The sequence below is a fragment of the Prinia subflava genome, chromosome 2 (genome assembly GCF_021018805.1).
Source record: "Prinia subflava isolate CZ2003 ecotype Zambia chromosome 2, Cam_Psub_1.2, whole genome shotgun sequence".
In the NCBI taxonomy this organism is placed as follows: Eukaryota; Metazoa; Chordata; class Aves; order Passeriformes; family Cisticolidae; genus Prinia; species Prinia subflava.
The window spans coordinates 55,639,085-55,707,162 of record NC_086248.1 but is presented as its reverse complement, the minus strand read 5'-3'; the positions used below and the strand labels follow the sequence as shown (position 1 = coordinate 55,707,162).

General features: G+C 39.9%; 1 protein-coding gene across 1 annotated transcript; it reads left to right on the top strand.

Annotated features, from left to right (window-relative positions):
• The first annotated feature begins 7,349 nt into the window (after positions 1 to 7,349).
• Positions 7,350 to 57,534, top strand: MOXD1 (monooxygenase DBH like 1). Its single transcript, XM_063390027.1, has 12 exons — positions 7,350 to 7,846; positions 20,765 to 20,911; positions 22,336 to 22,503; positions 22,847 to 22,930; positions 40,195 to 40,374; positions 42,643 to 42,745; positions 45,423 to 45,589; positions 46,986 to 47,177; positions 49,893 to 49,952; positions 51,660 to 51,802; positions 54,321 to 54,489; positions 57,176 to 57,534. The coding sequence occupies exons 1-12, from the start codon at positions 7,574 to 7,576 to the stop codon at positions 57,338 to 57,340; spliced, it is 1,851 nt and encodes a 616-aa protein (XP_063246097.1). The 5' UTR covers positions 7,350 to 7,573; the 3' UTR covers positions 57,341 to 57,534.
• Positions 57,535 to 68,078: the final 10,544 nt, after the last annotated feature.

Sequence of the window (68,078 nt, the reverse complement as noted above, 5' to 3'; positions counted from 1 at the left end):
GCTAACAAAGCTTAGCTTTCCAACAGGAAGAATGATGATGGATCAGGGTAGATTCTATCCAAAGGGAGAAGGAGAAAGGAGAAGAGAAAAAAGATTGCACTGATAGACATGATGATTGGAAGGCTAGACAGACACCTCTCAGGTCTGATGTAGGAAAAAGGGATCACACCCTTCCAGGGTTTGGCTTAGGTGGTCTCAGAAAGTTGTCACCTGGGAAGTGCATTACTCAGATAAAGACTTTTCTGAAAGTTCTGAAATGAGGGATGCAGTTAGCTTCCCAGTTTTACCTTATCAAGGCTGCTCTCAGATGTTGATAGGAGCTGAGGAGAAAACAGCAAAGATCATAGATTTATAGAATGGTTTGGGTTGGAAGGAACCTTAAAGATCATTCAACTCTCCTGCCATGGGCAGGGACACCTGCCGCTAGCCCCATCCAACCTGACCTTGAACACTTCCATGGGTGGAGCATCCACCACTTCTCTGAACAACCTGTTCCCGTGCTTCGGCACTCTCACAGTAAAGAATTTTTTCCTAATATGTGAGTATTGTATATCTATACCTGTATATCTAATATCTAATGCCAAAAAGTATTTAAACCATGTCCTTTGTGACAGATAGATGGACAGACAGCTAGAATTGTAATCACCTTAAAAAAGATATAAGATAGATATGAAGCATAAGCAACCATTTTAAAATGGTACTTATCCTTAAAAGTACATATGTTAAAAGCTATTCCTCTTCACAGAACATCAGCACCAGAGCAGCTACACTCAGTGAAAAGTAAAAAAACTGAAATTAGGTTAAATTCAAATGAAAGATAATTAATTTTTCCCCACACCTGAGGAGACATGGCTGTGTAGAAATGCCACTGCTGAGGTATGCCCCTGTGGGACTTCCTATGAATCAGCGCCCAGGATTACACTGCACCTAAGTGCCTCCTTTTGCAGAGGTGCTCATAAAAGAGGGGAAAAGACAACAACCACAACCAAGGGAAACTTTGCTGTAAAGCCTTCTGGCTTTTCCAGCTGGTCTAATAAAATTCTTACCCTCCAATTTTCTCTCCCGAGAGAAGTAAAAAGTTTTTACAAACTTGAGGTATTAGGAGGTTTTAGGAAATTTGGCAACGTCTGCAGAAACCAGCCTGCTGATGAGGAAAAGAAAGTTAAATCATTCTGCTTTTGCCCTGAGCACAGGGCTGGATAAATATTCTTTTTCTAACAATGACTTTACGTTTGTCCCCTCAGGCAAGTAATTTAAAGCATCAACAGACATGAGTCCAAAGTCATCATAAGAATAGCTGAAAGCATACTAGTCTTTACTCATACTAGTTTGAGACTAACAGGACTTTTAAAATGTAGATTGTAGGTAGCACAGCAGAGCTTCCAAACTATCCTAACTTGAGCCAAAGTCAGGCTGCATCAAGAAAGAACGGTAGAAATGGTTCACCTCTGTACTCACTGGTCTCAAATTTTGCTTCCAGCTCTGGTGATTAATGTATACTACTTCATAAGAAGAATTTACGTCTCCTTATTACGCCTACCTGAAAGCAAAACCAACCATGTCTTCTTCTCTACTATTGCCTGCAAAAGAAAAGAAAAATTCAAGACAAGGACATAAAATGCACAGAATGAGAATAAAAATTTCTAAAAACCTTCATACAATTACTCTGTTTACAGTGATCACTTAAATTGTAAGCATTTTCCACTTTAAAATGTAAAAATAATTTTCAAGTATTTGGGAAATGGAGCAGGGGAAGAACATGAGGATAAAACTTTAAAAACTAATATACAACTTCTGCTACATTGACATGGTTATATTGCTATTTTCCCCAGTTCATCTTTAATCAACATTAACAAAATAACTATGGTACTTTGTCCTCTCATCTTAGCTAAGGGGATTAAGACAACAAACAAAATTTGGAGGTTTTTTTCTTTGATATATATTTTCAAACATGTTTAAGAGCTGCCATGTTATCATTTGTGCCCAAGGAAATGTTTGATGCTAACAGAGGCACGGATGGAATGTATCCACCTTGCTCTTCTTGAAACAATGGACTTGAATCAAGTCAGAAAAGTTTCCCAGCTCCTTCTACCTGTGCTGGAAACATTGCTCCCTAGGAACCCATCCTGCTGGCTCAGCGTTCCAAAGACAACATCCAGTTCAGCCCAAAACCTTTCCTGCTCTCAGTTCCCATCCACACTGAACACAAACTGGATTGTCAGTGAAGCTGGTTTTACTCTGCATAGGCATTAGCCCACTGTAAAAAGCTCCCAGCTGGATCTGCAAGATGCGTCTCTAACCCTTTTGCATTGCATTGATGTCAAAATCTGGATTCACAGAGGTCATTCCCATGATAAAAATAATTCCATTATAAGGGTAAATAAATGTGATTAATTTACATTTCACAGGTGAGAGCAGAATTCTTTTTGTCCTCTGTTAGAAAGATGATGTATCTATTGGCTATCTACTTTACTAAAAGTTTATATAAGACTTTGCATTAATTAGTAGTATAAAATCAATGTTCAATATTCATAAATTTCCTTCATGGAAGCTGAATTGTGTAAGAGAAAAGCCAGCAGGCATCTAACTTAAAGTATGCCACAGAGTACAGGGTACATTAGAAACTGAATGAAACCAAATCTTTTTATGCCTCTGAGATATTCTGCTGCCTGCAAATGGACAGGACACACAGCTCTTGCTGGGCTGCTCTCCAGCAAGAACATCTTAATGCCAGAATACACCAGCAGGGATAAATCAGATGTTAGGTCACTACCCATGATCAGGCCAAATCTTCATAATTAACCAACTCATTAAGGAATAGTAGTGAAGCACACACTTGAAAAACAGGATGCCATCCAGAGGGATCTGGGCAAGTTTAAGTGAGCTCAAGGGAATCTCCTGTGATTTAACAATTCCAAGTGGAGGATGCTGTATCTGGCTGGAGGCAGCGCCAGGTATTAACATACTTTGGGGGATGAGCAGACTGAGAGCAGCCCTGCTGAGAAGGACTTGGGGTGCTGGTGGATGAGAAGCTGGAGATGACCCAGCAATGTGCACTGCAGCCCAGAAATCCAGTTGTACCCTGGGCTCCATCCAAAGCAGTGTGGCCAGCAGGACAAGGAGGGAATTCTGCCCCTCTGCTCCTCCCTGGTGAGACCCCAGCTGCAGGACTGCATTCAGCTCTGGGTCCCAGCACAGGAAGGACATCAATCTGTTCTAGCCAGTCCAGGGCAGGCCACCAAGTTGACTCAAGAGAGGGAGAACCTCTCCTATGAGAAAAAAGCTGAGAGAATTGGGATTGTTAAGCCTGGAAAAGAGATATCTTAGGGATAATTTATCAGTTCTGGCTTCTTTTCCTGCCAAGGCTGGGATTAATAGCATAGAGGAAGTTTGCATTTGGACTCAGTGTTTATTAATTCTCATCTATATTACAGTCTCACGAGTTGTGTGTCCTAGCTAACAAGGTAGAAAATGGCTCTTTCTAACTCTTTCCAAGGTCTTTTTAAGCACTATTTATCCAATAACGGGATGACACCTATATTATTTATATTTTTAATCCCATAAGCAAAAACCAAAGGTCTGCAATGTGGACCTTCTCATCCAATTAGAAAAAAACACCTGAAACCAAGAAGAAGAAGGTGAAGAAGAAGGACTTAGACAATGCTTTAAATTCTCCATAGTGTCCTATATATATTACTATATACTAAAACCCCAAATTCTAAGTTTTCCACCCTGTGAGATCACACAGTACAATTTAAACTACACACCCACAACCCCAGTGCTATCACTCAATCTTAGAATTGAGTGTTCCACTGTTCCATGGCCTCAAGTCAAATGTAGTGCTTGCTTGAGGGTCAGCGCCTTTTAGCACAGAAAGACTGACATTTTCAGCTTCCAGAATTCCAAGATGATAACCTAATTTTGGCCTTCCAGTACCTCAAGGGAGCCTACAAGGAAGAAGAAGAGAGCCCTCTTACAAGGGCACGTGGTGACAGGACAAGAGAGAATGTCTTCAATCTGAAAGAGTAGGTTTAGATTGAGTATTAGGAAAAAATTCTTCCCTGCGAGAGTGGTGAAGTGCTGGAACAGCTTGTCCAGAGACGCTGTGGATGCCCCATCAGTGACAGTGTTCAAGGCCATCAAGGCCAGGTTGGATGGGGCTTTGAACAACCTGATCTAGTGGAAGGTGCCCTTGCCCATGGCGGGGGAGCTGGAACTAGCCAGGCTTTAACATACACCATTCTATGATTCTATGACTTTTTAACCAGTGCTTCAGTATATGAACCATGTAATGCCATGGTGTGAGGAAACAATGGATAAGCTGATATTTAGTAATGGTAGGAAGAGTCTTTAAAAAAAGAAAAACACTGAATTTCTCTAGGCTTGGTTAAGTGACTGCATTCCTCCAGAAGAGAAGTAAAACTGAATTCAATTCAGCGAAGGTAGTAACCTGATGTCTCCCTGCGCCAGCAGCATCACTTACAGATCAAGAGCAGATTTACACTGATTTAGACTGTGTTGCCTTCATATGTTTGGTCTCCTAATGATGCAAAAAAAATTTCTGGTGAAGTTGCCAAAATCTCTTAATATGAGTTTTGGGAATTGTACAGCCCTGCCCACAAAGTGCCTTTTCTACTGGGAAAGTTTTATTACATGAGTATTGTTCTTGGGATTATAAATAGCAGTAAGTTGAAAAAGGTTGGTTTTGTCACAGTATTTGTAGATCAAATGTGCAGCTCTGTAAAACTGTTTGGATGATTTATTTTAATGGAAAAATATTTGCTGGAAATTGAAAAGCAATAGGACTGCTATTCCTGCACTCCTATTAGTCTAAACGTTGCCATCACGATGGGGTGAGCAGTGCTGCTGAGCATTGTACATTGCTAGAAGAGAGGATAACATCACCCCCAAGTTTTGGTAGAAAGTCACAAGGACTTGGGATATACAGACTTCAGAGCTGCAGAGAAGAAGCAGACTGACCCTTGAGCTCTGAACAGACAAAATCATTTAGTCCCATAGGAGATTTCAAGAATTCAAGTATTGTTTCCATTGTGACTCTCAGCCTCCAAAATGCCAATTTTCTCTTTGCATAGGCGAAGTAAAGCTCAGGAGCAATCTGGTGCTTTCTCCAGAGCCATGGAATAGGGATGCCCTGACCACTGGCTCTGCTGGCACAGGACTCCCATGCTGGGCTGGTGGAACTGTCCACTCTCCAGAGTTGAACATGCAGGGTGCAGGTTGTTTATGGGGGGTGTGCAGCTGTTCCTCTGACAGTGTCTAAGTGCACACCTATGGCTAGCTTTGCTTCCCTCGTGGCATCTGCATCCAGGCTAGCTGAGAAACCTTATTTCTGTCTGCTGTGCTGTGCAAAACAGCATGCTGTGTAGGACAGTTCATCATCCTTCCCTGTACTACAGCATCCCATGTTGTGTACAGGCTCCTAAAATGTCATCAGCACCACCCATACCAAACTGAGATGTGCTGGAGTACTTCCAAGTGAGAACTTTGCACTCTTTTGTACAAATGCTTATACAATGCATGCTCTGGTAAGCACTTGTTGGAATTCAGTGACCACCATTGTGCTTTAAAGGCAGCAATTTTGTCCTAGATGTGTAATACAATCATTCTTTTGAAGAGTGAGTTTGTCATCTCCATGTGATTGAAACTTTATCTAGGAGTTTCTGTCATCTAAGAACCTAATGCACAGTTTTATTAGAAAATTAAGAAAAAACTTGAATTTAAGAAACATTCTTCATTCCTTCATCATCCTTGTCCTTATCAGAAAAGATAAATGTGCACTTTTGGAACTGTCCTAAGGATGCCTCCTTTAGCACACAATTTTACAAAGTCTGTATGCCCCCCGAGGTCACACCTTTGGCCTTGACAGACCCTATCACACACCTGCAATTTCTCCTTAAATTATTCCATATCCACTTGCAGGTGTTAACAATGCTGCAGAAGAGAATCTAAACACACAGCATCTCACAATTTTCTGTTTTGTCAGTCATCTGAGTCTGTACCTTTGAAGTTACTGCTACAGTTGGAAGAAAGGTCACACTAATCTGTTCCTTCTAAAGATTGCTTTCATTTCAACAGCATCTATTTTTTTTTTCTCATTACTTATGATGCCTTAGGTAAAAGTAATCATAAGCGTTTTCCTTTCTAGAAGTTGTTTTGTAGTTTCATATATCCCTCACATCACAGTAGGTGGTTGTATTCTGGAACCCCCAGTGACACTTGTGAAATATTGTCGAGCAAAAGCCAAAAAAAGGGAGTCATTACTAATTTCCTTTATGTACTAGTTTGATTGGGTTTTACTGAATTAATAAGCCATTTTGGTTGAGTACCAGGCTCTTTCTCTTTCATTTAAATGTGATGAAAGCACATTTCAAACAGCATAACTTCCTTTTAATACCGTTTTCATACAGCTCGGAGCTTTCAAGGGTCAATATGACTTCTTGTGGGCCCTAACCTTCCCGTTTTGGGAATAGCCGTGCTATTTTTTGTTTCCATGCAGATTTGCAGCGGGCTGGGGAACGTTCCTCCAAAAGCATCTTCTTCTCGTTGTTCTCGCCCCGCCATGGCGGTGGTGCTATGAGGAAGGGAAGGGAAGGGAAGGGAAGGGAAGGGAAGGGAAGGGAAGGGAAGGGAAGGGAAGGGAAGGGAAGGGAAGGGAAGGGAAGGGAAGGGAAGGGAAGGGAAGGGAAGGGAAGGGAAGGGAAGGGAAGGGAAGGGAAGGGAAGGGAAGGGAAGGGAAGGGAAGGGAAGGGAAGGGAAGGGAAGGGAAGGGAAGGGAAGGGAAGGGAAGGGAAGGGAAGGGAAGGGAAGGGAAGGGAAGGGAAGGGAAGGCGGCTTCTGCTGCGGGAGTGCCGGGGACCGCGTGGCCGGGCTGGCCGAGTGCCGCTGCCGCCAGGGACGGCTGCGGTGCTGGCAAGGGACGCGAGTGCGGGTTTGAGATGAGGCTTTGTAGCTGTCTCAGCGCAAACCACTCTGGAGGTCCTCGTTTTCCACTTGTAATGCAAAAAGAACTCTCCCGACGGCGGATCTCCTGCTTAGCTCCATCCGTGCGCTCGCACTGAACGGGGAGGCGGCCGAGAGTGGGGAAAAGCTCGTTTGCCTCCAGGATTCCTCCCGTGGAATTCTTCCGCCGGAGTTAGAGTTCCAGGGGGCCGGGGAGGTCTCCCATCCACCGCTGTCCCTCCGTTTCCCCGGTCAGGAGGAGGCTTTTGGGTCGCTAACGCGAACTCAGAGCATCTCGGCGCGCAGCCCCGCGGCGAGCGCACGGCAGGTGCTCCTCCCGGCCCGGCCCGGCCCGGCCCCGACGGGCGGCGCGGGGAGCGGGGCGGGCCGGGGCGGGAGCGAACAAAGCGCTGCCGAGGGCGAGCTGCCCCGACGGGGCCGGCGCGGTGCCGCCCGCAGCGGGGGCGGGGTGACCGGGGCACCCGGCCCCCCTTCTCCCCACACACACACGCACGCACAGACACACGGACACAGACACACAGCCCCCGCACACGCACACCGCGCCCGGGCACACGCCGAGACGCACAGGCAGCCGCTGGTGCGCGGCGAGAGGATGCGGCGGCTGCGCCCCTGGGCGCTGGTGCTGGGCGGGCTCCTGTGTGCCTGTGCCGGGGCCGGGGCCGGGCTGCGGAGCTACCCGCACAGCGCGGTGCTGGACGGCGCGGGCGCCTACCGCCTGCGCTGGGGCCGCCGCGGCAGCGCCCTCGCCCTGCGCCTGGAGGTGCGCACCCGCGGCTACGTGGGCTTCGGGCTCTCGGCCAGCGGCGGCATGGCATCAGCCGACATCGTGGTGGGGGGCGTGGAGAGGGGCCAGCCCTACCTGCAGGTAAGGACCTGCTCCTTCCCCTCGACCGCCGACCCGGCTCCTCTTTGTCCGCCCACCTTCCCCCCGCTGTCCCTCTTTCGGGACGCCCTTCTTTCCCTTGTCCGCGTTTCTTCTGCAGCCTTCTTGCCCTGCATCCCTGTACCTCTTTACTTCTTCCTTCCACCCTTCGGGTTATCCCTATTCTTCTATCTTCCTTTCCCTTGGAGGAGACACTTCTTTGCGATCCGCTCCCTGCCAACCTTCCCTCTAAACTTCTACACGGATTTCGTTAAAGGTGTCAGATTTCTTTCCTCTTTATTCAGAAGATGTAACAGCCCTATTCTCTCTCCTTCGGGCACTCTCTCCTGCCTGCCCGCGGAGCCTGGACCCACGGAGGAGAGGGGTGGGAAGGCAGAGTGTCTCTCAGGGAGGTGTGGCACCATCCCCCTCACCCTGCCGTCAGCTGGCGGAGCTTGGCGGTCCTGGTGCCGCCTGAACTTGCTCTTTCTAATCCCACTGGCAAGGGGGCAACATCCCACCCTTCCAAGCCTGCTGACCTCCCCTTCTGCTGGCACAGCCGCTGCTGGTCCTGTGCTTAGTGTTCCTCCTCTCCTCACCTGGAAGTGTTTTGACCCAGAGGTTGGAAAGGATTTGTAGAGTAAACACTGGGAAGACTCCTGGTACGTGTCCTTGGTCTGGTAAAGCAACCTCAGAGGTGCCCAACACTATTGGCATAATTTTCATGGGGTGTTTCTGTAGCAGTCTTGATATTGTCAGGGCTATGTCTGGGAGCAGGAGCGTGGGACAGAGGTGTTTCGAGTGCTTTCAGTGAGTCATTTCCTCGAAAAGGCACTGTGGCTGCTGGAGCTGGAGGCATGAGAAGGGTGGGGACCCACACTTTTGGTCCTCTCTCATCTAGCTGAGATCCATCAGGGAGGACTTGCTCTGGGGTTGGGGGAGCAGGGACAGCTTGTCCCACGGATGTCTGGAAGGGGAATCTGGCCTGGAGTGACATATTGTCACCCCCAGCTGCTTGAATAATAACTCAGAGATGCAGTTTAAGAACAGAGTGGTTGTTAGTGTATGGTCTAGGAGAAGTCTGTCTTTCCTTCATTATGTTAGAGCTAGTTGATCTTTGAAGGTGCTGCTTAAATTTTAAGAGGTTTTTCCATAAGAATATGGATTTTCTATATAACAATTCACCATAAGAAAACAAAATGCATAATATGATCTCCCTGCTATTTGTCAAGGCTTTATAAAATCAAAGCTTTTCCAGAAGAATTGATCTTTTAGTATAAATATTTTCCTTTAAAAAATTTCTTATACTTTTTCTTTCCCCCATTAGTTTGCTGTATGAAGTTTAGGCAAATAATTGTCTTCCTTAAATTCAGACCAATTATTTTCAGAATAGTGCTTTCTCCATATTTCAAAATGAAGATATTTTTTCTTGAAGCATAAATAAGAGAGTAATAATAGTAAAGAATAAAACCACTCTAGTCTGCTTATTGAGCAGTGAGCTCTTCACTCGCAGAATGAAAAGCTTTCTGAAAGGCTTTGCAATTCAGAAGACACACCTATTAACCATTAAAAGAAACCCAAGATTTTTCCTGGTTAGTTCACAGATCCTGCTAGGGTAAAGCAAGTCTTTTAGAAAAAAATCCAAATCTAGTGTAAAGACATGCAGTGGTGAAGAATCCATCACTTCCCTTGATAGTTTGTGGCAATAATGAGTCTCAGATATTCCTGATTGCCAGGATTAGTTTGTCTTGGTTTAGCTTTCAGCTGTGTATTTTCTCTACTATATTAAAAGCTCTACTCCCCTTGGATACCGCCTTCATAAAGTTATTTGTATGCTGCAACTGAGGCAATCAAGTGACTCCTCAATTTTCGTTTTTGTAAAATAAATAGATTGAACTTTTTAATATCACAGGACATTTCTCCCAACACTCAAAGCACTTTTGTGGCTCTTTTCAGCACCCTTCACAGGTTTTCAACATCCCTAAAAATGGCCCTGTGCTAACTCCATTCTTCCACAGGTTTTATCCACCAATATTCTGTTACAAATAGAAAAGAACTGTAGCAAATGCCTGCTGATACAAACCTACTGATATTTTTCCTGAAACACTAATTTAGCACATAAATTGTTATGCTAAGAGCTATGAGTTATTTTGTTGCACTTTTGAGTAGGTAAGACACAGAAGAAATACTTTTGTTATGCTTGCTTGCCACTTGAGGCTTGCTCCATCCCCATTCCTTCAGTTCTAGGTAGCATGGTTTCTTTCGAAACTGAACTGAGGTTTTTTAAAAGTTGCTCAGTTAAATTTTTTCCATACTTGCACCAACAAGGAGCGTCCAGAAACAAAGATGATTAACAAAATTTGTCCAGAGGCTTTTTCTGGTCAGGGAGCAGGGAGTGCTAGAAAATGAACAAATTGTTCTAGGATGTTTTTTCAATAATACCTAATTCTACCCTTTACTGGACAAACAAATACAGTTAATATTTTTTAAAAAATATTCCGTATTAAGTGTATAGCATCATAATTTAGATTATTTACTACTGAAAAAAGATTTTTTCATAGATAACACCCTTGAAAGTATGTGGTTTCATGCCTAGCTGCACTCCATGAAATATGTACACCCTATAATGAATGAACCTACTTTTCTTTTTGGTTTTAGAAATATGTTTTTATTCCATGACCATCTGTTGGAAAATGTGCATCGTGGTCTAAACTCTTAGAGGGGTCATTTTTTGGTTTCTTTGAAAGTTTTGAGATGCTTGTTAGTGGCCTGACGTTCAGATGTTCTGAAACACCTTTATAGCCTTTCAAGTGGGCATTGAAATTGCTAGTCTCTTGGGTCAATTTTGCCCTTTTTTTCCCCCAAATTCTCTCTCCTTCTTTAAAAATAGAAAGTGTTCTCAGAGGTAAGAGTTCGCTTCTGGGAATAAACATGTAAATATAGTTAGACTACAGCTGCCAGTTAGGGTAAAAGCACATACTCTTGTCTGTGGAAGATCCATGTATTGGGGTGGAGGAACACTGCCAGATAGTTTTCAGAGGAAAAAGAGAAAATGTTTCCTCTGGCATTTATTCCTCATCCTCTCAGAGCAAGCAAATGCTATTCCCACCATCAGCAGGCAGTGTTTGCCTCAAAGTCCTGGATATCCAGGCTTGGGTTTTACTTTCTCAGTTTTCAGTGTATGCTGAACTTGGGTGGAATGAACTGTTTGGTTTTTTTGCTTTTCTGTGTTCAAGCTGTATTTAATCTGAAAGGGTGACTGACATAAGGAAAGGCTAAAACAATTTGGAAGTCTGTGGTTTAGTTTTGTCTATGTATACCAAGATGAAAAGTGTTAAGATGTCATGAAAGAAGAAGAACAAACCCTCATGATGTACCAGAGTAGTTTTTTGAAGAACGTTGGAATGATCAGGGAATTATACATTTACTGCCCTAACATTTCTGAAGATTGATACTTGAAATGGGAACCCAAACATATTTTGGGAGGACGCAGAGGACATAGCATGGATATGTGACTTAGTGTTTTGTGGTGAGCGAGGCACCTCCTCCGAGCAGGAGAAAAAGGAGATCAGTGAGCAGACTGTTCTCACACATTACTGAGAGCCTGTGGTGTCAGAGCAGCAGATCACTCAGCAGTGGCATTTGGCTGAGCATGTTTGAGAACAAGAAGATACCAATGGGGGTCGGTGTTAGAAAGCTGGGAGCTGCCTTTGTCTCTATGGGGAGGAGCTGGACTAAGGAGAGTTCATTCTTAGCAAAATGTTACCTTGAAATATTTCCACGGTCATTTGCAGCATGTGTTACGCCTCATACAAGATCTTGGGACAGCCTTAGATTTTGCATCTAGCTTTTTCATTATTTTATTCTTTTTCTTTTCTTCTTTTTTTTTTTTCTTTTCTTCTTTTTCTTTTCCTAATGCATCTCTTTTGTGCTTATGAATTGACACAGCATGCATTTTCTTGCTAGACCCATGCCTTTTCCTTGGTCTCCACCCCTGTCTGGAATTGTGCATCCCCACCCACAGCACGTAGCTGCTGAGAGCCCCATTTTGGGGAGAGTAATCCTCCTTGATGAATGCCTATTTTGTGCAAGTTATACAAGAGGGTTGCATTGTTAGAATCTTCTGTTGAACTTGCACAAAAATAGTCCCTACTTAGGGTGAATAGGGACTGTGTGTCACTAAAAAGTACTTTATTATTCATTAGAGCCTTGCTTGTTAACTGTCACCCAAACTAAAGAATATCTGTTATCAAATGTATCCCATAGAGTTAGCTTAATTGCTCACAGGGAAGTACTTGGAAGAGATTTTGAAGGACAGAAAACAGTGAGCATTTTCAGTACTTAACGATATGCCGCTTTTAAGTGCACTCATGCCAACAGCAACAAAAGAAGTGTTTAGAAAACAACTTGAAAGGCACCAAGAGAGAGATGCGGAGCGAGCGCCACACTGGCATGTCTCAGTCGGTGTTTGGTTGGAGGTATTTCATGCCTTTGGGCATCGGGGTGAAACCTCCAGATGACTAATGTCTCCCTCTTGGCTTCAGTGTGGGGCGTAAAGAGACACTCCAGTGTACATCTCCACTGGCTGGGGGCTTTGTAGTTCCCTTTGAGAGGTACAATAGTTAGGACAAGGAAGCAACAGTTGGTGAACAAAAGATGAGAAGAATTCTGAAGCTTGTAATTTGCAGGCCTTCAGGGGACTGTTTCCAAGAGTTTGGTTGAGATTGTTTTTCTTTTTTTTTCTTCTTTTTTTTCTTTGTCAAACTTTCTGTTCTCCTTTGGATTTTGGAGACAACAAGAAAACAAAGTTTTCTCACATCTCCCCAAAAATAAGGAATTTTACCCACTGTGAGTGATGCAAAGGCTTAAAATAATGGGGGGATGATTTCATTCCCAATATAAACAAGTATCACAGAAGCAGGAAAGGGAAGAAGAGAGATTTTCTAAGGCAGATCCAGAAATTTTGGGAACAAGTATCCCTAAGTTCTGTGCTTGAAAATCCCCTAAGTGTTTTTAATCTTTCTCATAATTGAAGTAATTAAAATAATTAAACCCAGAAAACTTGGACTGGATAAATGTGGCTCCTGTGTAAGGAATGTTCATTTTGATAAAATGCAGTTCTAAGATTGTATCGTGCAGTATCTCCTCCTTACTGATTTTCTTTCCCTTAAAACACTTTGCTGCATGTTTTGTCTAGTCTGCATGTGTTAAGACAGCCTTTAATCTAGCTTTATATCTTTTGATATAACTGGGATATAAACTCATAAATTATCATTTATTCTTGATGTAAAGACTTGTATAGGGCCTTGGGACTCTGCCGCAATGTCAAATTATCCATGTCAATATACAATGTCATATTTCAACCTCTATCCACTAGTGCCTCTTACACCTTCTTGTGCTAAGTTAGACAGGTCTCCACCCTTCAGTGTTTTCATTTTTGTGCAGAAAAAGTGGTGTGTTGTACTTCTCGGGCATGTCACAGAAACAAAGGGATGCCACTGCAGGCTGTAGGCCATCCTGGGCAGCATTTAAGTGTATATAAGAAATATACAGAAGTGTATTCAAGTGACCCAGTCTGAATGAGAAAAGGCATATTTCTAAGTAAATAATTGTGTTTCATGTATAAAAAATGCAAACTCTCCTTTTGTAAACAAAATACACAAGCATGTACACACACATACAGGCATTATCTGTTTCTGTAAATACACAAATGGAAATGTGCGTCTGTGTATACGCGTGTCTGCATTTAAAGTACAGACACACACAATTATTTGTTATGGATAAAAATTTTCTGTGCTTGTCAGAGTTAGTAGTGCACCTGAAGTAAATAATCTGCACTCTAGTGTGTGTCAGCCAGTTTAATTTGAGTCGTACCAGGAATTGCGTACAGCTTCTCGAAACTGCCTGCATGAGAGAGATCCAGGCTTCCTAGCAAGGACTGAATCACTTCATGCTAATCTGCAGTGTAGGTAAATAAGCAAAACAAACAAAAAAACAACCCCAACTCCCCAAAAAAGCTACTCACTCAAACAACCAGAAGCAAACAAAAAAACCCTGAACAAAAATCCAATGCAACATGCCCCCACCCCCCCTCAAACTAGTAAATTAATTGTAAGCAGACTGCTCATGGGACAGTGGCTGTGATCTTACTGATCCCAGTTAATTTAGGAACTTACTGCAACTTGATTGCTGTTGCTGTACCCTTTGTATGGTTATTTTTTCATTTGCAGCCAATCTCAAGATTGGTTCAGTCAACTGGAATGCTCTCAAGGTGTTCTTATACGAGCACAGTGATGCTTTCAGGCTCCTGCTTTGTGTTAGGTTGCTGTGAGGGGGCTCTGCTTTTCCCCAGAGTAACAGCATAGTAAGATCTTTGCCTGAAACACAAGCTGAAATTTATTTGAGGTTGCAAAACAGTTTAGTTTGCTTATTTGTAAACTCATACTCTGTTTGGTTCTTGCCAAATACAGTGTAAAACCAGCTTCTTTTAGGTGGTAACATCTAGAGTGTACTGGAACCTTGAGCAGCAGGATTCCATTTAAATTGAATGCAACAATAAAAAAAAAAAAAAAAAAGAGAAATGTTAACCACAGCTATTTTTTTGGAAACCCAGAAAGGCATAACTTGGTGCTTATTTCAAACAAATGTTTCACTCAGTCCTTTTCCTTACCGTAGCAGTTTATCCACCCTATTTATACTAAGATAAATCCTGTCCTGCACCAACCTTCATCTTTGTTATAGCTTCATGATCCTTTTTGCCGAGCTTCTCTTTGGTCATTGGCATCAGTTTGGTAATTTGGGGATTGCCCTAGGGTGACTTTATGATGCTTGAATCCCCAGTCATCTATTCTGTTTATGCTGGATATTAAATTCTGCACCTTTAAAACTAGGTCTGAGAGTGAAGGAGGGGAGAAGGAGAAGCAGTGGATTGTCTGAGGTGGATGTACTCAAAACATGAAGATAAGAGCTTCAGCATTCCTGCTCCCAGACTGTTGTCTGCAGCACGGATAGCAGGAGAGAGCTCTCCTTTGCTTTTAGTTAGTTTTTAGATAGCTGAAGCAGAGAAGTTCCCCGGACTGTGGCTTTTCTTTTTCTTGGAACTGATCAGCCTGCTCTGGACTGAGAACCCAGAAGAGAACCAGGAGCTCACACCTGTGTCCCACCAGGGCCAGGATGTGGCATTTTCCAGTGCAGGAGCGACTGATGAGAGACTGAGTGAGCTGAGCTACACCCCACGAGAAGGACTTTCTGAATTTGCAATCTCTTCAGAGCAGCGAGAGGTTTCATTGTCTAATGTTATTCATTTTTTATGCTTGTGAATACTCTGTTAAATAAACAGTTTTTTACACTTTTCTCCAAGGAAATATTTTTCCAAACCAGCTCAGGGAGGGGCCACCTGAATCTGCTTTCTAGCAGGACACCTTTGGAATTTTCCTCCCAAATTTACCCTAAACAAGGACAGGGACATTTCAAACTCCATGGGTTTACTACAGAGCATCAGTGAGGACAAGTTGAAACACAGCTTGTTTTCCTGTAATTTCTCATTTGTGACTTGTCCCTTTTTTCACTTTTAAGTGTTAGACTGCTGCTGGAACAGCAGTGATGGCCCAGTTAGTGAAGGGCACCACACATAAATTGAGGTGGCTGAGTTTCTCACAAGCTGAGCCCACAAGGTGATTGCCGGATGGGGCCACAATCTGAGAATTATTTTATGCTCTACAAGGTTGAAAGGTGATATATATAATTTAGGATGGGAAATGGATATATCATAAACAAAACAATCTTGTACATTGTAAAGATCTGGGGAGGGAGTCCCATAAACACCTGTTTCAGTCTGTGATGACAGCTGGTAGGGCTTTTGGGGTCAAGCTTCCCTCTGCAGCTGTGCTTGCATTCTCTAAGGAGAAATCAGTGTCTTTTCACATCCTTAAGAAATTACTCTCCCTGACTGTTTGTGGAACAGAAATCAGAAACCATATCTACTACAAAATATTTTTTAAGAAGGAGGGAGGCTAATGGTATCTGAAAAACAGTATAACATAATCTGCCTCACATCTGGAAAAGAGCGTAAAATATCTTGTAATGTCAGGAAGATTTTTCATTTTCCATATGTTGTTTCAACTTCTAGGTAATGTGAGGAAGGAAATACTTAATTATTTGATGGATTGCACAACTTAGTCCAGACTTCAATATGCCATTTTCTGCAATATTATCAAAGGGAATACAAAAACTTTAAATGTTTCACATGTAAACGATTTACATAAGTAAATGCCCAAATAGACATCTTTGTTATCATGTAGCATGACCAATAACACTTCTGAAGTTTTTTTTAACATTTAGTCTTTAAATAACCAAAGATATTCATACTAGAAAAATATAGTCCCTTTACCCTTCTCTTTCACTGATTCTTATACTTCTGTAAAGCTGATCATGTGTAATTTGAAAAAAATTCTCTTTATGAAACATATGATATATATTTGTTGTGTGTATAAGAAAATGGAGAATCTGGATGCAAGTACTGAATCAGTAAATCCATATTGTGGATTTATCCACACACGCGAGTGTTTCAGAAATCCAGTTTTCAAGACTTGAAAATCATTGTAGATCTGTTGGGACTCGTCTTTGTTTGAAAGAGAGGTGTCTGCTGAGGGAGGCAGAAGTCTCCTTTGGAATGGAAAATGTAAACCCCCACCCTCCAAATTATTATAATTTTGAAATTAAGGGGCTCTCAGGCAAAGATATGAAAATAGGAATAACAGTTCTTTACTAGTATGCATAATAGAACAAACAAACAACAACCACTACGGCATTAACAACACCCAGCCCCAGGAGCCTGGTGCCCCTCCTCGGCCGCAGGCGCTGTCCCCGGTGCAGTTCCGCTCACGGCCAGCGGGGGCGCTGCGGGCTCCGGGCGGGCACGGCGGGGGCGGTGACTCCCCCGCGCCTGCAGGGGGCGCTGTGGGCGGGCTCTGGGGCTGCGGTGATGGCGGCTGGGCCCTGAGGGGAAGGGATGGAGGAGAGGATTTGCTTCACAAACCCCTGGGGCAGCCAATCCCACTGCCCTTGCAGGACTCTTGGAAGCAGCAAGCTGGGCCAGCAAGATCTCTCTGCAGGCAGGCAGGGGGTGTGAGGCTACAGAGCAGCAAAAGCTCGGAACAGTGCCGAAGAAGCAGCAGGGGCGGGACAACAGCAGCCAGGCTCCCAGCAGGGCAGGGAGAGGCGAGCTCAGGATCCTGGGCATCCGAGCAGATGGAGATAGGTCCTTCTTCTAGTGAGGCAGGTGTTAATAAGGTCCCAGTTCAGTGGCTGCTCTCACGAGCAGAGGCTCACCCCATGGCAGAAGCAGCTCTGGGCTGGGCTCCGGCGGCAGCAGCAAACTGCAGCAGTGAGTGAACTGCAGCAGTGAATTCCCTTCCCCAGGCAGCATCTCCAACCATCCTCCTCCAAAGCCAAGAGAGAGAGCAAACAGCTGCTCCAGCCCATCCTTTACCTGCCCACTCTCACTGTATCTCTGCCTTGGAGGTAAACCCCTGGATAAGAGAAGTGTAACCAGGTGCCTTCCTCCCGTTAGCTTGGCCACTTCTTTAATTTTCTGAAATACCCAGTAGTTAATGTTTCCTAGCAACTTATGGAGAAAAATTCTATAAGTAAAAAGGAACAAAAGGAAAGAAACCTAACCCCCAACAGACTCCATGAAATTCAGGGGACTTGTATCAGTATAATCTACCCTACAAAAGGCACTGGTTTTCTAGCTAACTGTGTGGGTTAGCAAAATCAGATCCATGTAAAAAAAGATTGTATCATGTTAGAGCCTTTTCCTGCTTGTTGGAAAGAATAAACTGTTCCAGTACGAAGCCCATTTTAGAACTATCTGTGATAGAAATCAAAGCACTGTAATGCTGTGGATTAAAACATCCCACTCCTTTCTTTACAGAATTAAGTAAGTGAAACCTGTGAATTTGGATGAGCTCTGCATTACAGTAGTCTAGACCTGAGAGAATTTCAAATTAAATTTATATTCCCTTAGTTTAGCTGAAGCTCAAATGCCCAGCTTAGCCTCTCTGGCCTCTGGTAGATCCATCCTCTGTACTGCCACTTTTCAAAGGCTTTCAGCCTTTGACTAGACAAAAGAGTGGAGGCAGTCCAAATGTGATGGTTTTGATTGCCTTTGCACCAGGACTTTTGGCAGCAGGACTTTATTTTTCTACTCTGAAAGGAAGTATAGAGAATGTATAAAGGTACAGACATGTATCTACATAGATATATCTTAACATTCTTTTACTTTTCCAGATTGCAATTTTTTCCAAATTGTGCTGAAAAAGATGTCACTGTGTCATCTTTTTTGAAAACCTTTTGTTCATTCTGTTTCGAACACAAACACGTCTTAAAGGCTTTTAAAGCTCTGATGAGTAAATTGAGCAAAGTCTACATAGTTTGACTTAAAATCTTCTGTGTGAACAGAGAGATGCATATAATTCCTGGACAATGTGTCATTATTGAGTTTTTAAAACTGGAAAGCAAACCATTTTCATGTGAGAGGTTGAGCAATCAAATTTTGAGTTGTTCAGGGTTTTTTGGTTTTGCTGGTGTTTGTTGTTTTTTGCTTTGTGTGAGGGTTTTATTTGGTGCTGGTTTTTTTTTTGTGTGTGTGTGACATTATTTGATTTTATTTTTATGATGAACATCTGGATAATTTTCAACAAAAGAAGTAAAAATAGCATTAGCTACATCTAGCCACAAAATAATTTCAGGTGAAATCACTGAAATCAGCAAGGTTCTGTTCATTTTTGGCAGTAGGGGTGGGCAGCCAGTGCCTGAGCAGGCAGCAGTGTGAGTGCCCAGTACAGCTCTCATCCCTTGAGGAGCAGCCTGGTCCTCTCTGGGGGCCTGGGCTTTGGGGCCACCTTCCCCAAAGCATTCTCCAGCAGCCACACGATGAGCCCCCGGTGGTGAGCCAGAGCTGTGACCTGTCTTTGACTGTCATCCAGGCGGGTGAGATAATTACACTGACAACGACATTATCAAGGCATTTCTGAGCTTATACCTTCATTACAGCACTTCTTTGCATTATTTTTGCATTCTTGGCTCAGGCTCATGGAAATCAGGACTATGCCACAAAGGTTTTTTTTCTGGTTAGAGCTGTGTCCTCTAGACGTGTGATGAAATGGTGAGGTTCACCACAAAACATTTGAGAGTGCACACCTTTTCTTCATATTTCTCAGCTTCCTTTCACACTGGTTTCAGGCAGGCACTTTGAGCCTGTTCAATGAGCAAAAGCTGCTCTTTAATTTGAATTCCTGAATATTTCAAAGTGTGGGTGCTTTCCTAAGAATGTCTTCCTCCAGTTTAAGGTAACATTTAAGGAAAGATACCACACTTCAATAAAAACTGATGTTCACAAGGTTACATTTCTTGTCCAGACAAATGCTTAGTAACTTAAAGACGGAAGCAGAGATTCCACAGAAGAGTGTTTTTGGAGCGGAAATGATATTATGTATAGGCAATACACTGCCTCTTTCCAAGTTCTAATGCAGGGCTGAAGTGGAGTGTTTTTATCCCATAAATCATCTATCTTCAAAGAACCATTGCAAAACAAGGCTTATTATTTCTGTCTGGAAAACAGCAAATCCAAGTTATTTCTCTAAACAAGTACAACTCATCAGTTCACTTTCTTTCAGGCCCCAGGCCTGTGTTTTGCAGTTTTTAGTGATTATTTTTCCATTTGCCTATTCTCTCATGTATGTACTTAATCATTTGTATTTCTAAGAAGTGGTGACAGGAAAAGAAGAACCTCTGGTGTCTTGCCCACACACAGATTTCTAGGGTGGAATTAAGTTTAAGATTACAGCTCCTAACCCTTTTGTGAATTACTGAAGCTTCGGTTGCTTTTTACTGGTATCAAAATACTTGGGCATAATTTTTTTACTGTTATTCAGATTGGTTACCTTAACCTTAATGAAAGGGGAAAGCTAGAAATCTCTCCAAAAGTGAACAGAGGTCCAAAAAGCTACAAAAATAAGTGCCTGCCAGGACCAGACAGTGCTGCATTATTTTGCAAAGGCATCACACAATTAATGGTGTCTGCCAGTAGTCTGTTCGGCATGAGAAATACCTTGGTTAGTTAAAAGACCCTTCCCCACCCCAAACCAGGAAGGAACAGCCTAAAACTCAAACGAGGGTGACCAGAGGAGGTGCATCTGAAGCAGTGGCCAGCCCTTCTTCGATGGCCAGAGTGGGAGGAGAGGGAGGGACAGATCCCAGCTGCACAGGGCTGCAGGAATCCGGGGTGAGGAGGTTAATGACCTGACATTGCTGCCATGCTACTCCTTTGTGCTGGGCCTCTGCAGAACCCTGGATGGAAAGCATCTTTCTTACAAACAGCTCCCTTGCCTCTTCCAAAACCTCAACCTAATCCCAGCAGCTTTTGTATGAAATGAGCACTTTTCGTGCTAGTTAAGCCGTAGGGTTTCTGGTTCCAGTCAGTGTTCATTCAAGAGGGGTTTTTTTTTGTGGGAAAGAAAAAAATGTAGGAAAAGTTGTGGGAAAAAGGAGCGACACTGTCGTTGATGCAAATATTAAGTGAATTTCATTCTCTCTGTAATTTCTCTTGGAGTTTATGACATCCCAGTTATGATAAATAAAGCTTCTTGGTTGTTGAGTCCAACCTTTATTTCTGCAGTTACATACAGGCAGCATGTTGCTAAAATTACTTAAGGCATTGTTTAAGCTGTTTATCAAGGAAGGTTGCTTTCAGGAAGATTTTGTATAAAAAAAATAGTTCAGTGCCACCTGAAATTTGTTGTTTGATTCAAAACTGACACTGCAGAGTTTTAAATGTTTTGGAAAATGCTTTAGTATCAGACATAGAGTTTAATTTTTAATATTAGATTTTAATAATGGGCCACCTTTCTTTTATAATAGGATTATTTTACAGATGAAAATAGAGTACTAAAAAAGGACCCTCAACAGGATTACCGTCTGGAATATGCCATGGAAAACAGTACACATACAATACTGGCTTTTAGCAGAGAGCTGCACACTTGTGACACAAATGACAAGAGCATAACGGTAAGAGTCTCTGACTATATGTAGATGGATGAAGTAATTAATACAGGATAAATGTATATGTGGTCATTAAACTGGTAGTTTAAATCTTTTTTTAATAAAAGGACAGAATTAGATAAATTCACTTTCCAAAATATCTGTTTGCTCAAATTAACCAGGTAAAATATTTGTGCTAGTTTTATTAAAGTATTATGTTTAAATTTCAGCTTTCTTTGTTCTTCTACTTTAGTACATTATGTTCTGCCATTTCTAACAAGTGTACACAGGATTGAAATAGATACCTCTGGGCCATCAAGTCCTGTATGCCATTGTTATAACCATCCAAGAGAGGCCAAACTGAGAAATACCTTTAAGATTTTGCACTAACTTGTAATTAATTTTAGAAACAGATTTTTTAAAAAAATTGGAGAAGATATGTATCAAGGGTCTGTTTGTTTCATTTCTTTATTCAAAACGAAAAGTGAAAAAAATTTTATGGTAAAACTTTCCATGGTAAAATAATTTTCATGGTAAATTCTTCTGTTGCCCTAGGGATTGCTGTGCTATTTCCTAAGCGTAATTTTAAATCACATAAAGCTGATGACTTTGGTACTGGAAATGACAGATAGGTTAGAGAGATTTGCAAGGCTTTCAATGCCTTGGCTTGTTTACTCCTTCTTTTGGAAGCATTACTATAGGAATAAAACACTATATTCATTATCTGTATTTTTACAATAAATGCAATTATAGCAACATAAGAGGCTGAAAATGAAGGAAGCAAACCCCACCTGTATAAACCACTAGTTCTCCAGGCAGTCATGGATCTCTGGTTTGCACACCTGCTCCAAATTCTCGGTATAATTCAGTGTTTTGAGACACTTCAGGATTTATTATAGCACTTTGTCTCAAGGGTCATTATTGTAATCTGAGAATCTGAGGTTTACAGAGAACTGATCTGTGCAGTGGCTGTAGATTGATTTAAAAAATGTAAATCTGTTCTGTAATTGAATGTTAGTTTTACATAGTATCTAAAGACAACAATTCACTGAAGGTATTCACATCTTCACAGACCGGAGCTTGGAAAATGTTTGGGGGGCAAACGTTCTGATGGCTGATCAAATAAGTAACATCTCTAGAAAAATGGTTGTAACATATTTAGTTGGTCAATTCTTTATGAGTCTGCTCTGCCATTTGAAGATATGATTTCACTTTATAACATTAGGAAAAGAATCTATCAGAGAACAATTTAATTTCTGTGTATTTCCACTGGACCCATTGAGTATAAAACATTTTTTTGTTCAAATGCCAAATTGTGTAAGTAGATGACTGCTCCTCTGGAATATGTTGTCATTGCTTAAATGCACCTGTGTCACAGCTGTTGTAGGAATTATAGGAACTGTGGAAGAGGTTGCTCCTATCTCTTGTGGACATTTTGCTTTGTTTTTTAGGAGAGCACAGTGCGGGTAATATGGGCCTACCACCACAAAGATATGGGAGAAGCAGGTAAAAACTACCACGGATCGAATCGTGGTACAAAGAGTCTGCGTTTGCTGAACCCTGAGAGAGAGGAAGTCTCATCCGCCTCTTTGCCATACTTTGACTTGACCAACAAAGACGTAAGTTACTCCATGTTGTGGGTTTCTCTGGAGATGGGAACAAGATGGTAGCCAAAGCCTTGGACTTCCACAATGGGTAGTGTGACTGTTATGTATAAATTAAGTATAAGGAAGAAATTAATCACTGTGAGGTTGATGAGGCATTGGAACACACTGCCCAGAGAAGCTGTGGATGCCTCATCCCTGGAAGTTTTCAAGGGATGGGGCTTTGAGCAACCTGGTGGAAGTTGTCCCTGGCCAAAGCAATGGGATTGGAACTCAATGATCTCTAAGGTCCTTTCCAACCCAAACCATTCTGTGATTCTGTGATAATACTGTGTTCTTGCCCTTTTTATTAAGACAGGTGCCTGTACCAGACAAGGACACAACATACTGGTGCCAAATGTTTAAGATTCCTGTACAGCATGAAAAGCATCATGTGACAAAGGTGAGTGACTCAGACTCAGAAAATTTAGAGGAATTTAAATAATAATTACACTTCAAATCTGTTCTTGCACTTTTTTTTTCACTGCTAACTGGAAAGAAACAAGACTTCTTGTCTGTATTCACAAATATGGATCAAATGTTTGTGTATATGTGCCCAGAACCTGGCTCAGGTGTGCACTGGCAACTAACATACACAGTGACAGACCCTCTTTCTTGCAGTTCTTTTCTCCTTCATCCTCTCTCCCTTAAGAAAATGAGATTCAAAATGATTTCTGTCTGTAAATATTTCTGGCAAGGACTAAGTAAAATTGTCTAAAAGCATGTTATATCGAGTATCTACTTTTATATAGGAATTTAATGGATTTCTTTTAAGAGACAGCAATTTTAAGTTTAAAAATAATTTAATGTTGATGTTTGTTCAAATAAAAGGTCAGGTTCTTATTTGATTCCAGTCACCTTTCTTGTGATGGCCAGTGGAGCCAGGTTACATCACATAAGACACACATTAGTATTTTCAGAAGTTTAAAACCTAAATATTATTAAAAAAAGAGATGAACATTGCAGTTTATTTTAAAAATAATGAAAATGTGTGAATAAACATTCACACAATGCTCAGCAGGATCCTAGGTGATTTGAAAATCCACGTGCATAAACATGTTTTCCTATAACACATTTTATAACCTCTCTTTCTGTTTCAAAATTGAAAACCTAAGAGTGCTGAGGGAAAGATAGTTCTAACATTTCTCCCCATAAGCAATATACTGAAGACTTTATAAAACAACAAATTCTTATTTTTCCAATATGCTGAAGATAACACAGTGAGATAGTTCTGGCCCTCATTTTTATCTTTCTTTGAACCCACAAATGCATTAAGTGTAGAATTCTATTTCTTGTTTTTTGTTAAATTGTCAGTCATGTTTCTTCAGTGCATTCAGTATGACTGAAATTTTAAATTAATTTGAAGAACTTTACCATGTGATCTCAATGTCTGTATGATAAATACCTATAATTACTCTGAAATAATGTGTGTTTCTGCACTTTATCAGAATGAACAATTGCAAGCCCCAAAATTCTGCCTTCAGGTACTTGATCTTTAATCACATTTGAAATTTGTGACAGCTACTTTCACTGTATGAAATAGAGCATTTTCTTGTGTTACACTATGTATGTCAAGATTCCTAGTTTTCTGGTTTCAGAGAGACCTTCAAAGTAGTAGTGTCAGAATCAAGATTTCCATGTTAAATTTGGTGGAAGTTGTAGATACCTGCTGTTCTGCTAAAAAGTTCCCTAGGAGTATTCATTATTTATAAATTCTGAATTTATTTTCTAAACGCTTTGCATGACTGCATATAGAGTTGCTAAGTCTTTAAAAAATAGTGTTTGGTTGAAGCTAAAACAAAATTTTAGCTCAGAAATACACTGGCTGATTTTTCAGAATAATTTTATATTTTTTATTTTTATAATAATGTATAAAGAGTATTAAAGTTTTAGAAATCATATTTTCAAATCAGCATATGTTTTATAAAGTTAAAAATTAGAGTAGAATCCTCGGTGATTTTACATCTTCAGAAAAGCAAGAAAATTTCATATTGTTTCTTAAAAATGTTTAGAGTGAGAAAAAGGAATACAGAAAGAGAGTAGATTTAAGTAGGAACACTTCCTTAACCTTTCTGTTCAGGGGCACAACCTATATTTTCCAATAAGTGACGTTTTTAGATGCCACATAGAGGGTTGTTGTGGAGTTGTATCTATGTGCTCTTGCAAACTGATTAAACATTTCCTAAAGCCTACTGATACACAAAGGATGGGGCTTATGGCTACTGGGGAAGATATTAGCTGTGCAAACAGAGCTTGAGTTTCACAAAGGGGAGGGTGGATGAACTCTTTGGCCTGATCAAACTGTCTGGGTTAGTTAAATACTTACATAGATGTTGATTCTGGATTCCTTCTGTAGCACGGGTTTCACACAAACCTACACGTGTCATTTTTACAGATAGAAAAAACAGTGTAGACATGGTACAAATTTGTCTGTGGCATAATTTAGTCTGCTTCAGTAGTGTACATGTGAACTGTCTTTGGCCATTTCTGTGCTCCTGTGTGATTTTTTGGAGTGCTGAACTGCTCAGCTTGGCACTCGCTGGACAGTGTGTGCTTAGCTGCGCTGATGTGTAAATCTGCTGGTGATCTGGGGTCTCAAGTAGGTGCAACAGCCACAATTGGAAAGTTTTTCCTACATTCCACTGTTCTCTGTCATTTCTTCCTCTTGAAAATTGCTCTGAGCACTCTATATTTTAAAATATCAGTTTCATTAGGAAGGCATGATGGTTTAATGAAGAAAACAAAAAAAATCAGACCTGTTTTTAAAGGTAGACATCAAGGCTTTTAATTGTCTCTGGTTAACAAATACCAGATTCTGAATCCAGATTCTGAATTTAAAAGTATTTTTTAATGTCTATTGAAGATGCATTATTTAAAAAATATTATGCTTTAAGCCAGAATATATTTAAGGTGTATACAGATATATGGTGCCACAGCTGGCTAACTGATAACACTTGAGTCTTAGGGTTCACCTGCAGTGGTGTTTTAGTTTCTTCTCTTTGCACAAAACAAAGCAATAGTTAGAGCAAGAGAACTCAATAGTAATCAAAGATAAGTTATGTAAGACCTTAGGTCTTTACTTTCTCTTTACCTAATATTCATGTTACTTTTCAGGAATCACAGGTAAGGGGAAATGGCATATTTTCATTGATCAAGCTGCTCTACATGATTTGTAAATTGTGCAAGAGATAAGATTGTATTCTTCTGTTCGTCTCATAGGTAGAATAAGGACGTGGATAAGTAATTTCTCTTTATGCTGCATTTACCAATGGAGAACAGGTCTTCACTGCAATAAAGGGGCACCGAGCCAGGTTTAGAACTTCTCTGTTAAATCTTTTGTTTCACATTTCTTGCAACATTCTCCTCAGGGAGGAGGTTGTGTCTTTCTACATGTCCCTACAATGCCTTCTGTTTCAAATGCCTCCAGGAACTTCTGGAGAGACAACTCATAATAGCATGCCTGCTAAGAAATAGAACACAATAAGACAGTTTCTCAGAAGCTGGGCATAATAGTGTCAATAGTTATCCAGAGAACAACCAAAACCAGGCATTGAGCTGGTTTTGTGACTCTAATGGTTTACATCACTCCTCAGCTTTAAACTGCCTACCTGGCTGAATTGTGGCTCCTTGAAAATTGAAAAAGAAAAACTTCTGCAAGATTCTGCCCCCCAGGGCATTTTCTATTAACAGAACCATTTATAAGTGTAATAAGTAAATCTTGAAAATAATATAGGCAGAACAGATGAAAGGGATTACTTGGAGGTAATAGGCATTCAGGCGTTCAGATCAGATGCAGGATGGTCCTACAGTGGTCCCAGAGTGGTGGATTTTGGCTGCTCTTCACACAGGAGAGTACACGGCTGCCTGTCTGCAAACTGCTCCTGCAGCTATGTGTGCATTGGCCTGTTCTGCTGCTCTGAGCTTCAGGCAGTGGTGTGTGCCTCAGGCTCCCTGCCCAAGGGATTTTCACTTTTCTCACATGCAGAAGTTAGCCGGGAGCTTTCTCAGAAGTAGGTTTCGGAGAAAATGCGTTCCACTTATTAGCCCAGACTTTCTGGCATTGGGTTTAAGATTGTCTTGCTGGGATTATTTGCAGTTCTCCGTAAATGTCATTATTCTGACTGGTCCTGAATGTGCCTTCTAATCACATTCCTAAAGAAAAGTCTCTGGTTTCACCAACTGCACCTCAGGAAGAAACTCCCCTCCAGCAGGACCTCTGAGAAGGAGGGAGAACGGGATCCACTGGTAGAGCAGACACACAGGCAGGTCCACACACCTACCTCTGCATGAAAATATTTGTCTCCCTGCTAAAGCCATGCTGAGTGCAGGACCCTGAGTGTGGAGAGCCACACACACAGAGACACCACTGCACCAGGGAAAGGAGCTGGGCCGACAGAGACAGAGGTGATCATCCCAGGGAGCACACCCTGAAAATGGGGCTCTGCAGCATCCTGCCTCTTGTAAATTACCTGGTTTGCATATTTCTTTCTGCTCATTCAATTAAAAAAAAAAAAATAAAAAAAAAAAAAAAGGAAGTTATTCAGTGGCAGCAGACTGGATCTTTTGAAATCTTACAATTTTTGTACTGTTGAGGTGTCCGATTTTTGTGATTGTCACTGTGTGTGGATATGTGTGTGCTGACACGTCTCTGTATTTTGACAAGTTGTAAGACTATTTGCTGATAATTTTTTTGTGACTATTTGCTGAATTTACTTTTCCTCGCTGTGAGCAGGCATCATGAAGATGTTTACTAGCAACAAAAAAGTGAAAATTTGTTTCATGTCCATGAGAAATACTTCCCAGTGTTTCAGTAAATTCAGCTCTTGCTTTGTATTCAAAGCTTGTTCGTAACTGCTTTTTCTACTTGTCATTCTATGGATGCAGCTTTTTTATTACTATCTTTAGTAATATACTATAGTATATTAGTAGTATACTGTTAGTATAGTATACTAAACAATACTCCATGTCTTCTGTCATTTCAGTTTAACTGTATTGCTTATTCAAATAACTGTATCTGCTGAAGATTCTTTACTGTCTTCATGTTTACATCAGGTCTTCCATGCGCTTGACTGTTTTTTCTGCTGCAATTAAAAGACCTTAAGATACAGGGTTTCTTCTACTGTCTCTAGATTTTCTGTGAATCCTCTAGACCTGTGGTCTCCCTCTCCACCTGACAAATTGCTTAATGCTGTGTGTAAAATGTAAATTTAGAGTATATACTGGTGAAAGACTGGTATGTATATCCTACATGCCAGATGTGCCATAATTTATTTGTGTGAAGCTTTTCAGCATAGCATGCCTGTGCTGGTTCCAACACTGTAAATTTCCCCCCTATGTTTTCTTAATTTCTTTTATAAGCACTGTGCTTTCCTCAGGAAGAGTAGATCCCCAGGCTTCATTAGTAATAATCCCCTAGTCAAAAACATGTCAAATATTGAATTTTACTCCAAGAGTAGGAAAAACATTCTATGTAAAATAAACTCCAAAATTGGGTAGTATGGTCACTTAGCTCTGTATCTGCATGTCTTTTCTCTAAGAATAACTCATTTTTCCTCAGTCCTAAACTTTATAGGTTGTTTCCAAACTAGTATAGTCAGAGAAATATTAGCAGAAATGCTGTGATGTGGCTGTGCCCAAAAGCATTAAATATTTCTGATTCTGGCAGAGAGCTTTTTAAATAGGACATCCAGTTTTAGCTGGCATTTGGCATTGGAAAGGAGAATGGTAGTTGCATTTTGTGAGCTCTTAGAAGTTTTGGTTCTTGTGTAAAGCAATCCTTTCATGTGTATTATTTGCTTATGAGAATGGTGTGAGAAGGTTTAGCTCTGCTGAAATGGGAAAGAGGCAGTGTGGTCAAAAGTCAGTATCTCTTCAGTATAGCTGATGAATACTCAGACAACATATTAAAGACAGTAAATTTTCAGTCATAGAGATGGGCTTCCTCTCATCTAACTTGACTTATCTGTGGGTCTGAGCCAGCTGCTTAATTGACCTTACAGTGGCAAAACTAGCTGTTTGTATCATCCTAGAGGGTTTGTCAGAAATGTATGAGCTCAAGCATCCCGTGTATCGTTCAATCTCTCTCTCCACTGATGGATGAGAGAACCCAGACCACCAGCCTGTCTTAGATAAGTAACTCCCAGATGAATGAATCAGGGGAGACATATCCCAACCAAAAAGGCCAGGGGAGAGAAGAGACTGGGCTAAAAGCAAAAATTGCAAAATAATAATGAAAAAAAAATGGCTGTGGGGAAAATGATCTTTTCTCAATCACAGCCCTTTGTATTTTTTTTGGCACTAAACTTACAATGTGACTAATGAAACAGGCTAATCATGTAACCAGAAAAAAACTTAGTCATTTAGCATTAGCTGAGAAGTGTTACATTAGGCATATTTTTATATCAGCACTAAAGTTTTCCATTGCTGATCTCCTTAGAAGAGGGAGCCTCTTTTCAATTAAAGAAAGGCCTGTATTAGAACACACCAGCAGCTGCCAGTTAATCTTCATGTTCTGTTTTGAGGCAAACTGATAAGGAAGTAAAAACTCCAAAAAACTTGTTGCCAAGGGTAACTCTGCTTTTTGACAGTGGAATGCTTCATTAATACCAAAGACCCCAGTGGGAAAATACAAAGGGGCTCCAGTTTAAGAGACTGATTGATTGGAAGCCAGAAGGGCAGCTTGTAGCCTGCAGTACCTAAATGAGGGCACTGATTTTTAACTTGAGTGATACCAGACAGTAACTGCTTGTTACTCTCTGGCCTGAACTTTTACATTTTGCTAAATGTGATAACTCTAGCAAATCGCATCATGCAGCCTGACATAAACAAATGTTCTATATTTTCCCATGCATTCCCCTACAAAGCAATTTCAGCCCCACTAAATTAGATTGGCAACCAAACAATCACCTTACGCTGCAGAGCTTGTAAGCTATCTGCCCTTTGATCTGCAGGGCTGGCTCTTCTGTGCAAGCCTGAATTGGCCCATTAGGCTTTGCAGTGCTAAAGATTTGTGTAACTGAACAGGCTGAAAATTAAAAGTTTCCCAGGAACTCTCTGAGGAAATAACAGAAATACATTACTGTTTCATGTTCTGCTAAATTATTTCAAATGCAAAATTGTTTAAGGTATTATTCCATTCTGTGATCACAGATTAAATTATATATGACCGCAGATTTTACTGTCCTACCAAACTTTGTATTTCTAACATATTTTTTGTTTTGCAGTAATCCTCTTTCATTTCACTTGTGTATCTTAACTGTAAGAGTTCTTAAATTATGCAGTTATTGCTGCTTTATTTATTACATACTTGGCATGCAAAAATAACCTACTTCATTTCTGTCATCAGCAGAGTTGAATGTCTAGTTAATTTAATCCATTTTCTTTGATTTTTGCTTTCTAAATAAAAACAACATCCATTATGGCAACGTATTGACCATGCGAGCGGGTGGTAGGAAAATATTTGTGCTGTGTGATTTTTTGGTTAAATAAAAGGGAGATGGCAGCAGCCTTAATTTAAAATGTGACCAAAAGTAAGCATGAAAAAGGGGAAAATACAGTTTTTGTGATGATCTCTGAGCTTTACCAACCAGTTCTGAGAGGACTGGTGGGGTGATGTTCAGGAGACCCTTACCCCATTTTGATTAACCCCATTTTGTCTTTTTCCTTCCTCATCCTTAGCTTTATGTATGATTTTCAAGTAAACCTATGACGAGGTGATGCACTGAAAAGATAAGAAAATTATCCACAGCCAAAAATCCAGCACTTCTTATCACAGTAGGCAGCAAAACACTTCAGAGCAGCACTGGGCCTTAGATGAGCAGTTACAAAGCATCTTTTGTGCAAATACCAGAACAGCAGGCTCGTAGGTAGTAAAATCTCAAAATCTGTCTTGATGGCGCTTGTGTGGATTGACCACAGAACAAACCTAGCTTGGAACTACTAGCATCTTGGCATTGGTTCTGAAGATTAACCTTCTAATTCAGACAAATCACATTGTAGGAGCATCTTAAACAAGTTTTCAATAAGGCAAATTAAAGTGCTGAATGGTATTCAAATGGAGCAGAACTTTCTATCCCAATCTAAATGAAGTATTTCTCTTCTATACCAGTCTTTAAATCTGCAGCCCCAGCTACTGGTGATATTTTTCAGAAAATTATAATATGACTCTCTGCATCTTTCCTTTCATTTGCAATGCACAGTAGTCACAGCTATGAACAGAGCATAGATTCATAAACTCCACATTAGTAACAGTGGAAAAATAGACTGACAATGGTCAGAAAAGGCCTCTCCACATGTCCACACATAGCAGACTGTATAGGGTTTGCATGGCCATGTTTTGGTGGTGTGGGGACCTACAGGGGTGGCTTCTGGGAGAAGCTGCCAGAAGCTTCCTCTGTGTCCAGCAGAGGCAATCCCAGGTGGCTCCAGGATGGACGTGCCACCAGCCAAGCAGAAATGGTGGGAACTCCCCTGGGATAACAGATTTAAGAAGAAGAAATAAAAAGAGTTATTGTGAGATGTAATTGTGGCCAGTGAATACTAGAGTGAGAATATACAAGAGGAACAACTATTCAGACCCCAAGGTCAGTGCAGAAGGAGGGGCAGGAGCTGCTGCAGGTACCAGAGCTGAGGTTCCCCTGCAGCCCTGGTGTAGCCCATGGAGAGGCAGCTGTGCCCCTGCAGCCCAGGGAGGATCACAGGGGTGCAGAGATCCACCTGCAGCCCATGGAGGAGCCCGTGCTGGAGCAGGTGGATGTCTGAGAGGAGGCTGTGAACCCATGGGAGGCCTGTGCTGCAGCGGGGTCCTGGCAGGGGCCTGCAGACCCATGGAGAGAGCAGCCCACTCTGGAGCAGGTTTCCTGGTAGGACTTGTCACCCTGTGGAGGACCCATGTGGGGGCAGGCTGTGCCTGGAGGACTGCACCCTGTGGAAGAGTGACCCACACTGGAGCAGTTTATGCAGAACAGTTGCCCATGGGATGGAGACACATTGGAGAAGCTTATGGAGAACTGTCACCCATGACAGGGACCCCATCCTAAAGCAGGAGAAGGATTTCTCTCCCTGAGCAGTGGGAGGAACAAGGTGTGATGAACTGAACATACTCCCCTTTCGCCATCTTCCTGCACTGCTGTGTCCTTTCCATTACTGTGACTTAAGTTGCTGGGACTAAAGCTGTGTCTTTCTGTTTTATGGAGTGCCAATCACAGATTTTAACACAGACTTTAAAAGAACCATGTAATCTGAAAATAGCCCTGGTTGTGTGACTTTCTGCATGTGTTGATGGGTGATGAAGTCCTGCAAAAGAATACTAGAATCTGACTCTGGTTGAGAAAGTGTGGAAATAGTATTAGTGTGATAGTCACTTAACTGCATTTATTTTGTAAGCCTTCTTATGTTTGTATATTAACCCTCTGAATATAAATTTTTAGAGAGCTACAAGCAATAGTTCCTGAGAGTTGCTCCAGAGAATGTCAAAATCATGAGCCTTGTGCTTATTTTATTCCCTTCTTTCCCTTCAAACTGAGGGTGCCAGGGTGTGCAGGTTGGTGGCTCCTATAGGAGCTCAGTATCCAAATGCCCAAGGTCCTTCTCACATGTGGTCCCTTTTGGTAGCCCCTTGCAGAGGTCAGCATGTCATTTTCAGAAAATATGTTTCCTGGCAGCGTGCTTCTTTATGCACAAAACAAGAAAGGGACACGCTGTCAATTCTCGTGTGTTCTGTCTTCAGGCAAAGCTGCGTGCCCACTCCCAAGCAGGAGGAGAAAAAGTGTAATGTTATTTAGCTGCATGATTGAGGGGATTGTTTTGCAGTTCTACAATAGAATTTAAACCTCTTCCATTGTGGCCTCAAAGAAGTAGATGTTGCTGTGCAAGAATGGTGATTCCATGAACAAATGGTAGTACCTTCACTGACTTTATTATTTATACTATTCAAACTATATGTTCCTCTTGAATAAATATAAACTCTTTATTGGCTACCCATTTTAGCCTTGGACCTGAAGCATATTTGGATCCATATTACTTTATTGTGCTATTTTTTTCATAAGGAAGTAACGACGTTCATGACTAATTGCCAGTTAATTCTGCTTGAAGTGTGTCAGCTGTGCTGAGAGACCTTGGCCATCCTGAAGACTGCAACCACTGCCAGTGGCTCTGCTGCTTAGGAGTGCAGTGAGTGTACTGCCAGGGTGCATAACCAAATGAAACAAGTTTTTGCTTGACCTGAGCTTTTTATGAGATTTCTCCTCAGGGTTATATTTTTTAACTGTTACTAAATGCATTATCTTAAATCTTCAGGCATATGTCAGGCAGAAACAATGTTTTATTGGTATTTCTTTAAGGTATCCTTCCTTTGGATTTAGTCTAAATTACTGTAAGTCTTTAAAGTCAGAAACTCCTTATGAGTGGCAGAGTTCCAGGTAATTAATTAGGAATAAAAACTTAAGAATGCGCTTGATGGCAGAGAGAACAAGAAGTCCTAAACCTATCTCTAACTCTTGTTTTTACATGTTTGGGCTTATTGTTTATTATGTTTTTTGAATCCTCTTTCTTAGTTAAAATATTTAAGTTGTTCAGCAGTGACCTCAGAAAATCTGGATGTACAGTGTAATTAGTAGTGGCACTATATGAATAGAAGAATTTATGTAAATTTAGATATATAGCCTTCTCTCCAAGCTAAAACCACAGCAACATTTTAATTTTACCTGAAAGTACATATTCTTTTCCAGTAAAATTTTTAAACCTTAAAACAGAGGTATAATAATTACTTCTTAATGCTGTATACTAATAAAACCTAAATAAGAGCTTTTGTTGAACAACACAGTCACAGAGTAAACAGATCCTGTTTTTTACGCCAAGAATAGGAAATATCTGTGCTTTGAATAAGGATTTCCATTCATGTGGCCTTACCACCTTTTCTCCTCAGTGATGTTAGAATTTGTGTTCTACTTTTAAAAAAATACCCAAAACCAGTTAGGCCCAAATGCCAACAATACAGCTTCAATCAATCAATCAATGAAATGACATTATTATTTCAAATTAAAATTATGTCTGGTATTTGAATCTCACATTTGGGGAAAAAAGAAACCCAAAAAACCAACCCTCCGCACATATTAAGTACGAATCACACAAATTTCAATGCCTTAAATTGCATGGAAGTTTCAGCCTGGAAAATTTCCATACTCCAAGGAAACCTTACCTAATCACATTATAAGATTAGGGCTGGGCATAGTTTCTGTTGCCTGGGCCTTTTTCTTGTCTACATCTCTTTTTTTTTTTTTTTGTTTAAATACAAAAATCAAGAGCTGTTACTAGATGCTCATATTTTTCTCCAGCTGGAAGGTATGAAAAATGTTTATGTGTTTGAGAATAATTTGGGTTAAGATTTTTATCTTTGAAGGACAATTCAAGTGAAGCAGTAATGCTCCCTGTTGTACTTCCAGTGTAATCATCCCTGATGACCATGAGGGAACCAGAAGCAGTGGCTTTGCTCTGCTTCCTGCAATTAACTCATCAAAATATACACCTTTCTAAGTGGCACAGTATAAACTCAGAAGCACTTGGAATAGAGAGTGATTTAAAGGGGTTTGTTAGAGGTGATGACTGAGTTTGGGGTCTGGACAGTGAGGAAAACAGCAATGAGCACTAAGCTGTGTATGTGCGAATGGTCTCAGGAAAGATCACAGCAGCTACTCCACTCTAGACTGCAGCCAGCTGAGCAGTGGAAGTGTCTCTTCCAGCTCTAACTATTCTGTGGCATTAATTTAATGCTTTCTGACAGATGGGGTAGGGTGGAGGCATGGGGAGGGTGGTCCCTGCCTGACCCTGGAATGCCTTAACCCTGGGCTGAAAGTCTGCAGCACATTCGTGTCCCCGACGTGACACTGGCGCAGGCAGCTCTTCCAGTAACATGAGATAGCTGCTCGCTTGTTAGGCTTAAATCCTGGTCCACCCTGGAGTCATGGACTTCAGCATCTACCCCAGCTTAGAGGCGTGTTCCCAGCTCTTGTCTTAGCTCAGCACACCTCTGGGTTCTGTGCAAGAGGCAGTGCTAGGCAGCAAATGTCTGGTGGTTTTCTTTCAGAATATTTACAGGAAAATAAAGCTATATTACTGAGAGGTTTTTCTGGAATTCACAGGTTGTCGTTTTTTTTTTCTGAAAAAGACCCAACTTTATAAAGCCAAATATTTTAAGTATTTGCTTTTCTGAAGAAAAATCTAAAGCCCTAAAAGTGATCTTTTAGATAAATATTTGATAATTTCAGTTAAAAATTGAATTTTTAAAAATCCCAGAAAAAATCTTGATGAATTCTAATGAGACAAAATCATGTCACCCTATGAAAAAGTTTTCTAAGATAATTTTTTAATATATGTGCTTGGTACACATTTTCAAAAGAAGTACAAAGACCAAAGTAATCGGTAAGATTATAATAGTTCTTCCTGATGAGGAATACAGAAAGCAGAGATCCTATAACTTGGTCTTCTGTGAAATTTTCAAGTGAAATCAGCCAGTACTCAGTTTTACAGCCATCACTTTTTGTCTGAGTTAATCAGAGACATGGCCATTCCATATAAATGAATTAACCAGCCACAGACTAGAAACTCACCTAGATGTAGCACTGCTACTGTAAAAATCAAATTTTTACTCTCCATTTTGAGACTAAAGAGTTACCTTTTCTTCCCTGTGTCACCACTGTCTACCTGCATCAGGTGTTGTGTAAGGCTGTGGCCTCATTCAGAATCATTTACATGGCAATATACCATACCATCATGTCTTTAAAAGATAAGATTCATTTGGAACTACATCTTTGAGCCAGAAAAAAAAGAAAATCATGATTTTCTTTGACATTTTAGTGTAGAAACATTTCTGCAAACAGATCAGAAACCTGTTGTTATTTCCATATATAAAAATAAAGTCAGGTTTTTGTCTTCTGATGTTTGGTGAGCCATATTTTCTAAATAGGGACACTGTGGTGAGATTATGGATGTATGTGAATAACTTGCATCATTTGCACAAGCAGGCATAAAGAGTTTGCATCAAAGAAATCAGAGCAGATAAAAATAGAAAAACAGGAATGAGCAAGAAAGACTTCCAGGTGTCTGGAGATGTTATCAACTTGTAGGACAGCTAACTTCTTGTAACACTTGAGCTGTTTGATTTTCCTCCTATTTAATACATCACACATTAGTATCTTGATCCTGCTTATCATCAGCTTGAGATGCAGGGCACTGTTATGTTAAAATTTTGGCCTCTTGTATAAGGGGAAAAAAACCCCAAAACACATGACAATGTTCAGATTGTGCAATAGATAGAGTTATAATAGGAAACAGAGAAGAGAGGAAGAAAAATTCAGGATGAGTAAGCTGGCCCTGGCAGATATAAACATTTTCTTTGTTCATGTGATGTCAGCCTGTTGACTAAAAGAGGCCTTCTGTTAAAATGAGAGGTGAACAGTACACGTGTCACCTGGTTTAACATTATAATGACTAGAAAATTTTTTTATATTTTTTGAAAGTCAGCATTTTCACAAGTCCTAAGAGATTCAGAATCATGAGGAGAGCTCCATAAAACCTCTCAGCCTGCCTGATGAGTACCAACCAAGCACCAGGACCGTAACCCACACTGTTGGTTGCAGAAGGCCATGCCTTCACTTACAGTTGAACGTGATATATTTTAAATGTCTCCTTCCTTGGGAGCCCTGGTTTGAAGTGCTGGGGGGCGTTATAGTACATTTATTATTTTTTCCTCTGTTAGTGGGAGTCAGGTTCATGTGTGCTCAGTTTGAAAGGCTTTTGGCCAAGCTTTCAAGAAGGGTGGAGAGGGAGAAGCATAAAGCAAATGATCATCATTAATAAACCATGATCTTCTTTCTGCAGGTTTTATGAAAACCAGGAGAGGTTGTGCCTTGTTGCATGCCCTTATGTTTTGCAATCCCAAACACTTTGGGCATTTGGACGTGGGGTGGATGTAGGGCTTTTGTTCTCCATGCCTCTGGCAGTTAGGAAATGTCAAGCAGAAAATGCGCTTTGCCTGCAGGGGAAGAAGTCACTGAGGTGCCTGGTGGGGCAGTATCTCTGCAGGCTTACTCACAACTCGGCAAAGAGATGAACCCTGACAGCTTGGTCTTTCTTGCATGTCAGCAACAGTGAAAATTCCACAGATGAACCTCAAAGAATGAGGTAAAATGGGGAAGATAGGTAGTTATATGCATATTCCTTTTTAGTCTCCTTTCAGTTTCTTTCTTTACTTCTTTGGCTAACAAGAAGTTGGTAGGAAGTGGTGAGAACAGAAGAAGGAAATACATTTCAAAGTCACAGGTTTCTTCATGATTAATGAAAATAAAGATGGATTCCCATTTTCACTACAACCCCAATTGTAGTTGGTAGTAGTGGGTCATTTATTGCTTATCTTATTGCTTGGCTCAAAGTGTCATTTTAGCATCCCCATATAGTACAAGACCAGAGCAAACAAGGCTGTGTATAAATAACAATCCAAATAAAAATTAGCTGTTCACTTAAATCTTCAGATTTTAATGACTATTATGTACCATGCCTGCTTTTATCACTTTTTTTTTTTCTGGTGTGTGTGTGTGTGTCTATTTCACTCCTTTGCCCTAGTGTGCCACTCCGAATTATTTTCTTTCCGTGAATATCCTAAAAGTTGCACAAATTAACAAAATGGTCATGGTGACTCTTCAGGGCTGGCCGCCTGTCACTCTGAGTGGAGACCAGGAAAAGTAGAGCTCCGAAAATTATGTTATCATTCATTAAGGCTACAAGTACTCTGGTAAACAGGCCACCCTGATCTAGGTACTTAATTATGGATACCTGTTTCAACAACAAATTTTACACCTAAGACTACTTATATGCACTTCTAAATGCATTAGCAATTTCCTGAATTTGACCCCTTATTTGAAAAACTCAGTTGATGTTCATCATTACTTGTACGGCTGTCCAGAAAACAAGATATTGTTTATTTGAGAAAAAAAATGAGGTTTGGGAATTTCTTTTTGGCTTGGAGCAAAGTAATCTGTACAGATGTTCTTTGTGGAAAGTCAGAGAGGAAGTATGAGGCAGCCTAAATAACCAACCTATTCTATAAGCTAAAATGACCAATAGCTGAGTAAATAGGGCAGTACTCCTCTGGGTTGTAGAATGGCACATTTAAGCCCCTGCTCCAGTTTAACATTACCATAGAGTATGGGATTGTATATTTTAATTTTCTTTTCTGCTGAAGTTATTCTAGTAAGTAAATACAGTTAGTTAGTCTTCAGATCAGAGAAGTGTCTAAGGGCTCTGCTCCTCTTCCGGTTCTTATTTCATTTAGAAATAATGCTGTGAGCCTTAGGGAGATAGCCATTAAAATATTTCCATACCTTTTGGAACAACGTAGGATTAATGAGATTTTCCTAAGATTTTATTTAAATACAATTTTGATCATTCTAATATTTTCATTCTTTCTTATTTATATGCTGTTTAAAAGGGGAAAGAAAAATATCTCTTTAACTAAGTTGTAGTAAAAACATGTGAAAGCATAACTTCATTGCTGCTCTTCATTATTTATTTCTGCATCTGAAGAGTGTAAGTTTTCCTACAAGATGAATTAGAAAGATGTGTAAGGATTTGTTCTGGTTTTTGTTTTTCTTTTCTTCACTTATGAAAGCCAAGCAAAACTGCTTTTTGAAGTGCTGTAATTGTTTAGGTAACTGACACTAAAAACCAATGACAGGATGTGAGTTTCTAATTTTGGTGATGTCCCATGGTTTTGAGGGGAAGCTGGTTTTGAAGTAGCGATTGTAAGCACAGCAGGTGCTAGCAGCAGGCAGAACTATCACATGTTGGGACAAAAGTCCTCTTTTTTCTTGGTAGATATAGGGATAATATTCTCATAACCATTTCCTTGACTAACATATACAGTATGCAGAGCTTCAAAATTCTTGAGATACATTCTGGTATTTAATGTATAAGCTGTCATAGTATGACCATGTTTGGGCTCTGCAGTACTTGGATAAATATGCAGGTGTATGATGGAGCAGAGGGAAGAAGGAACACCAAGCTGAAATGGATTTCTGAATCTTTGTCATTCAGTCTGATATACTGGGGAATACGTTCTTATTTCATGGGAAAACTGACTCATCTTCTTCGAAAACACCTTTTACTTCCCTCGTGCAGTATTTCACAATGATGGTAATGCTAACTGAGACAGGGATTACTGAGGACAGTACAGATGATCCCTTATGGAGTATTTCAGTCTTGCTTCCAGAATAGAACTTTGGTCCATCTGAATCAATTGTCATCCTTCCACTGACTTCTAAGTGCAGTGAAGTGGGATGTGCTCTTCTTGGCTGGACATGCAGGTACTCAGCAGCATCTGAGCTCCCCAAGAGGCCAATTTCAATGCACTTTGCAGATTCACATCAGCAAGGGTGGCCTTGATGCACACAGGCTCTGGCTGCTTCCTCCTGCCCTTCCTCTTTTGTAATTGATCTAGCAGTTTGAACAATATGCAGAGAAAGAAACTGTGTTGACAATATTTTAATAATGTAATAAACTGCTCCTGCTTACACTGTTCTTGTCCTCCAGAATGAATGTGCTTGTAAAATGAAATGGATGGAAATTGAAGATGCATTCTTTCCTGCTTAAAGTCGCCTTCTCTTTCCTAATACTGAAAGGCAGTACTGAATGATACCCTGCACCTTAAGAGTTGCATTGTCAAAACTTTTCTTTTCTTGTGAAAATATTAATCTTTATCTTATTGAACTTGAAGGCAAAAATGATAGAATGGGATTAAATCTTTGAAAGCAAAAGCAAGGGAAAAACTTGTTTCATTTTAATGCTGTCTTCTATATGCTGATATTTTGTGGAATATGATCATTCTGAAATGCAAAATAATTCTTTTCAGAAGTATTCATATTTGCCCCAGGGACATCATCTCTGACAGAGATGTGTTCACCCATCCAGAGGGTGAACACTTACAAGGAAATTAAATAATTTTAGCCTACACAGAAATTCTGTGGTCTAATTAAACCGAGGGCACCGGAGCACCACTGAGGGCCCTCCAGCTCATCACTGCCATAAACAGGCTGGAACACCCAGCCTCTCGAGAATGATTTCATGTTAATAAAGTCTTTACAACTAAGCAGATTAAAAAAAAATCTAATTTCTTGTAGATGTCAAAAAAATTTCAAATTCCGTTTTGAGCTGCTGAGGAATGTGGGGTGTACCTCTAGGCTCACCCTAGGTGTACAGAATCTATGAGCAGCTGTAATTTGAAATAGTAGAAAAGAGGCAGAAACAGGAATGAAAACCTCTGAGTAGTTTATATCCCCGCTTCTGTTGGAATGTGGCTAAACAAGATTGGGCATGGAGAAAGAAAAGTGCCAGTGCAAGACTAGGTTGGGAGAAAACAAGCAAGATTGTAACAGAGGTTTTGTCTGGATGCAGGTTTTTTTTTTCATGCTCCTCCATGGATGCACTTGGGCAAAATAAAAATTTTGGATACTTCATTCCTTGAGTTTGCAGAGTGCTGAGGTTGCATCTCAAGCTAAGTACAATCTAACATTGAGTGTCTTCTTTTAAAAGTACCATAGAATTTTTAGTCCTGTCTTCATACCTGCATTGAAATAGCCACATTGAGATTTTTTTTTCTTTTCATTTTACCATTGATAGGTTGAGCCATTGATCCAGAAGGGCCACGAGAACCTGGTGCACCATATCCTGCTCTACCAGTGCAGCAGCAATCTGAATGACAGTGTTCTGGACTATGGGCATGAGTGCTACCACCCCAACATGCCAGACTCTTTTCTCACATGTGAGACGGTCATTTTTGCTTGGGCCATTGGAGGAGAGGTAGGATGAATGTCTGCCTAGCATGGTTCATCAGTGGGGCTTTGTGAAGGAGTGTATCATCATGAAATTTCTTCCTAGTGTATTAATGATTACTTAATCTGTCTGTTTTTAAGGGTACGGGATCACATAGATGCCACACCAGTAAGTCCTCAACCTCCTCTTGGCCTTTCAAGTATGTAATGGAGGGGTCATCCTGAGTGACAACCCAAAAGTAATGAAAACACTAGAGAGGGAGTTGATGCCTTAGGGGAGAAAGATAGCTTTGGAGCATGGAAATCTGTCACTGCGTCAGCTTGTCCCATCTGATGTGGAAATACAGTGCCTCCAGCGCTGACCAGTGTCTGCTACCTATCGATAGTGTCAGAAAGAAAAGCAGTGTTTGTATGTGACTTCATAAAAAACACAGAGGCGCAACTCTCCAAATGAAGTTGTACATAAATTTAATTAACTTTGTGCCTCACCAGGACCTGGTTTCACTGTTGCTCCATTCAGGCATATTCTGAAGTCTCCTCCCTGTCCAAAGAAACATAATTTCAGTGTAGGAGAAATTCTGTGTCAGTGCAGAGGCAGCATAAGGACCACTTTGCTTATGGCAGTGGGGCATATCTACGGAAAATGCAGGCTGTGATGCCATGCTGACTCCAGGCTGTGTTTGCAGCTTATTTTATGTTAATTTAGACTTCAGTTAATGCTTTCAGCTGACATAACACAGCACGACTGCCAAAGGAACCCCAGCTCTTTATGCCCTTGATTCACTGTGTGCCCACCCAAATGATGGTTTGGGCACAGAGAGGGACTGGGGTGATGATAATTTCTGGAACCTTTGTCTGCCAGCCTGCAGTCCAAAACCATCTGCAAATGCTGCAGTGTGAGGAAGCAAGAGTTGTTACATGGACCCATCAAAAGAAGTTTAATCCTCTATGAGCATTATCCCTGGTGTATGCTTTGTGCATTTTTGCCATCAGCCATGCTCTGACCTAGTATTTGTACTTTCAACTATCTTAATCTAAGTGAAATTAAAAATTCATATAAATAAGTTATTATTTGACAAGCTCTATGGAGGCTTTTGCAAGGATGATCCTGTTGTTAAAGGTCTGTAGAAAGGAATCTGACAGATCTGGGTTACATTCAGGTTTGCCCAAGTACCCATTTCACTAACTTTAGCTTACCCTTATGTAGAATGAAGGTGATAATAATTTTTACTATATACTACAACTAACTCAATAATGTCCATCAAGTATCAGAAAGCTGGAATCTCAAATTGCACATTTCAGAAAGTTAGAATGTCAAATTGAATATTATTATTATATAAATATTAGTGATATACAATAAAATGGTGCAGATTGATTCCAGTTAAAGTGAAATTGGTAAATGGGTTGACTTAGGAGATACTGGTATTGTGGTTTGAATCAAGAGTGAGCTTTTGAAGTGTCTCCCAGTTATTCCCCACTTACAAAGCTTTGTTTATCATCATGAGTGGTCTGAGAATTTGCACAGGCCTCTCTGGGATGAAGTTAAAATAAACGTGCAGGGTGAACCCAGCACCTTTAGCAATAAATGGGGTTCAGTGCACGGGACTTGACCAGAGCTTGTCCAGAGGAGAACCATTTGGGGCCTGTGGGTCCAGCACAAGATGTTTCACCATGCAGAGCTACTTCCTTGGCCATGAAGATCACCTTTACTGTTCAAATCATTTTACTTAGAATACAGCTACTTGTGCACAAAAAGCAAGTTAATTAGATGCAACCTCAGTATTCCCTGGAAATTACTGCCTTTAGAAGCTGGGAACATTTAAAATGTTGTTTCACTTCTTCAGAAGGGTTTTATTGTCAGACTAAGTGCTTGATGATGCAATGTTTATAAGTTTAAAATGGACTTTTCCTTTTCTGCTCAAACAAAAATACAGAATAAATAATCATAAGATCACAGGATAATGCAGGTTGGAAAGGACCTCAGGAACTCTCTAATCCAGCCTCCTACTCAAAGCAGGGTCAGAGGTGACATTAGACTAGTTTGCTCAGAGCCTTTTCTTCTGGGAATCATGGTATATCGACATAGTTATTAAGTTTATTGAGTATTTAATGGGTATATTTTATCAAAATGTCATGTTCAGAAAACTGTAAAAGAAGTTATATTTATAAATTTTATCGTTAATGTGATCATATCATTGCAAGAAGGAGTCAATGTACTAACAAAGAGAAATTAACTCATAACTGTGGCGGAAAATAGCTTAACTCTGTATTGATTTCTGTGTGTATTGATTTCCAGGGCTTCACCTACCCTCCTCATGTTGGCTTATCCATTGGCACAGCAGCTGACCCTCTGTTCGTCCTTATGGAGGTGCATTATGACAATCCATCATTCACAGAAGGTTTGTAGCCTCACATGCTTTACAACATGCCAGACTGGAAAATGTACTACACACAAGTGCTCATCCCTGCACTGCCTGGCAAACAGAGCAAATAAAATCTGAGGGTTATTTTTTCCTGATCAATAGATCCTGGTTCACAGTGTTTTTCTCACTGCCCTTGAATTTTTTTTTGGTAGTGTTTTTTTAGGTAAACATCTACCTGAACTGTGGGCAGTTTCTGAAGTATAGACTCAGGTTCCTAGACCATCCACTTGGTAAAATCAGTTTATCTTAAAAGATAAACTTTTGATTTATAACAATGTTTTAAAATTGTTCTCCCTGAATTTAATTTATATTTAGAAGAAGTAAAAGGAAGAATCCAAGGAAATCCAAGAATCTCAGGAAAATCAGGGGAACTTTGAAGATACCTTTGGGAAACATACTTTTTTGTTCTGAAAGAGAAGTTTATTAACCTACTGTATCTGAGAATATTGTGGTGGTTGCTATATATGAACTGAGTAAAATCCAATGCAGCATAGTATACTGGCCTTTCTTTACACCCCCATGTGTTAAAATAAAATTTGCTAAGTGGGCTATGGCATTCTGCCTTACTGTTGTTTTCCATCTTTATCTTTTAAATTATCTTTTTTTTTTTTTTATTTAGTGACAAACTCTTCTTTCAGTGTGTGGGATACAATAAACTTCATTTGCATCCTTGATATTGTATGCTTTTTCATCAAGTGTGGCATGAAAGCCCAAGAAGTCACATGCTGAAAAACTGTGTCTGATTTAGTTGTGTCCCTAAATCCATCATTTTGTTTTAATTGACTGTGCTGTATGATACTGTTGGTTCAGCTGAAGTAACACATATGAAAAACTGGAAATCAGTAATGTTTTGTTTCCTTTTAAGCAATAGGAACAATTTTGCCTTGCTGTGACAGTCCCAAAAGACCTGGGAAAATTCAGACAGAGTAGGCAGAGCAGAGTGTTTGTGATCCAGGTCATGTTTCCAGGTCTCCTCCTCCCTGGCAAAGTACACAGTGTGAGATTGTGCCAGGAGTGCAAGAGAGTAGACCTGGGTGCTCCATCTGCTTCAGGTGGGGACAAATGAGTTCTATAACAGCAAACCTGCCACTGGGTCACCTTCATTTGTGTGTTTTGGCACCTGTGTTTTCCCAGTTTGGGTCTTGTGGTGAAAGGCTGCACTGTTTGCTTCGCCTCGTGACCTGGGGTAATGTTTTTCTAAGTGACTCAGATTGGCTCTTGGCTCACAGTTAGGAGGAGTTCAAACATTATTTTAGTTTAACGTGGATGGGTTTCACTGTTTTTGGTTTTGTAGTCCTTAACATCCACTTGTCATTTGAAAGGTGGCCTCTTTTGAGATTGTTTATCAAAAACTCGGACATACCAGAGTTGTCATACATAAGAGTGTCTGACATTTAGACGTTAACAACGTCTAACAATTCCTGAAGCAGAAATACCACAAAGGAAAAATTCAAGTTGATGAGGTTGTACAAATAGCTCCAGGAAGGGAATGAGTATGGGTTCCCAAATGCTAAAGTTGGGATGTTGTGGGACACGAGATATCACCTTACATGTGACTCATATGTTGCAGAAGGTCCCATGGCTGATTACCATTCTTAATTGGCTATGCACAGTTCATATCCTTTGTTCCTTAATAATTACATGCACTACTCCATCTTAGGTATTTTAGTGACTGGGTAACAGTCTCTGCTCTGTCCCTCTGCCATTTGCTTATCTTAAAATAGACTGCTGATATCATATTGATGTAAAATTTGGCTTCAGGCACTGCTATGTCTGTTTTGTTTTTCAGAAGACTAATATAGGTCACTAGGAAGCATCTTACCTTCTCTGAGATTCTTGATTTGCTTTTGTGCATTTCTCATTTTCAAAATTGAAATTATTTCAGTTAATATTCAAAAATACAAAGAAATGAACAGATAAACTAATGGAATGCAGTTCCTGTGCAAACACAAATTGATAGTTTTTTGTGTACATCTTGACTAATAAAAATGACTAATAGCAGACAAGTATTCTAAGCATTTAGATAATTAAGGCAACATAAATTATTGATAGATGCACAAACAAACACATATGGCTAAACATATGTCAGTGAACAAAATAGGTTTGTATTATTTTGACACAGCCTCCAAACAACAGGCTTTGGTTCTTTAAACTAATTTTTGAAATCAAGTCCTTGTGTCAGAGCAACATTAAATTAGTTTGTCATTCTCTTGTCTGCTTCACTCAAGGTGGGGGTATTTTCTACAAACCTGCAATTTATTAAGGCAATTTTCATGTTTCATTGGTGCTCTCTTAATTGCAGAGATGGTAAAAGGGATGTATTTTTTCATCTCAGGTAGGCTGTAATGTAACAGGCAATCCAAAGCAAAAGGTAAATATATTTAATGGTAGGACCCAAGATGAAGAAACAGCTAAAATTCTCAACTAGAAGACAACACATGACTAGAAAATCTTAAAGAGAAAAAAAAAAAACACTTCCTGCATATGGTTTCACTAATTTCCATGTTACTGAGGTTGATTCCTTGATTTTCATGTAGAAAACTTGTGACATATCATGAAAAATTTGAAGCTTTGGTTGGTTTGGTTTTTGGGGTTTTTTTTCCCTTTAAAAACCTGATTTTTAGCCATGGCTAACTGTGTTCTTTTGTTGCAGGCTTGACAGATAACTCTGGTTTGAGGCTAATTTATACTCCAGTTTTAAGGAAATACGATGCTGGGGTTATTGAAGCTGGTCTTTGGGTCAGCCTCTTCCACAATATCCCACCGGGCATGCCTGAATTTGTGTCAGAGGGTCACTGCACACTGGAATGTCTGGAAGAGGTATGTCCCCTTGTCTGTATCTACTGATTTTCATTCATGGAAATAATTGAATGAGTCCCTTGAACTTCTTGGGTAGATTGATAGTTATAGTTAAAAGATGTGAGCAAAAGCATCTGGTGGTACATGTTGTCTTCCAAAATGTTGTCTTTTTGAACTGGATACTTGGCATGCTCACTACTGAGGCTGCTTTACTTATTTCAGTAATAATGGATGACACAGGGCTTGCAATGTTTTAATTTTGTGTTCAATATGTAAGCATACACTGCTTTCCACGGCAAAGCTATTAATAACTTGGGATAGCTAGCCCAGAAAAAAAAAAGTTGAGGCTAATTCAGACCTGGGCATGTGCAAAAGGCTTCTAATGATGAAGTGGAAGTCTGAAAGGTATTCTTACGCCAACCACAGAAACTGAAGACCTGAACAGGTTTTACATTTATTAAGTACTTGGTTTCATTAAGATAACTTAAATATCTCTGCAGGTAATGGAAGTATTGTCTAAAATCTTTGGTGACTGTATAATAGAAGATTCTCATATACTTTGTCATTTATAGAGAATGGTCGAATTAATAACATGGTTTACAATGAAGGCCGAATTAGATACAATAAAGCAAATTTAAATTTGTCCTTGGTGGTGTTAAATGTTGTGTATTGTCCTGGCATTTTTCAGCCTTAAAACTCTTGAGTAATTCATTATCATGAGGTTTCTGACCCTAGGGCTCTTCTTGAAAGGTATTGTGATATCAGATTTTTTCGACCTTGAGCTCTGAACAAGAATTAAAGTTGAGCATATTTAACACAAAGTTTAGATCAGTAGATCTCAGCTAGAATGGGAGTGATGTCAGATTTGTGTCAATATGGAAAAGTTAATTTGCAAATGTTTCTGACCTGGAAAAAAGTTTTAGATGTAAACTTACAGTACTTCACTACCAGTTCACTTAAAGGTGGAAAGTAGATGTTACAACTACAGCCTCTCAATTTAAAGTGCATCTCTTGGCATAATTCATAACTGCATAGAAATTCTGTTTCACAGTAAACATCCATATTCATTAGTATCAGTCATTAGCACCAAAATAACGTGCAGGTTTTAATATAATTCCTGTGAAAGTCTTAAAACTATTGGGAATTATTTGCAGTCCAGTTGATTTTCATTTAAAAAATGTGTGTGTTAGGAGTAAAAATATGTTTTTGTTCTAAAAAATAATCATAGAAAAAACCCTAGCCGTTTTTGTCCATAAACCCTGAATTTCATTTACAGTTTTGGTCTCGCTCCAGACTGCATTTTTCAGTAAACTGAGTGAATTCAGAACACACTAATGAATGTATTTTCACTGTTTGTAGGTGTCATTACATTGCTTTGCCTTTGGGAGCACTGATGGTGTTGGTTTCTCTTGGTCAGGCTCTAGGTGCTGAGAGACCTGCTGGGATCCAAGTGTTTGCGGTGCTTCTCCACGCTCACCTTGCTGGCAGAGCTATCAGGATGCGCCACTTCCGCAACGGCGAGGAGCAGAAGCTGCTGGCTTACGATGACGAGTTTGACTTCAACTTCCAGGAGTTTCAGTACCTGGAAGAGGAAAGAACCATCTTGCCAGTACGACACTCCTAATTATTTTCCTGAAAGTGTTTTAAGAGATTGGTGCCTAACGTTTTCTCACCTTTAGGATTAAATTTGCTGCAGAATTTCTTAGCGTAGCATCACAGAATTCTTGGATGTTCTGGTAATTTTTTCACTTATCACAGAGTCACTAATGCATTAAAGGTTCAGTGTCTCAGGAGTGTCCACATGAGTCACCACAGAACTGGCTTAGTTCACCAAATCAAGCTATGCTTTGGGTATATTTGATAACCATAATAACTTGATTTGACCTTTACTATCACAAATGTTTGAACAAAGCAGATTAGAAAATCCCTTGTGTGCCTGGCTGTACCATCTTTATGCATCCAGAAAGATGAATAATGGAAATGCCTCCATATGGCTTTACAGAGCTGTGGGACCACGTAGCATATCTTCAGTATTTGCACACAGCAAGTATCCAGCCTTACAAACATGTTTAAAAATCAGCCAAGTCTTCTGTTTGTTTCACAGTTTTTGTTGTTGGGAGTAAAACTCCATGCTCATGTTCCACCTGATGTTTCACGAGTGAACAAAACCCTTTGAAAGAAGAAATCATACAATTCTATCTACTGTATTCCTGAAAATAATTCAACATGTAGAAATATTCCAATTCCAATTATATTATAAAGCAGTAGCTATGCATAGGTATTGCATGAAAAGAGTCTGTAATTTTTTTTGTGTGTCACTCAGTTAAAAACTATTCACTTTTTTTTGTTTTGTTTTGTTTTTTTGGTTTTTTGGGATTTTTTGGGGTTTTTTTTTTTCCTCACAGTATCTTTTTTAAGTTTTGACATGATGACAGAAATTTTAATGCTGCAAAGTCTGTGTGATCCAGATCTGGCCAGCAGAGCAGCCTGTGCTGGTGCATGTGAACAAGCATGTTATTAAATTGCCATATGCAAAATGTGAAAAAATTGAATTGAATTTGTTTACAATTGGAACCACTAGGGGAGAGGGATTTAAAAAGACCATTGAAATGACTGAACTTCAAGTATGGTCAGGAGCCCCATGGTTTAAACTTCAGGGGCTTCTCTTAAAGCCCCTTTCTCTCCTATGTCTCTTTACTCACACTGTGAGACTTTGATATTTGCACTTTAAAGACAAGAAGCTAAGATGCTAAATTTATAGTTTAATTTCTACAGCAAAACCTGGATGTTCAAGTGCAGAATTTACTCTTTGAAGTCAAATTGCGTGTAGTCTAGGGGCTTCAAAGACAAATGGGTGTTACCTCCTTCAGGAAAGAAGGTTGAAGGGTTTAGGAAGAGGGCTGGCAGAAGATGACAGGTTTGCAGAGAAATCCTGTAATATTTTTCAGAAAATCCATGCAATTATAGCAAAAGGCTTCTTAAAATTCAAGAACATAAGGGAATAGACAACAGAAAAACTATAAAAGGTATTTGTTAGTAGTAGCAACTTGACAAAAAAGCCAGCTCAAGTAGAAGATGGAATCCTTTCTCTGAAGAGAACCATTTTTATGCCTTTCATTGTTTTCATCTCATGCAAAACTATCAGTGTAGCTTTACATACATCCTCTAGTGTAATTCAGAGAACAGTTTAATCAATTAACTAATAGTATGATTTTCCATATAAGTTCTTGTTATTCTCTCTTTGTATAAGCTCTCCCAAGAGTGTATCATTCTTTAAGCTTGTGGAGTCCAAGTTATTTGTTTTCTTCACATAGCAGCACTCTCTTTTCCATTTGGAAGCAGCAGATCTAGTCTCCCAGAAGGAAAAAAAATTAGTGAATGTTATCCAGTCTATAAGATACAAGAGCCAGAGACCTCAGTGATGGGAAAAGCATATTCCCACTGGAAGCAGTGACAGTGTGCCAGTTCACTCTGCTTCAGAAACCTCTGTCTGCATTTGACTCACGTGAGGCTGATGCACCTCCTTCTAGCAGTCTGGAGCACAGATTGTGCTAGCCTTGATCTGGAGAAACAGCCTGTAGGAAAGGAGAAATTCTCAGCCTTTGAAGGGTGATCTGGTTATTTTTAGGGAAGTATAAAGTTTGATAAGGGTAGATGTTGGTACAAAAAAACCCCATTTGATTATCATGGTGATTTTCAGATTTGTACTTGATTAGGTACAGGGAGTGAAAGTATTACAGAATAGTAGATCAGTTTGTCAAGACACCAAAAAGTTCATTGTATGTGCTTGAGAAGGTAAGTATTCAGCCTTTCCCATACATATCTGTCAATGTAGTGAAGTCTTTGCCTGCCACTCCTCTACTCCCAGGCTTGGCAGAGATACAGTTGTTTTTGTGATGTGGAAAGCCTTCTTTTCCTCATTTGCCAAATATTTCTGTTGAGGTTAGCAGTGTAAATTAGCCTGGGTAAAGTAGCACTGGATGAGTTTTGGAGCAAGAATCATTTGTATACATTGTCTTCTGTATAATTTTCTGGAAAATTGGATGATAACTGAGTACCTTCATTGCTACTTTAAAAGGAATCCAGACAACACTCTTAATAAGACTCTGTTTAAATCCATGGAGGATCCTTGAGGATTTGGGATAATAATAATGCTAAGTGCCAAGGCTTTAACGTATGGCAATTACCTAATACTTCACTGTTTGAAAAAGTCATATCCCCTGCTCTGATATTCATTTCATAAGTGGTTGCTGTCATCTGTGGTTACCTGAAGTTAGTGTTGATAAACTTCAGAACTGTGAACTTCCTAAATTTTGTATTTCAGGGGGATAATTTGGTCACAGAATGCCACTACAGTACTGTGGACCGAATTCGCATGACATGGGTAAGCAATATTTTGGTGGATCAAAATAAGTACACAGATACTATTGGGGCCTAAAACCTTTTTCATTGAACACTGTTTTAAAAAAGTGAATTTACTTGCTGATGCCTGTGTGTACATAAGTATTTATTGTCCTTCCTTTCATAAATTCTTAGGTTTTAAAGTCATCTGAACTATTGTGATCTTAGTCTGATCTCTTGCATAAGGCATTCATATGACTAGTTTATAAAAATAAGTAGGTCAGCTCATAAAAATCCTTAGAAGTCAAACTTTTCAAGTATAAGGAGTGCTTTCTTCACGACATGTATTAACATGCAAATTCTGCATACTCTAGTGAATTATTTTTATGAACTTGTTACGCATTTTTCCCTGGAGTTGTAACTGCCAGTTCTTATGTATTGATTTTTAGATAAGCTGTGACCAGGATGTTTCTCAATCTTTAGTTTTGTGCCTAACATGGAATCCAGGCACATTGAAGGTCCTTTGGGTTTGGAGGAGGGGTTGAGAAACCACCCTTCCCTACAGAGTGTGTCTGGCTCTGGTTTGGCACACGGCAGTGCAAAGTCTCCCAGAAGCAGCTGGAAAGGGTAACAGAGGCCAGGCACTGGGCAATGCAGTCATTGGGCTTTGGAGGTGAAGTAAATTTGGTTACTCGGACATGGGCTGGACTGTGCCAGTTGGCCAGGAACACACAGAGTGATGCCAAACCCACTATGTCTATGGGAGGGAAATAGCTGCCTGAGCCAGGGTCTTGTTCCACTTCCTGGGGAGTGGCTGGATCCAGACCTCTGGGAAGTGAGACCTGAGGAGTGTCTGTTTTGCAAGGAAGAACTGTTCCTGGCATCCAGAGAGCAAAGGGATACTTCTCCCTGAATCATGGTTTGCATGTAGGCACATGCAGTAGTTATTTAATGAAAAGCAAAAGAGCAACAACGAAGGCTTTTGAGCTTCTGTCCTGTTTTCCTGTGTGGTGACCACACTAACTCTTGGCTCATGTGTTTTGTTTTCTCCATTCCTGTTTCTGTGGTTCTGTGACACTTATGGAACTGTTCCCACCCAGGATTTAGGAACATGCAGTTTATAATCTTGTCCATGTTTACCAAGATTAATTTTAAGTTAGTTGTTTGTTCTCAATAGAAGATTGTTTAAAAGTCTCTTTCTTCTGTTAGCTAGAAATGCTATTCGAATTACTGATTTTATAATGCATGCTCATTTTTTCTTGAGTCAACATTATCTGTTAAAATAATTCTTTTTTTTCTTGCTCATAATTGGCATATGTACTTACAACCTGAGTTCATATAGATTCATATTCCATTCCAGCTTCCATTTCACTAGGCAAAGCTCACTTGAGTTGTAATTGAACAGATTAATTATCCTACAAGGTTTTTTGTTCTTTGTCTGTACCACTTTTCTGAAACATGGTAAATCTAAGTACCTCAGGGCAAACTGAAAGCCAACCTGAACTTCTCAGTACACTTCAATATAATATGATCCTTATTTTATTTTCAGTTGTTCTTTCTGATGTCTTTTAATTTAGAACCTATGGATTAATTATGTAATAACCTCTTGCTACTTGATAACTTAATGTACAAGATAAACTTGTGGGATTGGGCCGCCTGATACATGTTTCATTAGCACATAAATGCTAATCATTGATTTAGTCTGTGAGATTCCAGAGCTACCCTGATTAAAGAAAAATCCCATTTTCAGGGTGGTCTGAGCACCAGGAATGAAATGTGCCTGTCATACCTGCTCTATTACCCGAGAATCAACCTCACCCGCTGTGCGAGTATTCCTGACATAATGGAGCAGCTCCAGTTCATTGGTGTTAAGGAAATCTATAGACCAGTCAGGTATGTAAAATGTTTATGAATATGTGCAGCACCTCTGTTTCTGTCTGTTGGATTCCTGGATCATTTTTATATGGCTTTTCTTTCTTTCTGGTAGAAAGAAAAGAAACATGGTCACTCATGCTGCTTTTTTGGTCAATATGCTGTGCTGCTATTTCTCCTGCCAAGTTATTTTGCATCTTTTTTTCTTCTGATAGAAAAGCAGTTTCTTCTTTTAAGGAAGTAAATCTGTTCACTTTGTTTTGGGGGTTTTTTTAACACACACATCTGTAAAAAGGCTATATATCGATATTTTAAATCTATCCATTTATTAAAATATGTCATTGTTTCATATATAGAGAAATAATTTTGAAAAATTTGTTTGTGAGCATGGTTATTGTATTTCCCTGGTAGATTTGTTGACAGGAATTCTGGGAACAAAAATGTTTTCGTTAGAGTGCTTAAAATTAAAGCATCTCAACAGCAGATTGTAAACAGTGAGAACAGTCAAAAGTGGAGAGTTCCCACATGAATGAAATACAGAAAAAATCAAACAATAAAAAGTTGAATGTACATTTTGTGGTGAAAGGTGAATTATATTTGTATTGTTAGTTACAGTAAACTAAGGTAATAGTAAGATTTTAAAATCAAATGGATAGACTAATAGTGTGTCATGACAAATTTTAAAAGTTGTCTCTGCTTATACAGTTTATCTCAACAAACCATATAAAGCTATAATTGCAAAATAATTTGATGTACAGGCTTAGAAGTCTTAGTTCTGAAATTCATATTCAAGAAAGAAGAATTTGAAAGAAGTCACAGTGCAATCAATGTCTATATAATTTTCCACACTATTTCCATTTACAACCCCTTTTAATACAGGGAGAACAGAGTTTCTAAATTAGTCCTATCTAAAAGAGTCTTTCTGAGCTTAGAAAGAAAATATTCTAACAAATGTATGCTCTCTTGAGTGTTCATTCATGATAACTGTACTTAAGGAAAAAATGCACATTTGGCCTGGGGAAATAAAGATGTTCTGAATAGAGTAAGTATGCAGACTGTCTGCCACAAATGGAATAGTAATTAGAAGAGGAGATTATTAATGCCTCTAGTATTTATGACCTAATCCACAATTCTTGTTTCATTAAATTCTGTCAGCCTAAGGATATGTGAGCTGATCCTCATCTCTCTTGTGTCAGCCTAACACTAGAATTGCTTCACTGACTCTTCCAAAGTCTCTCTTGACTTACACACAAATGCAGACTGGGAGTAGGATCAAGACATTGTGGCTCACTTTAAAACATTTTTCCTCTGTCTGGTGGCACAGACAATGGTTTAAATCATGAGGAGCAGAGATGAAAGTGATTGGGCCACAGTAGTGGCCCAAGTACCAAAATACTTGGTCAAAATTACAGTCTCTAAGCCTAGATATTGAGTGGAGCAGAACTCTGGCATAGGCAATTTCCCCAATGCAAGTGGGAGACAGCCTACTGCAAGATAACACAGATCTGTCTAAAGTGTTCTGAAGAGAGAACTCATGCTCCAATCACACTATTAATTAGGTTACTTGATAGAGTTTTAGATACTTTTGTTCTTCCACTAGCTGTATTGACTTTGGGTTTGTAAAAGTTTGATCCCTCCATCATGTTCTTTCCATTCATCTCAGCAAAGTCAAACAAGGAGAAAGCAGAAACAATGAAAAATATATTATGTTCTGGTTTTTGATTTTTTTTAAAATTTTCCTTTGTTACTTTTTTTTAGCTTTCTTTCCTAAATAAAAGACATGAAATTTCATTCCTTCTCTTTCCACATTTTTGGCTTGTGGGAAATGAGGTTGTCCCCATTTGCTCATGGGAAGGATTCCCACATTTGCGCAGATAGATCTTTCAGAGCAGCACAGCAAGTCTCTAGACCACCCCTGGCCAAAACTGCCCTTACAGCCTGCTTGTAGGAATATGCCAACGGGAATGTCCACAACACCAGTTAATATCTGCTGCCAACCCATGCATAACAGAGCAATGCCTGTGCTAAGGCTCACTTTTGACCTGAGCTTGGCAGAACCATCTGAAAGCAGCTTTCTAAAGGCAAAGGTTTCTTGGCAATCTGGCCTGCTAAACTTAGGAGAGGGTGTGGCTTTATTTTGGTTTTGGTTTTTTTGGGTTTTTTTTGTTTTGGTTTGGTTTTTTTTTTTTTTGTTTTTTTTTTTTTTTTTTGAGAAATTTCAGCAGATCTGCTTTATATTGCCTGTGCATTCAGTTTGTAGATCAGAGAAGAGCAATGTAACTCTTGAAGTCCTTAATTTCTAAAAGCATCTTGCAGCAAGTACTAACCTGCTGGGAGCCTTTCATAAGTCTGTCAAAAACAATGCAACTGCATCAGTTTTCAGTAGAAGAGGACTTAGTTGAGAATGTGAGCTAGGCATAACATACAGAGTAGTAGTGCATTTATTTTTCTAAGTCGATTCTCCAAAAGTGTTCCTCATTCATTTCAACTTGGTAGTTTTCATCTATTTTTTAAAATCTAGATGTTTATTTTTCTTTAGGACTTGGCCTTTCATTATCAAGAGTCCCAAGCAATATAAAAACCTGTCTTTTATGGATGCAATGAACAAATTTAAATGGTCCAGATCAGAGGGTCTCTCCTATAATCAACTTGTGCTTAAACTACCTGTGAACGTGAGATGTTCAAAAACAGATAATGCGGAATGGTCGGTAAGTCTGTGTGTTGAAAAGGAGGCAACGATGCCATGAAACTAATTTGACTGACTGTGTTTCAATGCATGTGACTAAATATCTGATTATGTGTCTTCAAGATGTTTACACAGCTATATTTCATTTACATACAATAAAAAAAAAAAGAATGTTTTATCAGTGCTTTCACCTAACATGAGTTCTAGAAGCATTTAAAAATAATGGAAAATTTGGAGCTTTAATCAGCACTTGGGATCAGTAATAGGAGGATGGAGTCTTTCAGTGCATCTGGGACTGATCAGAGAGCATGTCCAGGTTAAGTGACCATGCCAGGAAACTGTTCTACCTTGGCTACCCCCATGGTCAGGGACTTACAATAGGGTCTTGCAAGAGATGATTCAAAATCCCTAAATAAGGTTTCCTCTCTGAGACACCTTATAGGGGAAGCTTATTGACTGTATAATGAAGCCTCAAGAATCTATCTTCTTAACTTGGGCATCTAGACAACCTAAAGTTGTATGAGTACTCTTCCAGTAAGTCTTGCTTTTTTAATGGTCCTAGAATTGCCTATAATATTGGGCCAGAAAAATAAAGCTGGATAGTCTGTTCCCGTTGTGCAACTTAGTAAGATTTTATCTTCCATGGTTTTACTTTCCCTATTGTCTTGATGAAAAAAACTGTACAATAAAATAATAATTCCCCAATATTATTTTATTTATTCTAAATATCTATTACTATTTTACCAGGACACTACTGAGAATAGTTGTCATGTTTAATGTTGATGTGTGTTTATAAAGAATGGTTAGTGCATGTAATATCATCCCTGAAATGGATACTTAAAAATATGTATTTCCCTTTGAACTCCTTTACAGATACCAAATTCAAGGCTCTTACTTTTTTGAGATTTTCTGCTCAGAATGAGAGACAGTTTCATTGTAAAGGCTTATTTCCTATTGTGATTTCGGTCGGGTGTAGCAGAGCTGCTATGAGATACTACTGATAAAGTACTTCCCAGGAGATGACTTCTGCCTCATTCTCCTCACCCTAGAAAATAGCCCATGCTTCCTCATAGTGTGTCAGACAGTCCTTTCTGTGTGATAGTCCCAGGTGGTGAAGAAACTGCTCCTCCTGCAGCAGTGTTCTTGGGCTTTTCCAACATAGGTCAGACTGTTCTGCCTATTGGATGTCAGAGGAATACTGTGTGCTATGAGTAATCAAAGAAGTTCTGTTTTTTCTAGTATTATTTTTCCCAACGTAGACCTCCTGTGAAAAGTAGTTGTCGACAGACAGTACGTGAGACTGTTCACCAGTTTTGGTTAAACTTCTTGACCTTTACAGCTGCTGGCTAGTAGCAGTTGCATAGCCACACTTTCGCTGATTATTTGTCAGAGGACAAGTTAAGATGATGAAAAGCACAGAAATTTTATCAAGAGAGGATAGGCTGAGGTTTTTTTAATGGTATACTTTCTGGAAAGTGCTGTTCCTCTTTATCTTGCAGGATGAAGGAACAATACTTACAACTTAATGAATGTAGTCAAAGAATGAGCTCACTGAAACTGGGAGATCTTAGCTCTTCCTTAATCATAGTTTCCTTTTTCAAATGACATGGGCATATTCTTCAAAGCTAAGATTAGGACTATTTCCTTTCCTTTCCCTTGTTAGTGATATTACACTTAAATAACCATCCTCATCAAAATCAGGAACAGATTTAACTTGAATTCCCAATCTCTCAGTTTTTACAAGACTGAAAAAAATTGTAGCAGAAAAAGTGAGTTGAAAATACCTTCATCCTCCTATACAGTTGGCCTCTATTTCAGTTTTAGTTTTGTGTTGTGTTTGCTAAGATTAAGTCAATATTCAGTTGGGGTTTCTTTCTACAGTACAGAATAGTGGCAACATTGATGAAATCCCCAAAGCAAGCATATGGTGTACAGGTGGGCATTCAAACTTTTCAAAATGTGCCCAGGAGCTTACTTTCTGCAGAGCTTATTTTCTGTAACATGTAGGGAGAAAATTTAGGAAAAACAAGCTGAGCAGTGTACACAAATGTCTCTAATTTCATATCAAAACAGTAGCAAAAATGTAGTTACATCAAATCTCATAAAATTGCACTGAGTTCTACGGGAAGAGTGAAAAATGCTCAGTATATAGCAATATGACACTGCTGTATGTGACCTTGCTTGAGCAGGGACATGGGACCAGGTGACCTACAGAGATCCCTACCAACCACAGCCATTCTGTGGTTCCATGGAAAAACGTGTACACAGTTTCAGCTGCTTTGTATGTGCAAGTGTGAGCCTTGCACACAGAAGTGAATGCATTCAAATACATCCTATATCCCCATGGCAGAGTGACACTGCCAACTTTTGTTTTTATTTGACAGGATGAAAACAACAACCAAACAACCCCACAAAGCAAAATAAGGTTATTCAAATCAACCAAAGTCTAACCTTGCTTTACTGGAGAGGGTGCCAGTGTGTATTGCTGCTCTCAAGCTGAGAACGTTGGATATGCACACTGGCTGATCATTTAGCATGCAGTATATTCATATTTTTACTGAGCTTGATGTTTCCACAGTGAGAATCACAACCCAAGTACAAAACTATTAATAGATTATCAGGCAAGCTGCCAATTATCTTGAGAGCAAAAAGAGTTTTCTAATCTTATGTGACAAAACTCTGATAATTTTTTATTATTTTAATTTCAGATCCAAGGCATGACAGCTTTACCTCCTGAAATAGAGCGACCATACAAGTCAGAGCCAGTAATATGCAGTTCGTCTTCCTGTTTAAGTTGCAGTTTATTCCCTACCCTATTGTGTATTGTATACATCACAGCCAGTACCATAGGAAACACTGGGCCCTCTGTATAATAATTTTTATTCATCTGTGTTCTGTATGCCATGCAAGTTCTGATGTGTTTGCACTGTTGCTATTGTAGATTTATTTTTTTACGTATTAATGAACTAAATTTGCTGGATCAAAACAAAATGTGTACATCCTCTGGAAACTTGGGGGGGTTTTGTTATCAATGTAAAATATATATTAAATGCAATAGGTACACTGACACATTGCATATTGAATTTTTTTCCTGTACCATTTTCCTATACTTTGTCCTGCCTCTTTCACATGATGCTTTCAAAGTCATTTATGTATATGGGTAAACTTAATAAACTAAAAGCAGCCTTAGGTAACCAGATTCAGCCTGGTCTGTGTTGTATTATTTTGCCTTGGTTCTTGATATGTGCAGTTAATGCAATTACTGCTGTATGGACAGGCCTTGCAGACTTATATCTGGCTGACATGTGCCATAAAGCTACAAGAAGGATTCATTCAGTGGGGACATTTCTGGGAGCAACACACTGGAAAACCATCTCAGTTCCTGAGACATGGGTGTTAAAGGGATGAAAACACAGGCAGAACCCCAAATCTCCCCATAGTGAATCCTGTACAAGTCCTTTGGATTGGTTGGCATTATTTTTTCCTGTTCTCAGTTAGTTCAGGGAGTTCCTTCTGCCCTGAGGTATTTGCACAGTGAAAAAATCTTGGGTGAGAAGTAGACACTCCTTTTCTAGATTTGATCAGGACAGCAGGAGCAATGAAGATTTATCTCACATTTAGGCTCTGGCATGCACAGGGATCTGAGCTTGCCAGGAGCTATTGTTAGCACATGCTGAGCATTGCAATAGGCCAAACTGCTGATTAAGAGGTTGTCTTTCTCTCTCATATGTACAATGTTTTATTTATATTCGGAAATCGGCAAACACCTGCCCTACAACTAACCTCTGCAGACTTAGTTACATGCAGGCTTTGTAATGCACATTTTATGTCATTGAGCACTTCTGTGCAGTGTGGTGAGTCCAGAGCAGATCTAGAACTTGAGCTGAGATAAAATGGTTTTCTGCCCATTTTTGTTCATTGACCATTAATGACTGACACCGGCTCTCTGTGCAGTTCCTCCTCTTCAGGAGAGCAGGCTGTTTTACACAAAGAAATAGCACATAAGAAGGAAGACAGAGAGAGGATTTGGGAACGGTCTTCTCTGAATTTAAGAAGTGAAAAGGAAAACATCACAGAGCTGATAGGGCTCCTCTGCAGGTAGCCAAAATTAGCATGCATGTGATAGTTGACAGGAAAGGGGCACTGAAGCAGCTACTGTCTCAAGTAGAGATGAAAGATTTAATCAAGGATAGATTAATTTTCTAGGAGCTGTAACAACCTTATTAGAGAACTTATGCATAAAGAGAGTTTAAAATGAGCCATGAAGGTAAAAGTTCACAGGGCCTGATGTGTTGATACACATCCTCCTAATGCTGTATCCATACTTGGCTACAAAAAACTCCTATGTGGGAAAATTCTTTACCACTCTTGGGCAGCTACTTGCTCTAAATATACCTGGACAGTGACATATTCTGTCATTCTTCCCTTTGGTCCTGGATAAGGTGAGGAAATAGTGTATGCCAAACAGCGTATGGGTTTTTTGGGATTAAACTCCTGAAGTGTCAATAAAGAAATGTAACTATGTAGGTGTCTTCTTCCTGCCAGCAGAACTATGTTCTTCTGTTCTGTGTTCCCAAATAGAACTGGTTGAAAAACAAAAAACAAAGAGTATTCATGGTGAATTACAGGCAGAAAAGTCTGCTGAGTGATTATTTGTATAGATCTGTTCTGAATGTGAAAAGTGAGGGGCATCCTCCATTAAGATATCATGGAGTCTAGGATGCATCCTATTGTAACAACAGTCAGCAGGGACCTTGGCCTTTCTTATGCTCAAACCCATACTGAAGGTGGGCATGTTTTAACAATTTTTTTCAGGAGCAAGGGGAAAAATAACAGGGAATAAAATTAGAAAAGAGCTTTTGTGTTGGACAGGGGAGCCCTTTCACATGCAGTGTTGTGTCTCATTTGCTGCTACTGGCATCCATCCTAGGTTGATTTGATTTGCAACAACCATAAAGCAGATGTAGGGATATTTTCCATTCTGTCTGTTCTCTGATTCGATGCAGTTTCTTATCTACAGGGATTTCCTTTCCGTGGGCACCCATCCTAAGAATCTGTGAACAGATGGGTGTTTGTTTTTGCCATCCACTATGACGCAAGATGATGTAAAGCAAAGCTAGCTCAGAAAGGATGTCTGTGAGAGATAGCTGCCAGCATATCAGGCAGACCTGTCATATACACTAAACACTCATTTTTGTTTAATCCACAAGTGTTTTATGATTTCTGGAGGAATGGAAAGGAAAATTTTGCTTCACAGGTAAGTAAAAAGAGAAACTGGTGATAGAGTTCTGAGATATTTCCAAATAAAAGAATCCAAGACAGATGCGAGCACAACGTTAAAGAAACTTAAAACCAGAAAACAAATAAAAAGAACAGTCTGAAATTGTTGAAAACTCAAGCAAGGATAAAAGTGAGAAATGCCGTGAGCTGGTTCTACTTCACCGAAGGAAAAGCATGTAGCAAGCACACAGTCACACTGCACATGAAAAAGCTCTCAGATACAGATCTCTGTGGTTTTCTGTCATTATGGAGTTCTAGTAAAGCATATGTTCTTTGTGTTTCTACCCAAAGCATTCATAATAGTTACAGTTAAAAGCTTATACATTAAATACTATTATCAAGCAAACCATGGTGGAGGAGAAGATGTGTATACACTGGAAAATCTATGATTTTTTGATGATGAGCCCAAAAATGACTACGCATAATAACGCATAATATGTTATTTTAACATTTATGTCATTCATGCTTTATTTGGTGTGAAAAAAAAGTGTTAAAAGTTTCTAGTGAGGAGATAAATACATACATATTTTAGTGGGATTAAATATTTAGTGGGTTGCATTCTCCAATAGGTGCTGAAAATCCCGTTCTGATTTAATCATTTTCCCCACAAAATGGTCCAGTTGCCTGTGACCTGCAGACTACCTATAGATGTACTATTTATAGTATTTAATCCCTTTTGGGTCTATTATTTATCCATTACAGAACTTCCACTTAAACATGAGGAACAAATATTCCTCTTATCTAAATTGACAACCATTTGGGAATTTGCCTGTGTGTAGTAAAAACAGGACACAGGATGTCTGAGATGGGAACGCTGGAGTTTATGTAGTTCTAATATTTGTCCCTGTAGAGGAGAATGTCATTCTCTGATCTCATATCCCATCCTGGAGGCTCATCACACAACCCCATGTCAGCCCATCCTTGGCTGCGTGGAGTGACATCTAGGCTGGGTGTTGGTGTGGACCGGTGCAAGGGTGAGAGGCAGAGCCCCAGCTGGTGGGAGTGCAGCTGTATTGGGCTTCATTCCTTCCACTGGGGAGGTCTGGCTTGCTTAAAAGAGGTCTGTTTGGCCATATTATCCCAGATGCTATAGGGGCACAAATTTAATAAACAAAATCTAGCAGAAACACTGGCCTCATTCTCCTCTTTCCTCCCATCAAGCAGAAAGTGAATATTTTTAGACCAATTAGTACTACTGGAATGTTTAAGAATTTTCATTCCTTCTGCCCTTTGCCTCTTATTTCTGATTTTTAGCACATCTGTGTCTTCCATAAGGGTGTGAGAGAGAGAGAAACCAAACTTATCCTCAACCTTTTAGCAGAGGGTAGAGCAGGGCAAAGAAAATGACAGCTGTGACTCAGAGAGCTCCTCTGGTCTGCTTCCTCCATCCCCCAAGAGCTCTCCCTGGGTCACAGGTGCCCTCACAAGCATTTGCCATCCCCACAGCAGTGTCCTGCAGGTGCACTGAGGCAGGCACAGGGTGCCAAAGGGGGTGGGTACAGCCAGGAAGTTTCCCTACTTCAGCCCCTGCAAAGCGCTGATGGTGCAAGTGCAGTTGCCCCATCTACCCAAACCTCTGGCCTGGTGCTTGAGGTACTCACCCAGGGAAAAGGTGTGAATGCAAATCAAGCAAAGTAGACTATTTACCTAGACTGAATTTTCAGTTTTGTGGTGTCTCTAGTTTACAAGAAAACTGCAAGGTATCAGGCAAACATTAGAAAATTTAAGATGACTAAAAATGTGACTTACAGTCTGCTTCTGGGCATGCTAGCAAAACATTTACTTTAAGAGAATTTCTTTTTGCTCCACATGCAACAGACTCGTGTAACAGGAAAACTGAGGCTTCTCATCTGCTCTAGGACAATATATTGCAATTTCACTACCAGTGGCAACTAACACTGTGGTGTGGAGGTGAGCTCTGAGAGACAGAAAGCTCTTCCTGTGAAACACAAACAGATTCTGTAAATACTCCTGGAGATTCAGGGTGTTATTGGAAAAGCAAATTGCCTTTTGTGAAGCTGCTCTCTCCCTTCCTATGGATGCCTCCCATGGATTGCACATCTTTCACCTCATAAATGCTTCCAAACTTTTTGCATCCTAGCAAGCCAGAAACCATCTGGGAGCTGTATGTGATTCTCTCACTGCAGACACCAGACCACACTAGTTGCAGTTTACAACTGTTACAAAATAATGGCAAAGAAAAAAACCCCAAAAAACCTCACAATCAAAAACCCAAACAAAAAAACACCCCAAAAACCAAATCAAATCAAAACAAAACAAAAAGCCACCCCCCAAAAATACCCCCACAAAAGTCTGAAATTCTGTCTTTTAGTATTAGAGGCTCGAGCAAATGTTTCCTGAGCACATTGCCACTATTTAATCATGATTTAAAGTCCCTTCTTTGCAGTGATTTTTAAGAAACACAACAGTAATTTTTACTAAAAATTTCTAATCTCTTGAGTGAAAATTTGGCAAAATCCAAGCTGCTAACTCCTTCCCCTGCTCTAACCTGTGAACTGGAGAATAAAAGGTTTTTACAGCTTGACATGATACTGTGAAACTTTTTGTATCACGAAGGAACAAAAATAATGTGAAAATCTCAAATACCTATCAGCACACATTCTCAGTACAAGAGAAAATACATTAAAAATGCCAACTTTGTTAAGACAAATAGCATTTCTGTGGGTCTCATGTTGGTTTCATGGAGAGTTTATGCCTTAGGTCTGAAAGAGGATGTTGTGCAGTACATTTTTCTTTCTCACAGGTTGTCTTGACATTGCATGACTAGTTTGTCTTTAGAAGGTATCTTAAGATATTTAAGGGGATAAGGTTTGAAAACTTAATAATCTATGCAAAACCTTGTAAAGCATTTCTGGGGAATACAGTATATACTTAAATATAACAAGTCTGTACTATTCTCTGCAAACCATAGAAGCTGTTTGAGTGTTGGCCATTTTTTGTGGCATCATGTAATGAATCTGGGAGAAGCTATTCCTGGATTGTGCCTCTCTGGGAGACTGTAAGTGAAATACTGAACCTGGGCACACTTTTAGACTTGACAGGTTGGATTTGCTGCTGATGTAAGGTGACACAAATCCATTATAGAGCTATATGAATCTACCTCCTCCTTCAGCAGTAGAGGAGTTAGTGTTCTAAGGCAGTCAAGACAGAGAAAAGCAGGTCAGAAAGTTGAGAAAGGCATCTCAGGAACCAGACCGTGGGGAAAACATTAGACAGATGTGTCCAACTGAACATTCCTCCAAAGTTTAGTGCTTTTTAGCTAGGGTGTGGAAGAAAACTGAGCTACAGATAGAGGAGAGGTGATCACTGAATTATGAAATTTTCCAAAATAGGTATTTTTGAAAAGTATGATGGATGGAAGGAACAATTGGGTTCATAGTTAATGTGTTGAACCTAGCTTAGGAGTCCCAAGTTCAGTAGTGTATCCATGGCATCACCAGAAATAGAAATTCAAACCATTCAAGGGTGATGATGGATAAATCTGTGAAAATGGATACCACAGGGAGACAGAGGACTGCCAGAAATGTACAGAGACTCTAATGGTGCTGAAGTGAAGAAATTATTAAAGATATTTTTTTGGGGAAGACAATTAGACAAAACAAAATTATGGAAGGCTGGATAAGACAAGTAGCCAGAGTTTTAGATTCTGAAATCTGTTCATCTTGTTGTTCATCCCCCATATGAAGTCCTAGCATTTTTTTATCTGGGATAGGTAATCTTAGACTTGGCAAAAACTCTCCACTTGGAAGGACATTGCTGTCTTGGCAGAAGGTAGTCTTGTAACCAGACAAGATCTTTCCCTTGTAAATAGAAAGATAAAACACACCTTTTCCAAGGACCTCTTTTTTCTGTAACTATCTAACTGTGTTAAAGGCCTAAAATCTGTCTGCCAAAATGGATTCTTAGAAACTGTTCTTTTCTGGGGTTTTTGTTTGGTAGGATTTTTTTCAAACCAGAACGGGGTTTTTAAGGATGTGTTTCTATTTTTCTGTAAAATAATGTTTGTATGACATTTCAACAGGTTAAAAATTTTGGAAATTACGAGGTGAGGAAAAGATTTCATATTAGAAAAATGTACATGTTATATTCTCTAGTCAGCCTCAAACCCAACAGGAAGAGTAAAACAGATCATCCAGCATCCTCTTCAAAGTCTAATTTTCACTGAAAACTCTCAATTTTTAAATATTACTGTTCTCCTTCCATTAGTAGTTGTTGGACTAAGGGTTATCTTCATTTCTTTGGATTTAGTTCCCAGTTGGTTTACCACTATAATTTCCTTTCTCTGGCTTCCCTCCCATCACTGCTATTTTAACCCTAACTAGAATTTTTATATTCCTCTGCCACCTGAAAACATGTAACACAAGATCCCAGCTAATGATGGTGTTAAGACCAAGATTTTTCATTTTTCTTTTGTCTCTTAAAAAACAACCAAAAACCCCCCACAGATTTTATTCTGTCTGGCACAAAGAAATTGCTATTTTGCTTCTTTGGCCCCGATGAATACTTGAAGTATTCTCTGCTGCCCCTGCCTACAGGGTGGGATAACAGAGGAGGAATTTTTAAGTGTTGACTTGTAGAATGATGGCAGGTAATTGCCAGTTTCCCCTCAATATGCTGTGGACCCACCCCCGTGCCCACCTGCTAGCCTTGAAGCAATGGACAGCTGAGATACCCAGGCAGGAGAAATGGGCTTGCCAAACTTGTGAGGTTCTTCATGGGCTTTTGTTGTTGTTGTTGTTTAATCTCATACAGCTTGTATTTATTTGCAGAGGAGGGAGGGCTCTTCCCTACAAGCAGAAGGAGTAAAATACTTCTGCCCCCCCCCCCCCCCCCTTTCATAGTTTCCTCTTCAATTTTGCTTCAAAACCTGAAAAAGAGAGAACCAGACTGAAAAAAATAACTGCTTATTGAATAGCACTCTCTGCTGCCCTCTGAGAGATCTGCACACGGTATCAGCTCTAAGCTTTTCAACAAAAGGGACACTTCACGTCCTGGAAGAAACAAGGAGGTGGTGTTAAACACTCTTTTGTGCCAGCTCTAAACCCTGCTGTTTGCCCTCCCAGGCAAGAGAGGGATCTCACTGGCAGCGAAGGAAAGGAATGAGGGAAGGCCCAAAGTACACTCAGCCACTGGAACCCCATCCTCAGCCCCCATCTGGTCCTGCTGATGCAGTGTCAGGTGCAGAGGGGAAGAGCCGAAGTCAGGCAGCATCAGTGCACTTCAGAAAATATCTTTACAAAAGTAGAAAACTCCCCAACAACAGCTAAACATCTGCCTTCCTCAAATAAGTCATTTTACTAAGGTCTTGTCCAGGGACAAAAGCTGGGATATTTTATGTGCAAACTGTTACATCTGTAATTTATGCCAGTATAAAGATATTTGTAGTAGCTGGCCTATTCCCAGAAAGAAAAGGGAAAAACTGGCACAAAAATAGAACCAGAAAGGTGCACTATGCCAAGTTATACCCATAAAGCAGAATTATTTTTAAAGTGTTTAATCCCCTCCAGAGCTAGGGCAAATCTGCTAGGCAGACAAAACCACATCACTAAAGATGCATCATTTATACTCACCTTCTAAGTCTAACAATGTAAATAGCAGTATCTGACAGTGCCAGGCAACCCAAAAATGACAGGAACTTAAAAAATAATAATTAAAAAAAAAGAGGAATCAATAAGGCAGAAATAGAAAAGATTTAAACTGAGGTCCTGCCATCTTGTGGTACGAAGGGAGAATTACTCAAGTTCAGCAGCCCTCCTTGTCTTGCTTCTCTGACAGCCAGCAGTGCCTCAAACACCCATCATTGTTTAAAAAAAATTATAGGCTCTGGGAGATGTTTAAATACTGTAACATATCAGTTTTCACCTAATGGGAACTATTAAGATGCTTTTATCAGTTTTATCTGCCTATTTTGTTTGTCCATTTCACCTTCCCATTAGTACACAGGGTGCTCACCGTGCATTTAGAAATACCATAGCTATTTGGGCTTGCTGAATGTGGCATCCCAAGAGGGATGAAACTGCTGCTGCTGCTGCGTGTCCCCAGGTCTATCCAGGGGCAAGACTGAGTGTGTACCCCCAGCAGGCACACGTGCACAAACATGAGGCATGCACTACGTGCAAATACACAGAGCCACCCCAGAGAGCAGCACCAGCAGTGACACTTACACATGCACAGACAGCACAAACAGCCTCCCCCTGTTCCCTCCCCCAGCAGTTCGTGATGAGGACACATCAGTGGGCAATATTTGCATATACATAATAGAAATCCCTCTGATTGTTGTCGCCTGGACAGACAAGTCCCCAAGTCCCACCACCCTGCTTCATCTGCTGGTGTTCAAAAGCACACAGAGACATGCCACCTCGACTCCCAAGGAAGCCCTTTGTCCTGCTCAGCACCAAACCAGTGTGATACTGTCTGATAGCTGCACACTGGCACACAAACCCTCTCCCACTCCAGGTGCTGGTGCTTGGACCCGTGACCCGTGGTCCTGCCCCAGCTCCTGACACTTATACTCCGTTACCTACACATGTACAGAAGGAAATAATTCGAAATGGAGCTGAGGGAGAAGCCAGGACAGGATGTGCTGATGCAGGACATGGCCAGAGAAGCAAACAGACCAGCAGTCTCACAGAAGTGCCCCATTTCTTTGACTAATTATTAGGATTCTCCACCAGCACCACACCTCTGTTCTCCCTCTGTGCAAAGAGATGAGACACATAACAGTGCACATTTTCCTATGCCAAATAAGCAACTGGTGAATTGCTCAAACCCTGCCAGCTCATTCGTAGCATTATTCATATTTCCCTGTACTTGTTCTCTGCACCTGATAAGGCAGACACCTTGTACGAACCAAAGATGAAAAAGCCTGACTTTGCAACTTGGAAGATGTCATTTTTTTTTTTCCTGCAATTTCATCCTTAAAAATAGCAAGACAAGAAAATCAGAGAGAAGCCGCTAGGTGCTGCCCTCAGAAATGGCAGCTGCTTTCCCCAGGTGTTCACAATTCAGCAGCCAAATGCCCACAATTCAGTTTCTCCTGGACAAGGAGAGAGAGGCATCTGCAATTTTTGGTCTGCCAGGGAGCATTCCAAGGACACAGTCCAAAGCTCCCTGCTTCTTGCAGACAGCTGCACAGCACTCTCACAGGAGTGATAGATATGGAAGAGGGGAAATGGAGGAATGACCCAACAACAGATTTTTCAGACAGCTGCTGGATGTGGACCCCAGTGAGGAGAGACTACAGGGCTTGCTGATTTAGTAGCTACACATTAGAGTGTGCTCTAGGCCCATCTGCAGTACCTGAGTACTCCCCTCCTTTCAACCTTCATGCCAAGCCCAATCCCAGGTTTCAAATGAGAGGGATGCTTCAGTGCCTTCAGGGAAAAGGGATCAGAACATTTTTACTGTGTGAAAAACAATGTATTTTTAACTAACTTCTTACTTGGAAACCAATGAATCATTTTGGCTGAATTTTTCCACAAACAAAGCAGCCTAAAACAGACACTAGACGTGGAAAATTTTGTCCAAATGAAGCATTCAGAAATATTATACACTACTGAAAATAGGACCTGCAAATGGGAAATGATGGGGAAACCTTAGTAGTAACTGATTCTGTTCAGCAGTTTTAGAGTAATCCTGCTGGAATGATGAATAATTCAACAAAGATGTTTATATTCTTTTCTGCTTTTTTTCATCAATGCTGATATTTACCTGTCTTCTAACTTATCATCTATGGAGATATAGAGCAGTAGCTAAGACAAATGAATGAGCTTTTCAGAAGCTAATATAAAATATTACCACTTACTATTATCATACTGTTTTTCAACATTTTGATCACACGGGGAAGAATTGGCAAGACTTTTCTGAATTGTGATTATTAGAAGTGAAAACTACTAAAATCTTCAAACTCAGTATTTTTGCTGGGTTTCTTGCAGTCTTATCCAGACTTTAGCATAACTGTTCATTCTTAATTCAATTGTGAATTTTAACAAATTCTGTGCTTTTGTGTAATGAAATATAAATCACCTGGAAAATGACATATCAAAATCAGTTAGTTTGTCTCCCTTCCTCTTCTACTCTATTCTCAAGCAACATTTCAGTAGAACAAGGCATATGCCAACAATAGATAATTGTTTTCTTTTTTTATATAGTAGGTTAGGGGAGAGTTACTTGGAAAATATTACATATTGTTTCTACTTTATCATCCTTTCCTTGGAAAGGTTCATGCTTGCCCAAATAAAAAAAAAAATAGTAGAAAAGAAGACTTATTGAGGTTTGCACAATATGCCTAAATCCATCTTCCCACTGACT

Excerpts from the sequence above, each read along its gene's own strand:
- MOXD1 (XM_063390027.1), top strand. The coding sequence starts at position 7,574 with ATGCGGCGGCTGCGCCCCTGGGCGCTGGTGCTGGGCGGGCTCCTGTGT. Across the intron at positions 22,931-40,194 it reads AAAAGCATCATGTGACAAAG|GTTGAGCCATTGATCCAGAA; the intron begins GTGAGTGACTCA and ends TACCATTGATAG. Across the intron at positions 51,803-54,320 it reads GAAATCTATAGACCAGTCAG|GACTTGGCCTTTCATTATCA; the intron begins GTATGTAAAATG and ends ATTTTTCTTTAG.